The following is a 62,343-nucleotide window of genomic DNA, read 5'->3' on the forward strand; positions in this document are numbered from 1 at the left end:
AGGTTACTATCTGTGTATCATGTCACTATGAGAGTGCAATGAGAGGGGGAGTTGTTGGGGGACAAAAGAAGAGGAGTAGCTGCTGGGGGGGGGGGCAAAATAAGATGGGAGCCTGAGCTGCTGGGGGTGCCTAACAAGAGGGGATCTGTTGGGGGGACACAATAACAGGGGGGCTGCTGGGGCTACAAAATGAGAAGAGGAGTTGTTGGCGGCACAAGAAGAGGAGGAGCTTCTGGGGCGCAAAATAAGAGCGTGAGTAGTTTGGGTGAAACGCAACCCTTTTGGGGCACAGCTGCACATGACACAAATTTCTGCATTGAAGGGGGCGTTCCACTACTCAGTCGGGCCATGTGCTAAATTTAATATGCAAAAATGTGTCACACGGCCAATGTTAAAGGTGCACCCCAAAAAAAGTGCTGCACTCTGTCGGAGCTGTGCAGGGGGAGCCATATTCATGAAGAACATGCATCAGAAATCCTGAATTAAGCGCCCTCTGCACACTACACAGGCAGGGCCTGGCGTAGAAAAAAACGCAGCCGGCGACTTTTCACGTATGAAAAGTCGCCGGCAACAGCGAGTGGGCAGGCACGGGGGCAGTAACGCCCCGCGCCGGCCCACTCCCATCCGGCTGCGCCCCCCGCTCGGCCGGCCGCGCCCCCCCCCCCCTTCACGCCCCACTGGCGTGAAGGTGGCGGATTGGGGAAAATAATCGCAAAAGCTAGCAATAAGCTAGCATTTGCGATTATTTCAGGGCCTCTGTGCCACTGGCGGTGCGCAGAGGTCCTGATAAATATGCCCCTATGTGTAGTTTGCCTGTGTAGTGTGCACATGGCGCCACTGATCTTATAAATGTGCTCCAAACTGTCAACCTAAGACATGTTTTTTTTGTGTTAAGAATATTGCAATATTAGGTGTCAGAAATCAGATATTATATAATTCTAAAGTTTATGAGGTCAGAATAAAATTACCATGTTTTATATAATGCCAAAAAAACTCTGTATATTTTCTCTGTAAATTCTTACATCTATTCTCCCATATACACCGGCGACCCTCATCGTGCCAGAGGCCTCTTGATGTATCCGGCAGTGCCTCCAGTGAGCAAAATTACCCCAGGTTGGACCTCACATAATTTTGCGTAAAAAGGCCCCAGCCCTCCCCCTCCACCAACCATGCGTGAAAGTGGTTTATTCCCAATTTTAAGAAAACTGTTGTAGAAGCCATGATTAATCTGCCCCTATGTGTCTTAACCATCTCATGCAAAATGTGTGTTCCTGCTTTACCTTATTTGAATACATATTTTATGTTTATCAAAAATATAAAAAGGGAAAATAAAAAACTTGCTGTTTTATCATTTAAAAATACCATATCAAAAATATACATTTTACATTGCAGCATCTAGATTACCGTATATACTTGAGTATAAGCCGACCCGATTATAACTTGAGACCCCTAATTTCAACACAAAAACTGGGAAAGGTGGGAAATGCATTGGTCACAGCCTCCCAGTATATAGCCAGTAGAGATGGGCGAATCAATTTTAATGATTCTAACTTCGGTTAGAATTGCAGGAAAAATTTGATTCCTCTCGAAGCCGAAGTTTATGCTGATTCGCGGGAACGAAGTTGTTTTTTTTCCCCCTCATGTTTCTGCTAAATGGGTGCGAGAACAACGTGTTACATGGGGCAGAGAACTCTGGGAAGGAGAAAGGAACACCCCTGATGACATCTGCAGACCTGTAAGCCAATCAGCGACCGGCAGGCTTATGTGATGTCACACAACCCTATAAAACCCAGCCATTTTACATCTCTCACTTCACACTTCATGTTGTAGCGTCCAGCTGCTGCTATTGTGCTGTGCGATTCTTGCTGCAATCCCTCACTGTTCTCTAAGGGGGTTCTATATACCCCAAATAGCAGTTCTATTTAGTGACAAAATCGAATAGGAAGAAATCTGTTTGACTTTCATGCATCTGCAGTAGGGATTGGTGGACCAATCCCTGGTTGTTCTTTAAGGGGGATCTGTATACCCCAAATAGCAGTTCTATTTAGTGACAAAATCGAATAGGAACAAATCTGTTTGACATTCATGCATCTGTAGTGAGCTGTCAGTTGTGGGGTATCTGTATAACGCACATTGCCATATCTTTTGGGGGTTCTAGTTTACAGCCAGATTTACGTGTGAAATCCACATAGCTTATACAGTGATTTTCGCTGAAATTACACTGTCAGTTGTTGGGTATCTGTATAACGCACATTGCAATACCTTTTGGGGGCTCTAGTTTACAGCCAGATTCATGTGTCAAATCCACGTAGTTTATACAGTGAAATGAGTCGGGGTTCTAACTACCTTCCTCAGCTACTATTCTGATGCTGCCACCCGCCTGATGCCACACATCTGCTGCTAGTTGCACCATCTGCCTCCTACCATCTTTACCAGGGACTGGAATTGTCCGCCACCTCCACACTATATCATGGTGCAGGCTCCTGCTGCTTCTGATGCCACCTTCACACTATATCATTGTGCCACTCTGCGGGCTCCTGCTGCTTCTGCTGCTTCTGATGCCACCTTCCCACTATATCATTGTGCCACTCTGCGGGCTCCTGCTGCTGCTGCTTCTGATGCCGCCTTCACACTATATCATTGTGCCACTCTGCGGGCTCCTGCTGCTGCTGTTTGCTGATGCCACCTTCACACTATATCATTGTGCTACTCTGCATGCTCCTGCTGCTGCTTCTGATGCCACCAACACACTATATAATTGTGCCACTCTGCCGCTCTTGCTGCTTCTGATGCCACCTTCATACTATATCATTGTGCCACTCTGCGAGCTCCTGCTGCTTCTGATGCCACCAACACACTATATCATTGTGCCACTCTGTGGGCTCCTCCTGCTGCTGCTGCTGCTACTGATGCCACCTTCACACTATATCATTGTGCCACTCTGCGGTCTCCTGCTGCTGCTGCTTTTGATGACACCAACACACTATATCATTGTGCCACTCTGCCGTTCTTGCTGCTTCTGATGCCACCTTCACACTATATCATTGTGCCACTTTGCGGGCTCCTGCTGCTTCTGATGCCACCAACACACTATATCATTGTGCCACTCTGTGGGCTCCTCCTGCTGCTGCTGCTACTGATGCCACCTTCACACTATATCATTGTGCCACTCTGCAGGCTCCTGCTGCTGCTGCTGCTACTGATGCCACCAACGCAATATATCATTGTGCCACTCTGCCGCTCTTGCTGCTTCTGATGCCACCTTCACACTATATCATTGTGCCACTCTGCAGGCTCCTGCTGCTTCTGATGCCACCAACACATTATATCTTTGTGCCACTCTGTGGGCTCCTCCTGCTGCTGCTGCTACTAATGCCACCTTCACACTATATCATTGTGCCACTCTGTGGGCTCCTGCTGCTGCTTTTGATGCCACCATCACACTATATCATTGTGCCACTCTGCCGTTCTTGCTGCTTCTGATGCCACCTTCACACTATATCACTGTGCCACTCTGTGGGCTCCTCCTGCTGCTGCTGCTACTGATGCCACCTTCACACTATATCATTGTGCCACTCTGCGGGCTCCTGCTGCTACTACTGATGCCACCAACACACTATATCATTGTGCCACTCTGCCGCTCTTGCTGCTTCTGATTCCACCTTCACACTATATCATTGTGCCACTCTGCAGGCTCCTGCTGCTTCTGATGCCACCTTCACACTATATCATTGTGCCACTCTGCAGGCACCTGCTGCTTCTGATGCCACCTTCACACTATATCATTGTGCCACTCTGCAGGCTCCTGCTGCTTCTGATGCCACCTTCACACTATATCATTGTGCCACTCTGTGGGCTCCTGCTGCTGCTTCTGATGCCACCTTCACACTATATCATTGTGCTACTCCTGCAGGCTGCTACTAATGCCACCTTCACAATATATCATTGTGCCACTCTGCGGGCTCCTGCTGCTTCTGATGCCACCTTCACACTATATCATTGTGCCACTCTGTGGCTTTCCCTGTTGCTGCCGCTATGTTGCTGACACCTGTGGACTCCTGCTGCTGCTTCTTCTGTCGCCACTTCCACACTCTTATCATTGTGCCACTTTGTGGCCTCCTGTTGCTGCTGCTGCTGCTGATGCCACCTCCACGCTATATGATTGTGCCACTCTAAGGCTTTCCCTGTTACTGCCACCATGTTGCTGCCACCTGTGGGATCCTGCTGCTGATGCCACCTCCACACTAAATCATTGTGCCACTCTGTGGTTATCCCTGTTGCTGCCACCATGTTGCTGCCACCTGTGGGCTCCTGCTGCTGCTGCTTCTGCTGCCGCCACCTCCACACTCTTATCATTGTGCCACTTTGTGGCCTACCATGTTTCCGCCACCTCCATAATTTGTCATTGTGCCACTCTGCAGCCTACTCATGCTGCTGCCAACTGACCGCTGTCTCCCTGGAACACCCTGTGATTTCCATAAAGCTGTTTTCACCCTCCATCACTCTATGACGTTGCCACTATGTTTGGTTTTCCCCTTCATTTCATCTGCCGGAAGGATGAAAAGCTTCAGGATTGATAGCCAAAAGCAGGAGTGGATACAGAACACAGAGGACATGCAAGTATCCCATTTGCTGCTTATCTCTATTCTGGATCAACTCCTGTTTGTTTTTGGCTTTAGCACTACTGATGGATTATTGACTGATTGAAAGAGGACACTGATCCATGAAAAGAAGTTAATGATCTGTGACATCAATGCAAAATTACTGCCCACATCCTCTGCACTCTTTTGGGGGGCTTTCCACATGTATCCGCGTTTAACAGAACAGGTTCTGTCGTAATCTATTGAATCATCTGATGTCAGTGTAAAAAGAGTGCACTCTTGTTATAGTGGGATCTTGGCCCTCAGCTCGGTCCTTTCGAGCTGGCACAGACGTTACCTTGTCAGGCTGCGTTCCCGCTTCGCTTATTTGGGGACGTTGGCCTATGTAAGTGCACATGGAAGTGAAGAGTGAAGCGATTCTAAGAGCCGCGGCTGTCATGTGCGTGTCATACTAAAACACAGCATTGTTTGAAGACCAAACCACGCTCCCTATGCATATTTAAACATGACACAACGTTCTACAACACCCTACAGGCTTTCTGCAGCCAGGAAATGCCTGTTTTTTAACGTGATTTGTTTTGATTCGATTCAGGTCGAATCAAATTTTTTCGAAAAATTTGGCGAATCGGGACGAAATTAATTTTAACAAATTCACCCATCTCTAATAGCCAGTCCCCTGTACTATATAGTCTGCCAGCCTATGTAGTATATAGCCTGCCAGCCCCTGTAGTATACCGTCTGTCCAGCCCCTGTAGTATACAGCCTACCCAGCCCCTGTAGTATACAGCCTGCCCAGCCCCTGTAGCCTGCCCAGCAATTGTAGTATACAGCCTGCCCAGCCCCTGTAGTATACAGCCTGCCAGCCCCTAGTAGGAAAAAAAAATAACACTGTACTCACCTTTCCGACGTCCCCCGTAGGTCCTCTTCTGCCTCCGATGCTCCGATGCCACCTTGGGTCCTTTAGTCCTCTTCGGATTCTTCCAGTCCTATTTGGCTCCTCTTCGGGACGTTCTGCTCCTCTTTGGGTCTTTGCTGCCAGCACACAGAATGACGTCAGCCACCTGCCAACGTCATTGTTTTCGAGCCGCCGGCATCGCGAGGGGACCCGAAGAGGAGCAGAACTTCCCAAAGAGGAGCGGAAGAGGAGCGGAAGGACCCGAGGCGGCATCGGAGCATCGAAACAAGCATAGGATCTACGGGTGACGTTGGAAAGGTGATATTTGACTTTATTTTTTTAGTTGACTCGAGTATACTATATATATACGATGCATGATTTATCCACTTAATAAAAATAAATCTGAAAACAATTTAAAAAAATATTTCGAGCAATTTATTAGATCTTGCACACCAGGAATCTAACACAAAAAGAGGCTTTGTGTCTTTTAGAGTGCAGCCACATGTTGTTTTTCAGATTTAATTTTTTAACCCAAAACCAGGTGTGGATCATGATGGGTGAGGACATATCATTAAGAAGTGGTACTTCTCCTCCATTTTCACTCCACTCCTGGTTTGGGCATCAAAAAGTCATCCTTCTGAAGAAGGGGCCCACGCCCCGAAACATCACATGATGTGCTGGATGCCGTCCTCCTTATTGGAGTAACTACATGGTGTGCTTAGCCCATCTCCCTGAAGCTCACACTGGATTATATGGACTTTCACACTTGGGTAACTATGTTTTGCCTAAAATGATTGTAACAATTGATATACTTTTGATAAAGAAAAATTGCTATACAGCAAATAACAGCATAGTGAGCATTTAATTCTTACTTTAAGGATTACTCAGGGCGTGGAGACCCAAAGAAACGCTCAGGGACTATTCCGATAAGACATTTTTTATGCGACTATTAGAAAACTGCATCTGAAAAACTAAGCTGTTGAACGCGCCCTAAGGCCGACGGCACCCATGGCGTTTTGAACCTGTTTTTGGGTCGTTTTTAAGTAGTCCGTTAAAAAACGCATGCAATTTTGAAAAACGCATGTGTTTTTTGAAAGCGCATCCGTTTTTGACCGGTTTTACCAGATATATTAATTGAAACAGGTCAAAAACGGATGCGTTTTTAACTGATGTGTTTTTTAACGGACTGCTTAAAAACGGCCCAAAAACGGGTTCAAAGCGCCACGTGGGCGTTTATTTGCACTAATAAGTTTGCAACTTTTTGAAGTCATACACCACACACTCCACTTTGGAAAGTGGATGGGACAGATTGGTGAATAAGTAACCTTTATAGTCTATGTTTACCAGTGCTACTTTTTGCACTTTGATAATCTAGCCCTACTGTTTTTTATCAACGTTACACAAAATGTTATCATTTCACAAAAAGTAAAATTAAAAGTAGCCAAACATTATACTTAACCTAGAATTGCACCAAGATAAAGTACAGCTCAATTAGCAAAAAATACCATATCTAAGGCCGGTTTCCCACTTGCCGTTTTTGTTGCATTTTAAACGCATCCAAAACGCAGGTGGGAGGGGGTTTGGCCAAAACGCATATGTGTTTCCAATGAAGCGCAAAGATACCCATGCATTTCATTGGAAACGCACATGTGTTTTGGCCAAACCACCTCCCATTTGCTTTTTTTAAAGACGCTACGAAAACTGCACGTGGGAAACCAGCCTAAAACTAGCTCTTTTAATTGGAAAAATTAAAAGCTATTGCTATAAGTGCTGCTATTTGTTTTCTCGAATACATTGGGGAACCTTTAGCCTGGCCCTATTAGCCTACACCCACTTAAATGATTGTGCATCTTGGACTTTCTGCAAGTATTGTTATAAGAAGATATGTGATTTGTACATCTGTCTCTAGCATACCTCTTTGATTTTACAATCATTGATGCTTAATCATAATATTACCCTTTGAAAGGTTGAAAGGTTATGAACATAACCTTATGTTCCAGATTCTGCAAATTCTGCAAATCACTGAATGACTTCTGCAGAAAATCCGCAGCATTTTCATATTGATTTTAATAACAGTAAATTTACCTTTTGGGAAAATTATCTCAAAATCAATATAAAAGGGAGCATACAATCTAAAACTAAAACTGTGCCTGCCAGATTTACTATAATCACTGCTAGAAAACTAGTGCATGATCTTTTAATTCCATTGCAAGTGATACTCTGAACTTATTAAAGGAAAGCTAATGCCTGGTAGACCTCTTTTCAAACCAAACATACCTGTCAGGATCGGTGGTAATATACCCACTGAACCGCCGCGAGCGATGAAGTAAGCCGACACCTGGGAGCAGAATCTTGGTGGCACCCGGTATTCATGAGGGTCCCCCGCAAAGCGGGTTGGAATTGCTGTGGCATGATACCACCAGGTCGCTCCGCAGGCTCGACTTGCTCACAGTAGTGGCCAAGGCAAAGTACAGGGGTGGAAGACAGAATCAGAGTCAAAGTCAGACGGGAGGTCAGGACCGGTGGCACAGGATTGGAGTCAGGAACGTCAAGGCAGGTGGCAGAGAATCGAGGTCAGGAAACAAAGCAGAGGTCACATTGGATAAATCACAAGAGTCTTGATAACAATGCTTTCTCTAAGGCAACTAGGCACAAACATCCGGCAGGATTCATAGGAAGAGGCAGGAAGATATATAACAGGGCAGTGGCCGGCCAGTGCGAGATAGCGGTGCACTGGCCCTTTAAATTTCACGGAGCCGACACGCGTGCACACTAGGTGGCGGGGACGTGGGTGCCGGACCACAGGCACCGTTGCTGGAACACAGACGGGTAAGTATGCCTGAGATCAGCACCACAGCACAGAGGCACATGGGTGCGCCCATGAGCTGAGACAGGTCGCAGGAGCACCTGTGAGAGTACCCCCCCCTTCAACCTCTCCCTCTTCTTGGCCTGAAGGAACCTTTAAAGAACACAGCAGTCCAGAATGTTGTCTTCAGGCTCCCAAGATCTCACCCTTCCAGTCGATAAGAAAGAAGCGTTTCTCTCTAACTGACTTCATTGGAGGAAACGAGGACTGAGTTTGTAGCTGGGAATCTTCAGCTGGACATATCTGGACACTTTATCACCCAGAGAGAATATTGGGGAAGACCTTCGTTTCTTGTCGGCCTGGGTTTTGGTGTGGGCGGACGCCCAAAGTAAAGACTGAAGAGTTTGCTCCCAGATGGAGTTGAGGTCTTGTACCAAGTCTTCCATGGCGGAAACAGGGTGAGTTACCATTTTCTGATGGAGGTCTCAGGGCACTCCGGACAACCAGTTGTTTCAGGTTTGGTGGTTGCCAGAAGGACAGGAGAGGAGGGACTGGAAATATTTCATTTAGTCTTGTATCTTTATACAGAATCGGTTGGAGTTCCTTGGCAATGTGACTGTAGGCTGTAAGTGACAACTAGGGTCATCCAGTAAAACATTAAGGTAAAAATTAATTAGAGGGGGGGGGGCAACACTTCTGGCCAAACAATAGGATCCTGAGGTATTTCCTGGTCTCCTTCTCCTTATGCAGTGTGACACGATAGGCTATATTCCCACATTTACAATGTGAATACCACAGTTGGTATCACTATACGGCCAGAGCAGGTAGTATAGACCCATTACACATTCATAAGTTAAACAGAGGAACCTTTTCCCACCTTCTCCTTATTGTCTATTCAGGCAGAGCACTTTGCAATTATATGTTTATTCATGTATTTTCTCATTTAATATGGGAGGGGACATTTTTTAATGCTTAAGCATTGATAATACCCCATGACTATACAGATAAACAAAGAAAGAGCCAAGGTTTACAACTTAGTGACAAAAAGGAGATTTTGAAAAAAAAAGTCTTGAAATTTCTACTATTTAACCAAGCAGAGCCATGAGAAAATAATACCAAGGGTGGTTTCACCTATGGCACCTAATAGCATCATGTGCTGTATTTTTCCACCCTTTTTACTGGTAAATGTTCCTCTCAGAAATTTAAGTTGACTGCGAACAATGAAATACTTGTTCACTTCTTGGCTGGTGACAAATGTAGCAGAACCACTGTGAAATATTCCAAACCCACAGCATCTGACACTGCAGTTTTTTTTTTATCTTTGTAGTGTTTATTCTTATAAATATAATCCGCTTTTCAGGTTTTTGGTGTGTCTTATAACAAGATGCAACAACACGTTCACACATTGGGGCACAATGTTTTACTTACCTGTCCGACAAAGTTTCCAGTAAGTGCATTGTGAGACAAGAATGCACTTCACTAAAATCGTGCGCCCAATATCCTGCATGTGTCGCTTCCCCTCTCAGGTCCGACAGAGTTCCCCTTCTTCTTCGTGATGCATGTAAGTGCATCGTCTTGTGACACAATTTGAAAGTTAAATCCCGCACTCAGTCTCTATCAGTCCGAATCAATACGATCAGGATCATCTGACGTCACGCCCCCCCCCCCATTTTTGTTGCAAAGGAAGCCAGCGCAGCTGCGCCAAAAACGATTGCATATGACACAATCCCAGTGCAGACAGCTGTTAAATACCTCTCAAAGCCACGCAATCCGTGAAAACGTTGGAAAGTCTGACGAAAGAGCACGCGCAAGTAAATAACCCCCATTGTATGTTTGCTATCTTTTTAAATGCTGAAAAAAACGCATCTTGGAGGGGCTTGGCCCAAACGCATGAATTTTGGAATGAACACCATGGGGAGATTTAAAAGGGCTTCTATGCCAGTTGTCTGATGTGGAAGCAATGAAATACTCACAATTTGTAGTGCACGGCAAGAAATTGCGATTATTTTTGCACCTACGTCACCTCCAATTGGGCATCAAGGGTGAGGCCACCGGAGCAGTGGGCCATTGCAGAACATTACTGCCCGTGCCTGCATACTTTCTAAAAACCTGCAAATCTGACATAGTTTTGGCCAGCAGTGCAGCCTAAACCTCTTGATGCATCCGCTGGCCGATCTCGTACGCTGGTGTACAAGTGCTGGCGTTTGATGAATTGGCTCAAATATGCTTTGCAATACATATGGTGCCCATTCCATTCAGTGGAAACGCATGTGCATTTTGTTCAAGTCCTTCCCAGTTTTGTTTTTGCAGTGTTTTAAAATGTGTGATTCTGAAGCACCTTACGATTATTCGGATGTTCCACTTAATTTATGTGCAATGTACACTAAATGTAAACAAAACAGCTACATGTCTGCTGGAGTGTCCATAGCTTTCTGAAAGTGGGCATGGCTAATTGAATTTTCTATTGCCTGCAGATTTAAAACTGAACACCGCCTTGTAAATATGTGCTGCATGCTAGACCTATGTGCTCCATCAAAATAAGGCATAATTATAATAATTCTTTATATAGCGCCTACAGATTACACAGCACTGCACAAAACATACCAAATTGGTCCCTGTCCCCATGGGGACAATCTAAACAACCTACCAGTATGTTTTGGACTGTGGGAGGAAACCAGAGGACCCCCACACAAACACAGAGAGAACATACAAACTTTTTGCAGATGTTGACCTGGGTGGGACTCAAACCCAGGACCCCAGCACTGCAAGGCAGAAGTGATACCCTCTCAGCCACCGTGCTGCCCTACAATTTTCTAATTCTTCTAAAGTGTTCAGGTTTTCTGATGTAATCATAGTAGATGAGCAATATCATTGAGAGGTACAACTCTTCGACAACAAAAACTGAAATACTGAACGTGTGAACGCACCCTAAGGCCTGTTCCACACTTGCGAGTGTGATGCGATGAACTTGCATCACACTCGCAACGCAAGCTGCAGGGAACGCACGGCCTGAACGCTGCACCGTGGGAGTGAACTTAGCATGTCAGTTCACTCCCGCAAGTGTGGAACGGGCCTAAGAGTTCTGCATTATCATCTTAAGAGTATATGCAGAAGTTGTGGAACGGATAAGAGATCACATTATTGACTTTTTAAGGTTGAGGATCTTGTTTACAGATGCTCAAAAAAAGTTAAGAATAAAATATGCACCATCAGAACAGAAGATTATTATATAAAAAATTGCCTTAAATAATAAACCAAAACATTCACTCAACCCAGTCTCTCTGGACGCCATCTGTGAGAATGGATGCCACTCACCAAACTTTGATGTAATTCTTCAACATGCTTTTGCCTCTAGAGCCAAGTAAGGGACATTTTTTTTCCAGTCCTTGTACTGGCCACAATGGGATTTTCAGCGCACTTTGTAAACCCCATTTAATTATTTGGGAAGACTCTGTTCTCATAACTAATTTGTTTTGCAGTTAGCCTTATTTCACAACAAAATCCTATAATAACACAAAAGAATCACATGGTATAATCAAAGAACATACATGTAAGGTAACTGTGTACAATCTCTATAACTACTGTATGGACGATGTACTTTGAACAACCCATCCACTTACTCACCATATTCTTTACACCATAAGTGAGAAAAAGACACTGGCGCTGTCTATATAGACTTCTGATGTAACCCAAGCTTCATCCAGCCAGAGGAAATCACAATGGAGGTCCATATGAGAAGCTGGAGGTGCTCAGTCAAACATGAAGAGAAGATAATGCGGGGCACTCACCGATATTTCTTCAAACTTGATGCTTTATTCGACAGGACCTGTAGCTTCAGCCTGCCTATCTATGTAAACTATTTTCTTTACATAATGTATGGAAAAACACACATATTCAATTTCCCTATCATGTATAATTCTATTGGAGTAGTTTATCATTGTTTATTTTTTGTCTATGTATGGAGTTTGATAGTGCAAAGTCACTTTGACATAGACCCTGCTTGCACCAAATTCCTTATTTGCATAGACCAGTGATGGCAAACCTTTTAGAGACCGAGGGCCCAAAACTACAACAAAGACCCGCTTATTTATCGCAAAGTGCCAACACAGAACTGTAATTTGTGATTTATACTCCCTTCTCTGTCACAGTTTTCATTGATACCAGAACCCTGAGGACACCAATAAAGCAGAAAATAGTCCCAGGTAGAGCTGTCACTTTAAAATAGCTCTGTGCACAGCAAGTCCTGGGCTGTCTGGGACTGCAGGAAGATACCTGGAGTAATCTCTGGTGATGGCCTGGGTGCCCACAGAAAGGGCTCTGAGTGCCACCTCTGGCACCCGTGCCATAAGTTAGCCATCACTGGCATAGACAATAGGACTGAATTCATTGCTTGTAACTTTTCATGTAGGAGCAAGTTTTGGCACAAATTGAAACCAGTCCATACCTTAGTCTATGTTCTGCGACTTTTGATGTTTTTTGTGCAATTTTCTCACACAACCTACATAGCATAAGACACAACCAGCAGTTTTATGAAGGGCCAAAGTCAAACATTGTTGCTAATATTATAGGTTGGAATTTATGGACCAACGATATCTATCAAATCTACTATGATACTATGATATTTTGATTGTAGCAGAGGAAAAGGTGTTACTTAACCCATCTTTTTTCTAAAGGCTGTTTCTGTAAACGGATAATTCAAGTTATGTTTAATTGAAGTGAACTTGTCAGTAGAAAATGACCAAATATACCACTACCAGTATGTTGTCAAGCATCTTAATGGGCTTTTTTCATGTTCCAGTGTGGTGGCATTATCCAGAAAATCAGCTTTAAAGGAAACCTACCATTTCAAATGGTAGGTGTAAGCTGTAAGTACCGAGCACCAGCTCAGGGTGAGCTGGTGCCGGTACTTACTTTCGTTAGTGTTATTAACCCCTTAACACTCTGCGCCGTAGTTCTACGGCGCAGAGGTATAAGGTGTGTATGAAGAGGGCTCACGGGCTGAGTCCGCTTCATACAGAGGTGGGGGTTGTTGCATATTGCAGAAAACCCCCACTGCTAATAACCGCGGTTGGTGCTTGCACCGATCGCGGCTATTAACCTGTCCGTTGCCGCCGGCCCCCGAACGTCATCGGGGGGCGGCGATCGGTTGCCATGGTAGCCTCGGGTCTTCATTTGACCCACAACTATCTGGCATCTGCAGATTCGGTACAATGAGCCAGTGGCTCATTGTAATGAATGTGCTGCAAAAATGCCATATATTGCAATACAGAATGTACCCTAGATGGTCTAAAAAATAGTGAAAAAAAAAATAAAAAAAAAAGTTTAAAAAAAATAAAAAAAAGTAATAAAATATTAAAAATTCAAATCACCCCCCTTTCCCTAGAACTGATATAAAACATAATAAACAGTAAAAATAACAAACATATTAGGTATCGCCGCGTCCCAAAATGCCCGATCTATCAAAATATAAAAACGGTTACGGCCGACGGTGACCTCCGAGACGGGAAATGGCGCCCAAATGTCCGAAATGCGACTTTTACACCTTTTTACATCACATAAAAAAATTGAATAAAATATGATCAATATGTCGCACAGACTTCAAAATGATAGCAATGCAAACGTCGGCTCATTTCACAAAAAATTACACCTCAGACAGCTCCGTGCGCCAAAGTATGAAAAAGTTATTAGCGTCAGAAGATGGCAAAAATGTTTTTTTCTTTTTTGTACACATTCGTTTAATTTTTGAAAATGTATTAAAACACAATAAAACCTATATAAATTTGGTAAAACCGTGATCGCACCGAACCAAAGAATAAAGCTGAGCTGTTATTTTGAGTGCACAGTCAAAGTCGTAAAAACTGAGCTCACAAGAACGTGACTCACGTGCGTTTTTTTTTTTCAATTTTTCCACATTTGGAATTTTTTTTCAGCTTCGCAGTACACGGCATGTTAAAATGAATAACATAACGGGAAAGTAAAATTTTTACGCACAAAATAAGCCCTCACACAGGTCTGTACACGTAAAAATGAAAAAGTTATGGATTTTTGAAGGTGGAGAGCGAGAAATGAGCGAAAAAACCCTGCGTCCTTAAGGGGTTAACCGCTGTATCGCGGTTTTAACACTTTTTAAAGTTTATAGCAGAAGCTGCTTCGGCGCTGCGCGCGACCGCCGAAGCAGCTTCAGCTATAAACTTTAAAAAGTGTTATAACCGCGATACAGCGCTTAATAACACTAACGAAAGTAAGTACCGGCACCAGCTCACCCTGAGCTGGTGCTCGGTACTTACAGCTTATACCTACCATTTGAAATGGTAGTTTTCCTTTAAAGGCAGATACTGTATAAATTGGTTGCATAAAGTCAAGAGGGTGGAGGGTTCGGCACTGAAGTCAAGCTCTCCTCACCTCAGTATGCTCTCTTCACTGTGATTGATGGTCCAAAGATATAAGAAAACAATTCTCCATATGATACATGATGCCCATCACAGTGAAGGGACGTGTTAAACTATCAGTTTTTTTTTATGCATGATGCCACCACACTGGGCTATGAAAGAACAAAGAAAATAATGTGAAAAATCTTAATCTATTTCACAACATACTAGTAGCGGTTTATTAGGTTAATTTATGGTGCCAGTTTCCCTTAAAGATGTCCTCAATTTATATCCATTATGATCAACTGCAATTCCCACAATGTCATTACCCATTAACACCAAAACCCTTTTTTGTTTATGTGTTTCCATTTTTCCATCGCAACTTCAAAAATCACTTTTTTATTTTTCTATGTACGGAGGTGTGTGAGGGCTTTTTTTTTGCATAATAAATTGTCCTTACTAGTGGCAATATTTCATATTCCATTCTGTGTCCTGAGAAGCTGGAAAGAACTCCAGATGTGGTGAAATTGGTGAAAAAAAGGTATTTGAGCCACTTTCTTGGCAATGCTTTTACAACTTTCACTGTGTGCTACAAATGACACCTCCTTTGTATTCTTTGGGTCGGTATGACCACAGCAATACCAAATTTATATAGCTTTTATTATATTTTAATAATTATGGTTTAATAAAACCTGTTGCCCAAAACAATAATGGGGCACATTTACTACCGGGCTCCAGTTTTCTATCGGACTTTGCACATTCTTTTTAGTGCAAACTGCTTATACAGGTATATTCGAAGTCCCCATAACAGATTTGTGCCACATGGGACCCTTTTGTGGCGCGACTGCACTAGGAATCATGCGACACAAATTAGGGGGCATTAGGGGCCGTTCCGGTGCTCAGTCGGGCCATTCGCTAGATTTAACAGGCAAAGTCCGACAGAATTATGTCACATGCCCCATGTTAAAGGTGCACCAAAAACAAGTGGTGCACTCTGTCGGAGCAGTGCAAGCGGTGCCAGATTCATAAAGAACGTGCACCAGAAATCCGTATTCTGGCGCCCCCTGGACTATACACAGACAAACTGCACATAGTACAGACAGTCTATAGGATTTTCCTCTGCATCTACGTCATTCAGGAAAGAGGAATATATAGATGCATGAATGCATACAATGATCAATGTACCTTTCTGTTTCCATATTATGCGTTGGATCAGGTGAAAATAAATAAAGTCTCCGTGCGCTCCCTCTGTGTGGCGTTCTCGTGGGTCCCGTTGTTACACTTGCGGTGTACAGCGTCTGGCTGTGCAGACCTCGTGTCCTTCCGACTTGGGAACTCCACCACAGCACTTTCCGTTCCGCAGTTTGATGCATTTAGGTGTAGTCCACACAAAGGATCACTCCCGGACACGAGGTAGTAACTCCAACACACTTTCTGTTCCTTGATCCAGCGACACGACAAACGTTTACCAGGCTTACTAAGAACAATGTTTGATGACGTAGATGCAGAGGAAAATCCTATAGACTGTCTTTACCTGATCATAAGGAATACTGGACCTCTATTCCACTTATATTTATCCTCTTTCCGCTGTCATAATTAGCTGGCAACTGGTTAATTTTTTCCAATAATTTTTATCTTTTACTTACTGCACATAGTACAGACTGCACTGTTCTTAGTAAATGTGCCCCAATGTCTTCAGTTTTCTCTACTCTGATGCTGATAACCTTTTTTATACTACGGTCTAGTGAGCCAGTTGCCATGATAGTGTCTCCTTTCTATAGTTTTTCCTCCTGTGTGTTTAGTCGGTACCCAGTCCTGCATTGGATTTCCTGCTGCTGCATTCTACTGTCATAGGCTCATTGCCAATAATCTTCTGTAGCTTCTCCTGTATATTCGTGCTAAGCAGCCTTTTGCCTTGGCTACTGCAAAAGGATATCTTTTCCATTTTCCTTGGTGTCACCTGGGTTGTTGTACAGTTACTTCAGCCTTTCACCTTAAAATACCTGCCTTTACATAAGAAGCTCTTGTGCCTTAGGAAAATTCCACCTTCTCCTTCATTTGCCCTGGGCATGATTCATATAATCACTGCTTGTTGTATAATCTGATAATTCTGCCAGGAGATGGAAAGGATAGCCATCATTGTATCCATCTAATGCACCTGACTTTCACTTGTTAGTTTCTCTTGTTAAAACTTGTGACACTTTTCTATATAACTAATGGCTACATGTACTATACCTGTGATGGTGTTCAAGGGCCCTGCAGCCACCAAAATTTAATTGTTTATGTTCTATTAATTCATTTTAAGTTACCTACAAATAAAAATTCACTGTTCTCGGGCCCTAAACAACAGATGCATGGTCTGTTTTTGTGGTCCCCATGTCATCAGTTTGTAAGCTGTTTCTAAGGCATCACAGTGGTGTCATCTGAATTTTTACATTCTTAGGCCCCCTGCACACAGATGTGAAATGGGAATGTGAGGCTAGCACACGTCCTCATTTACTTCTAAGAGTGATGCCACATATGGTGTTTTGAACCCGTTTTTGGTCCGTTTTTAAACAGTCAGTCCAAAAACGCATGCATTTTTGACCAGTTTTAATTAAGATAATTGGTAAAACCTGCCAATTTCAAAAACACATGCGTTTTTTAACGGACTGCTTAAAAACAGACCAAAAACAGGTTCAAAACGGCATGTGTGGCATCACCCTCAGGGGTTATACCCCCAGCTGTGGATTCCACATCTCTGTGCATGAGCCAACAATCCAAGATGCAAAAGACAGTAAAGTCCTATTCCAGCCAAGTTTGCAGCTCAGGTTGTCTTTTTCTATTCTATTAGCATGTGATGGTCAAGCTGTATGTGGGTTGAGGAATCGCACCCATTATGTGCAGGTAGGCTTATAGACTTCTATGGGAGGAAACAGTCTGTAAACACAGAAGGAATATGACTTAGCCCTCATGCACACAACCGCTGTTTCAGTGCCCATCACACGGTTCCATAGCTTATTATGGATCCATGTACACGGCCATAGCTCCCAACAGTACCGATTTTGACGGGACTTTCCCGTTTTTCTTACCTCTGCCCCGCGTCATGGGCAGCTATGAGATTGTCACGGATTCTCCCCCCAGGTCCCGCTGTGTCCCGGAGCTGTGTCCCCATAGTAAATACTTTGAAAGTTTGAACTCACAGTAGAGAATGGCTTCTACAGACATCGGGCAGGGAATCCTTTTCAGAGAAGTGTCGGGCTTAGCGGAGAGCAGGGACCACGTCATCAGCTTCAGATCAGCATCTGTCCATATATGGTCACTGCATCTCCTAGGCTTCCCCAGAGCAGACATCGGGCAGGGAATCCTTTTCAGAGAAGTGTTGGCTTAGCTGAGAGCAGGGACCACATCATCAGGTCAGATCAGCATCTGTCCATATATGGTCACTGCATCTCCTAGGGTTCCCCAGAGCAGACATCGGGAGGGAATCCTTTTCAGAGAAGTGTCGGCTTAGCAGAGAGAGCAGGGACCACGTCATCAGGTCAGATCAGTATCTGTCCATATATGGTCTCCAGGGCTTCCCCAGACACAAGCTCTTTATATAATTAAATTAAATAAAGTTTTGGCCAGGCTGAGATTCAAACCTGGGACCCTCTGCACTGCAGACAGAAGCTTAACTAACTGAGCTATAAGCCAAGTGACACTTATCAAAGGATTTCTGGTAACTAAGACATGTTATCTGCCATTTACACTGTGACACAGACTAATGCACTGATATATAGAGAGGGATCTTCTCAGAGGTTATTATTGTAATTATTGAGACTATTATTATTATTATTATTATAAATTTTATTATTTTTATTATTTTGGAGATGATTATTAATAATAGAAAAAATAATAATAATCATCTCAATAATAATAATAATAATAATAATAATAATAATAATAATAATAATAATAATAATAATAATCTCCATAATAATAATAATAGTCTCAATAATTACAATAACCTCTGAGAAGATCCCTCCCTATATACCAAAGCATTATATCTGTGTCACAGTGTAACAGTAGTCATAGTTCTTAGTTACCAAAATTCTACACCCTGATGATCACAGAGATTATGGCTCAGTTGGTTGGGGCACTGTGTCATTATTGTACATGGACACTGCAGATTCTGGGTTCAAATCTCAATGAGGATAATTTTTTTTTTTATTGAGATGATTTTTATTATTATAATAAGGCTAAAATTTGGGGCATGGCCAGGGAGTGATTGGGGGTGTGGCTTAGGGGGATCGCTGCGCGTGCTGCCATTTTGTCCCTCTTTCCCTTTCACAAATGTTGGGAGGTATGCACGGCAGTGTTTTTCACAGACCTGTGCATGAGCCGACTGGCCAGGCCGCAAAATTACGTAGCAGGTCCTTTAAGTCTGTGTTTTTATTGTTGATTTTGTGGAGAAAGTCATGTGCAGGAGGGCTTAGACTACATGCGCACTTAATTTAAGGGGGAGATTTATCAGTGTCTGAGGTAAAATTGTTCTAGTTGCCCATGAAAACCAATCCAGTCAGCTTTAATTTTGTAAACAACTGTGGGAAAATGAAAGCTGAGCTCAGATTGGTTGCCATGTCTGCTCTCAGACACGTCGGATAATTCTCCCCATATGTTGTTTCACAGACTTGACTCATATGTATTTTATACAGTATGTGGTCATGCACAATGCCATTTTTGTTTCAAAATCACATCTGCAATGCTTTATTGAAGGAGGTCCTATTACTATAGTTTTTTTGCAGCCAGTGCTTTCTCAGAGATGTGTATGGACCCTCGAAGAATACTGATGCCACACAGGTGCCCTCTGTATTCTCCCCAATTTTGCAGATAGATTGCTAGATAAGAAAATATGTGACTGGAACAAGTCAATGAGGTTATTTACCAACCTTCAATACTTCATGTAGAAGTTACATAAGTTGGACATATTGTACAGGTGACACACACGGACCACATTTGCATCCATACAGGAGAGAATACAGTCTGACATCATTCGTACACGGCCCTGTGCTCACACGGACCAGATTCTGCAGCACTCCTCAGTGTGTGCTCACCCCTCCGTGTCCGGGTGCCATCGACCTTAATGGGCGCTGTGATCTGGTTGCAATCATTGCAGTCATGTGAATGTTGACAAAACTGCATTGCAATTATACCGCACTTGGAATATTTCCCAGCTTCCCGGTACATAGCATGGAACATTAAATACAGACACTAGGCAGATAACAAGCCCTCATACATCTCTATCCAAGGTCAAATAAAAATATAAAGTTATGGCTTTTGGAACGTGGGGAACACCAAAAGGAAACTCAGGTCATTAAGGTGTTAAGGGTGCGCTCACACATACCACTAGTGCTGCATTTCCAAGCACAGCTCTAGCGCTATCTGGCCATACCTCAACCCAAATGCATTTGCGTTTGCAGTGAAATGCATGCGATCGATAAACAATCACATTTGTTTCACTGGAAATGCTAGTGAGATCAGTCCGAGGCCGAGTTATGTGTGACCGTACTCTGAATATTATTTAAAACACATGGGGGAGGGGTAGATTACAGAATGGTGGTGTGAATGGTCTGAAAATGTGTGCCAGTCTTCTAATTTTTTTTTTTCCCGGGTTTAGTGCTTCTCTTAGCTATCTTAGGGTGATGGCACACGTGGCGTTTTGAACGCGTTTTTGGTCCGTTTTTGAGCAGTCCGTCAAAAAGCACATTTTTTGACCAGTTTCAATTAAGAGAATTGGTCAAACCTGTCAAAAATGCATGCGTTTTTTTCCAGACTGCTTAAAAATGGGCCAAAAACACCACGTGTGCCATCACCCCCCGAGGGTGATCTATGTGGCATTTGAGTCTGTTGGTTTGTGCAACTTTTTTTTTTCAATTCTTCTGTAAACCCTTCTAAGCTTTACCTACACCTGCCTGCAAGTAAAGTTTATTTGTAAAAATTTGTGGATTTTTACTGCGATTGCGAAAATGCCCGCACCTGATTTTCTGCAGGACAAGTAGAAAATGCACACATTTTTGCAAATGCAGCACAAAAAAAAGGGCCAAAAATTTACATGTATAGGAGAAAAAAAACTAAGATAAATGACCGCCACCATATGGTGATTCTATTAAATATATTTCTATATGGAGAGTTTGGTGTGGCAGATCAATTATGTAGCTAGAACCTGTAACAATGTCGGATGTGACATTATTATCATCACCGCCAAATCTCTGATAGAGGTCACTGGTTTTGCACTTGCTGAGCTATTGGCCTAGAGCCAGGCTATTTGTAAGAGTTCAGTGTATATTGTGCACACATGTGATTATACACAATAAGATAGTACTTAATGTGATTGCTAAAAAGAATATGACAGATTCACAATGTACTTCGGGGCGGGTTTAAGATAACCTCCTCTTAATAGTCAGCTCTGTAGCAAGCAATCACTTTTACAGCTTGACAGCTTAGACTGGTTTTGCCTGTTGCAAAACATGGCAAAAAGTAGTAGTTAATTAAAGTGTGAGAGACGCAGCAGGCAGCTGCAGGTGGAGTGACAACCACACTTGTATACATAGCATTCAATTCACATTTCTTCATTGGGATTGCTGCAACTATCCAGAAAAGATGCCAGAAGCGGAAATTATTGAGTTTCTTACCATTTCACTGGCCAGGATTTCTGGTAAGTTCATTTGAACATTGTAATATTTGGGATCCTTTGGGATAGGTAACATAGTACATTTATATATATATATATATATAAATATATATATATATATATATCCAATACATCCAATATATTTAGTATAGATTATTCTACAGAACATTTCTTTGACTGTCCTGCCTCCCATAGTGGTTGTTAAATAAACCACTTGTATATACCAAGAAAGCAAAAGTTATACTATGTATCTATTCATTTATGCAGTGATTTCATTTCATAGGTTAATTAATTAAATGTCCGAACATAGATGACTTCTTGAATATTTTTAGCAAAAATACTAAATGTCAAAATAATAACTACCTGCAACGTAAAAGGTCCTGTAAGGTTAATGTTAATTTTACAAAGTGACATGAAGGCAGAAAGCCCTCACATTGTTGCAGCTGCATGGTTGTATGCCAGGAATTGCAATTTTTTTTTTCATGCGTAGAAGACATGATAAATGGCCGTCTATTATTATGTTATAAGACTTTTCTAGTTGTACACTATATAAAAGCACACACAGAAATAGAACATATGCAATAAAAAGCACACAGAAAAAATAACCAGGATATTGTATGTTACAAAATATTTCACTACATAGTAGAATTTATTGGCATCTGTCAGGCAGTTTGGGACTTCTAAACCCAAAAATATTAAGCATGTCCTATTGATTTGGACCTCAATAAAGGAGAATTTTGGGTCTTTTGTGGATGCCCTGAACCACTATGACCTGGGTCTTAGATTTACCTTGGAGATCCAGGATCAAGCGATTAACTTTCTTGATCTAACTGTAAAGAAGACAGAAGGGGGTGTTCTAGTGACTACAGTATATCACAAGGCCACAGCCACCAATAGCTTTCTGCAATGGTACCACTGCCATCTCTATCCCCTTAAAAGGGGTATACCAAAGGGGCAGGTTTTAAGGGTGAGGTGAAACTGTAGTGGCTTTGGTGGATTCCAAAGGAAGGTAGGAGAACTATTTGATCGCTTTGTTAGACGAGGGTTCCCCCAAAAAGTCCTTAAAAAGGCATATCAGGGGGCTGTTAGTACCGAGAGGAGACAATTGCTTGTCCCCAGAAACGTGAACAGGAACAGACTGGTATTCGGATAATTGGTACATATGATAACCAACACAATGAAATATGGGAAATATTTTCAAATTATTGGGACGTACTTCTAACTGATAAAGAGGTAGCAAAGTTTGTATCTACAAGAGCGGCGATCACATATAGGAAGGCTAGAAATTCGAGGGATTTGCTGGTCTGTAACTTCCTGGCACCACGAAATCAGATGGAACATGCAGTGGCGTAACTAGGAGAGGGAGGGCCCCATAGCAGATTTGTGCATGGGGCCCCCTTCCCTTTAAAAATTATTCATACATACACACACATTTATATAATCACACACATAACATTTTACACTACAGTATATACAAACTCATACTGTATATATATAAAGTATATATGCATCGTATATATACGGCACAGGGGCCCGTATTCCTGTACAAGGATGGTCCCATCGCCCTACTACACAGGGAGGGATGGCCATAAGAAAATAGCATTTTTAGATTTTGTCTCGGCTGTTCATCCTGGGCCCCTGGAACGCCCGGGCCCCGTAGAAGCCGCTACAGCTGTTGTTATGCCACTGGGAACATGGTTGGATCTGAAACCAAATGTCTCCTTCAAATGTGGTTGCTGTTCAGCATGTAGATATATGAGACCATCTAAAGTTATTAGAAGTGCCCATACTGGAAAGGAATATGCAATCTGAGAATATGCATTCCAAGATTATCAATTGCTCCTCAGTTAGGGTGGTGCATCTGGCAACATATGGAAAACCTTCAGAAATTTTAGGACACATATTAACGAACATATGAAAGATATCAAAGCTGAAAATGACACCCCCATTGCCAAACATATATGGCAGAATTATCAGGGCAATTCGAAATGCCTGACTTTTCAAGAGATTGAACTCGTAAGACCGTCACCCAGAGGTGGCGATTGGGGCAAACTGATCGGTAAAAACGAGGCTCAGTGGACTTTCAATCTGTATTCGGTAAAATCAAATGGCATTAATGATTTTGACTCCTATGCATGCTTCACGCAGGATGTTTCTGGCTTATACAGGTGCCTATTGTCTGTGACACTTTGTCTTAAGTAATCATAATGAATTATGCACATTTACTGCATCATTTTAAGTGCAGATTGTTCATAGGAATGCCTATTGGAGTTATGATATATTCTTTAGATGGGTATACCCGCTTGGATTCTAGGGTTAGATATGAGTGCACCTTTTTTGTCAATCACCTACAATTGTTCTGGTTGTCAACCTCTGTAGTAAAGGTGGCAGAACCGTCACTGTTCCGCTATTGATGGGTTGATGCTTTAGCTCCATTGGAAGTCCGAAAGTTAAGTCCACCTGATAGTGGTTGTGGCTTTGATTGCTGTCTCACTGGGACCATTACCTTCGCCTCTCTCCCCCACCCTCCTGATCATGGTCATGTGATACCCTGGGGGAAGCTTCGCTTGTTGATGATGTGGTGGCTGCAGTCACATGATGGACTGATATTCTGTGTGGATCGGGTGGATATGGATTTGTGGGCATTACCCAAAAGTGCAATGAGCACTATAAATATGGGCGGGCTGGGGGCGGGCCGGGGGCAGGCCATGACTATAATCTAATGCCAGGGGCATGCTTGCACCATGCAGCTGCAACATCCCCCACTGGGGCCCAGCCTTTTCTTGGGCCCTGATGGCAGCCAGGGCTCAAGATACCGGAGTGGCTGGCAATTGCAGCCTAGGGCAAGCTGTAGTCATGGTGCTTGGTATGGGGACCGGAGGGCTGTCCTACAGCCTGACTGATCTACAGCAGGCTGTGTGTGCAAGAAATATGGAGGGAGAGTCTGAAGTACTTGTTTATCCCTGGGGCAACCTCTGAGTGTCTGTTAGATAAGTCCCTGGGTAATGGATGGGGAAGCCTGTGGTGGTAGACAGCCATATCCAGGGATCAGACGGAGGCAACATTGTACAAATCAACTCACGGTTCTTTATTGAACAACCGGTAACAGGTAACGGTCCTAAACAGTCAAACGGCAGATCTGGTTCTGGAGTGGTCGTGGAGAGTGGTCTGCAGGAATAATGCACCAGCCTGATAGTAGATGCAGTGGAAGCTGTAGCTCTAAGTTAGAGTCTCCTGACTCAGTTCCTGGGACAGCATTAAAGGTGTGCTCCTCACTGACACTCTCTCTCTCTCTCTTCACTCAAAAAGCAGGTCATGCTCTGTGTAAAGACCATGAGGTCTGGACTGCTGACAGGCAAAAGACTAGCCTAAGACCATGTGCTCCCACTGCACAGCGGTTTTATACTCCCCCTGGGTCAGGTGGTAGCACTTCTCCAATCACACTCCAGTTTACAATACAGCCACATAATTGGATAACATCTTACACCCATTTAACTATTGCCTTTCCAGGCAGAGGCTACAGCTGCAGATTACCTGAGATCTCCCTGCATTATCCCTTGGGTGAGTTGCACAGGCTCACCAGTTGGATCCTGACAGGTAGAGGGCCCTGTTCACAACTACCCCCTTGCCTATACGTTAGCAGGGGTGTTGCACAGCCAAGTATTGATTGAAGCTAAGTTTGTTTGAAACTAAATCTGTAGACCTACTTTAACCCCTGAGGAACTCATGTCTGAGTGTAATACGTATAGGGTTATGAAGTATTAGGGATTTAGTGTCTAGATGTAGTGAAACTACAAGCCAGGAATGACAATGCACCTTAGTGACAAATGCGTCTACACTAGCCCTACCCTTTAAGTGTTGTGTTTTTATCCTAGTGAGTTCATTTTAATAATTAAAGATGAAATAAAAGCTAAGTTTTAGCGTTTTCATAAAGTGCTGCTAAAGTTTGCAGTGAATTAAATACCATTTCTGGATACACAAATAATTAGAACGTACTATTCACAGTGACTTGGGCCCGCATGAACCTCTGGAGCATGTGTAGTATGCCTGGTGAAGCCTAGGGCAGTATACCTTGCCTCCCTGTACATGCTCCTGATACAATCCATTTATTTGGGATTCTAAACCCCAGCTTTAGAAAGGCTTGTGGGCTATTGAGTGTTCCCAAGGGCCTAACAAGTTCCATTTGAAGGAGCTTACTAGAAAATTTACTCTTGAAATTAGTATCAAGTGGTGGACGTTAAATTATATGCCAACATGTTAGCAAACAGGCAAGGTCTTTCTTCCGCAACTTATAATGAGGAGCAGGTGGGGTTTGCTTCGAAAAGACCATCAGAGTTTTGCATCTTATCCAGTATGCCCGGTCAAGGACCTTCATACAGTTGGCATTGACTTAATTTGGTATCCACCCTCTTTCCAAATATCCAATTGTATGAGGCAGGGCTGCCCTTTTTCTCCTTTTCCCCTTGTCCTTGTGACGGAAACCCTTTTGCAACGCAATTGCCAAAACAACTGGATTCTTAGGATTTAGGTAGAAGGAGGGATCCAGAAATTTTCCAAATTTCAAGAACACCTCCAAATCGGTAGCATTGGGCAGAAGAAAAAATAACTTACTTTGGTGTTCATATTTCAGCAAATCCCAATGAATGGTTCGCCTTAAACTACATCCCCCTACTAACCTCTATCACAAGCACAATTAAAAAATGGAAAATATCATATATTTCCTGGATTGGGAACCCCTATCAAAATGATGATAGTGCCCAAGATAACCTACTTTCTGCAAGCAATACCGATTTACCTCTGACTCTTTCATGCAATTAGACGCCTGTTGTTCAAATATGTCTGGAAGGGAACCAGGCATAGAATAGCCTATGATCAGTCATGATCAGACCCAGACACCAAGGTGGTATAAGCTTCCCAGATACCACACCTATTACAAGGTCATCCAACTTATTCGAGTGGTAGACTGGCAGAAAAAATCTTACACCAAGTTATATGTACCAATAGTGGAGTATGTTATTAAAAATTCCTAACTAAAGCTCCAGTAAAGATGTGGCATGGTCTCTTGTGAGTAGGAGTAGTAATGCTCCATTCCTCACCGGTCACGAAATATGGAGATTTACGAGGCCGGAATTCTTCTGCCCTCTCCTCTTGGTGTCCTCAGCAAACAGCACTAAACACAAGAGTTCTGGGTCTCGAAGATTGAGCATGTTCACCACTGACATCACTCAGAGATTGGTTCCCACAGGCATCTGCACCTTCCCTCACGCAATCTCTCCTGGTTTGAAAAAATTATATCTACCACCTCCCCGACCGCTAAAATTGTGTGTAAGCTTTACAAATTTCTTCTATCCAGCCCCTGTGATCATTTACCAATTTTATTTTTGCAGGCATAGCAAAGAGAGTTAGATTGTTTATTTAAGGAACAGGAAAAAGCTATGATTCTGAAACATGGCCCAGGTCCCTCCAGGTGTATCACATTACAGGAAACTAGCTATAAACTAGTGAGTAGTTAGTAAAGAACCGCTATTATCCTACACAAGTACAATACCAACATATCTAATTTGTGTTGGAGATGTCAACAAAGTAAAGCAACTCTTCTGCATATATGTTGGAACTGCCATCTTATCCTCCCTTTTTGGGAATCAGTTTAATCTGTAAATTGAATCTCTGCCAAACAGCACCACCTCTGAGTGCACAGATTATATACCTCAATCTCACCCCCTCCCCCTGGCATGGGAAGTACAATAAGCCCCTATGGCTTAAGTTAACCACAAGTATCCTTCATTCCTACAGTCCTGGTCTCCCTGGCTAGAGTCCTACTCTAGGTTTTCTAGGTATATCCTTGGGACTCTATTATACTCCATAATGTTAAGCTAGTATATATTTATTCTAAGATATTGGGGCAGATTTACTTACCCGGTCCGTTCGCGATCCAGCGGCGCGTTCTCTGCGGTGGATTCGGGTCCGGCCGGGATTCACTAAGGTAGTTCCTCCGCCGTCCACCAGGTGGTGCTGCTGCGCTGAAGTTCCCCGGAGGCGCGCTGGAATGCCCTGAAATTCACAGGCCTATACCTGGTGAAGGTAAGTGTAATTTTCGCGAACCATTTTTTTTCCTAAATGCGGCGGTTTTTCCGAATCCGTCGGGTTTTCGTTCGGCCACGCCCCCCGATTTTCGGCACGTGCATGCCAGCGCCGATGCGGCACAATCCGATTGCATGCGCCAAAATCCCGGGGCAATTCAGGTACAATCGGCGCAAATTGGAAATATTCGGGTAACACGTCGGGAAAACGCGAATCGGGCCCTTAGTAAATGACCCCCAATATTTTTATTGTTGCATATGTGATAGCACAGTGGCTAGACCACTAGTCTAGTAATAATAAGTACTAACTTTTATGACTTCACAATGGTATCTGTATGGGAAACAATACTGTACCTGTCTGTTTCCACGTGTTTTGTTTACCATCTGATTAGATTGTGAGCCCCATGGGGGACAGGGACTAATTTTGCAAGCTCTGTGCAGCGCTGCATAATCTGTGTATGCTGTATAAATAAAGGAATTATATTATTATTATTATCATCATCTGAATAATGTTTAACCCCTTACCAACATGTGATGTAGTATTACGTCACATGCCGGGTGCAGGTGCATGGAGAAGGCTCACGGGCTGAGCCCTCTCCACAGCCGATAAGTCTTTGCTGCATATTGCAGCAAAGGCTTACTGGTAACACCCGCGATCGGTGCCAGCGCCTGCATGGGGAAGTGCACAGTCACAGGACGCGTCTCCATGGTAACGTCTTGAAGCCCATGGTGGGCACGTCTTGAAGCAGAGACGCAGGTAGAGAATATAAAATGTGAGACATGGCACTGATACACCACCTCCTGACGAAGCCCAGTGTCAGTCTTTTATCATGTTTGCGGGTAAGTGTGCTATAGTAATATGGAATTTTTAAATACTGGAAGGTAGCTCCGGTTTATTCATTATTTTTTTCACTGCACTACTGCCACTTTACCCCTACTGGTCTTACCTTTTGACTGACTATTTAAAAATACTGTTGACACTTTTTTGACCCTGGGTTAAAGGGGGGCCATTGGTCTTCTGTGTTTGCCCTATTTGCATCTGGGGCTACTTGTGTCCCCCATGTATTGTATTGGATTTTCCCTTTCTAGAGATATATATGTATAATATTTGTATTTACTCTCAATAAAGGATATTATATTTTTACATAAACAAAGTTTTTTGCAGCTCTGTTTTTTGGTATTTTCCTACATTTAAACCAAAGTTCAATTGTTGTATCATTAGATTGTGTCTACTGGCAGCTGTGGAGATGAAATATATTTCCCAATACAGAGACAATACAGAGAGCCACATTATAAATGCACAATTAACAATGTTACTTTGTCTACAGGGCAGGTGTCCCAAAAGTGCTTATAGAGGAAGTAGAACTGTATTGGGACACAAAGGAGGACACTAATAAGATGCACTATTATTTTGTGGAAGGCACAAACAACAATAAACTAGTATTGTGCAGAATTTAGGCAAGAATGGAGGATGACTGTGTCACGGGTGCTCCCTCGACCCACTTCTCGGGTTGCAGGCACACTCATGCCCCTTTCCGGGCCACCAGGTCCCTGCTCTGCTGCTTTACCTCTCCTCGCTCCTACTCCACTACTCATAGTCCGGCACGCGCGTCCCGGCCTCGTGGGGAGCGTGCGCACCGGCGGTCAAATATTTAAAGGGCTAATTGGTGCTGGCCATTTCCAGGAACTGAATAAAAGCTGACCCCTCCCAACATTCCCCGCCGGATTTTTGTGCTATATGTCTCAGAAAAAGCTTGTTTCATTGCCTAGTGCCCGTCTGCTGATTTCCCGTTGTGACCCCGGTTCCATTCCTGATGTTGACTCTGTGCTGCCTGTCCTGACCTCATGCTTAGTTCCTGACATTGATCCCGTGCTGCCTGTCTCAACCTCCTACCTGTCCCCGACCACGATTCTGCCTCACAACTTTGTACCATGCCTTGGCCACCACCTCGGGCAAAGTCGCGCCTGTGGCTTACGCCATTGCTTGTGGTGGTCCAGAGGATTCACTACCTCAGATCCCGATAGACTGGAATAACGTTTGAAATATTTTGAATAATGGTGGTATGGAGTGGAAGGAGAAGAACAGGGAAAACCGATAATTACATTTACAGTAGATGTCACCTGTAAGTCAGTGGATGTAATCATTTTGCACTCAATTTTTACTGTGTAGATTTGATATCAGCTCACTATTGGGTCAATGAATTATTAAAGCTATAATACCATAGCCCAGGATATGTTTCTTGTTATCCTGGCAGATTTTTAGTGGGAGGTCAAAATATTTTTCTTCACTACAGCCCTGTAAAGTTGTGACCATGATCTTTTCAGACCCTTGTAGCACCGCATTACAATGTTCTTTAAGAGAGCTTATAATTCTGTGAAAATTGGTCCACATGCTATGACATGAATGGTCTACAGTTACGAAGAGAACTTATGTTTTGGTGGAGCCCACTAATAACCTCTGCCATTGTTGCCAATTAGCCCTTTGCTCATCATTGTCTCTGAAAATCACATATCTGTTATATTTAAATATGCTTGATCAATATCTAATGGGTTTCTCTATGGTGTACTATTTCAGCCATTTTTAATAAACATATAGCATAGACCATAACAGCATTCTGAATCATCTCCATATTTAGGAAGCTTCCATCATGTATCTGACACTGGAGCTGAAAGATGATGAACATGGCACCTATACAGCATCACACTTGTTCCTTGTCCTATTTATAGGGACTAAATGATTGAGTGAGATTAATTTACAAAAATCATGAATAGCCATAACAACAAAGTGTATAACATATCCCTTGTTTTAATATTATAACAAATAAATACGAATGCAGATTGATAAAACTAATGGTACCTATGTGAATTAGCATGGGAGTAACACCCTTAGATGTGCACATAGCAGTAGGGAGTGACTTGTAATGTTCTGTCTGTGCATCTTGATTAATTTGATATTGATGGAATAGATACTAATTTATCAGTCAGAAGTATATCAGAGCTCTTCACACTATGTAAATAACCCTCACATAAATATGAGATTTTCAAAGAACAATTCAAACAACTTTTCTATGGTGACCCATTGTGAAAACAGATATTTATAGTAAAACTTCACATAGGTCCATAGTCCATGGAGGTAAATTCTATATGGAGAGGCCACTGGAGTTGAACACAGGTGTGCACTGAAGAAGGCAATATGAGACCATTATGGCACTGTATACAGGAGATAACAAAAACATGTTGGAACCAGAAAGATTTCAGGATTATATTTGCCAAGCACACTGGGAAATAAAAGGACAAAACACACCCAAATATTGTATTCAATCTCTGGGCAACATTCTACAGAACAGAAAAGGGTTTAGGGATGAGTAAAGAATCAGTAAAATCATGTAAACCTCTTAATGGATTTTTGTTGCCTAAACAAACCTTTTGAAGATGTAGAATAATAAAAATAACTTATAATGGCATTCCTTGGTCTTGGTTTGCATAGAGTAGTTGACAGCATATGGTAACAACTGGAGCCAATCACTCGACACAGTGGTGGTTAACGAGTACTGTCAGGATCGGTGGTGGTGGCCCACTGAACCGCCGCAAGCAATGAAGTAGGCCGACACCTGGGAGCGGAGTCTAAGTGGCACCCAGTACCACATGGTCAAAGTCAGGCAAGAGGTCAGGACCGGCAGCACAGGATCGGAGTCAGGAACGTAGCAGAAGGTCAAGGCGCAGAGAATCGAGGGCAGGAAACAAAGCAAAGGTCACAATGGATAAATCACAAAAGTTTCAGTAAGAATGCTTTTTCTAAAGCTTCTGGGCACAAAGATCCAGCAGGAGTCATAGGAAGAGGCAGGCAATACTAAAGGGCAGCGTCCAGCCAGCACCAATTAGCGGCGAAACATGGGTCGCAGGACCACTCTTGACAAGTACAAGCTAATATGGCATCCCCCTAAATGTACTGTAGGAGAAATAAGTATTTGATTGCAGTCCTATTTTGCAAGTTTTCCCACCTACAAAGAATGGAGAGGTCTGTAATTTTTATTGCAGACACTTCAACTGTGAGAAACCGAATCTAAAAAGAAAAAAAATAAAAAATAACTGTATGATTATTAAATAATTAGCATTATTACAAAGAGAGACAGGTTTTTTGGATTTCGTGTTATAGAATAAGAAAAATTACACAGTCAACAATATTTAAAAGGTTTATTGTAATACAAAAGTATACAAAGAGTTAAATATCAAAATATTATACTCACAACACTGTCAACTTTCATTGATGAGCTCCGGCACTCAAAATCTTCACGGGCTTATCAACTTACAACTCTGTCCAGCATCATTGATGACCTTCCGGCAGGTATGGGGTCTTCACGGACTATCACCAAGCAGTAGAATGACAGGTATTGACAGGTATCATCAGGTCTTGAGGCGTCTCACAAGTACCCAAGCAGTATAGCATCAGTCAGTAGCTAGCTCTCAATTCTCTCAAATCTCTATTGCTAGGTGATAGTACGGAAGTTTTATACCCCATGTCTGTGCGTCACCAAACTATATGGAGAAACATATGTATGCATATGTTTTCTCTCATTATTCTCCTAATGGTATAGTTTCCCATGAAAGTTGCCAGTTTTCATTGGAAAGCATCCCAGAAGATAGGCGCATCCCAGCAGGTGTGTAATGCCTAACAGAGTGCCAAATAAGGATACGAATATGTCAAACTTAATGAGAATAAAAATGTCAAATATAATGAGGATCAAAATATGTTGATTTGGGCTCATTCACAGTTGAAATAAGGTTACATGAACTGTCTTTATCTCAAGAGCAGACATGTTGTATCCTCAACTTCATTTTGGTTTTCCATTACAATCTGTCTCTCATAGTTGAAGTGTTACAGACCTCACCATTCTTTGTAGGTGGAAGAACTTGGAAAATCGGACTCCGATCACATACTTAATTTGAATTTCCCCTATTGTAAAATAGCAAATTCAATAATTTTAGTAAAATTTATACTTGAGCCACAATTTTGGCACCTTTTAGCACACAATAAATTATATCCTTTCCAATAAACTACACTTCTTTCCAAGTGTATAATTTCTATAATTTTTGGGGAAAAGCATATGTTCCAGAATTCTACAGAATTTTGATGTAAATCTTCTTCTGTATGTTCAACAGTGTTTCAATATCTCTAAAGGAACATAGTCACAGACCCTACAAGCCAATAGCAGCAACATAATATCAGATGCTGAACTGATTATGTCCTATGATAACATATGCAGCGTAGAGACAAGGGGAGGAAAAAAGAATAATAAAATATTACTAGTGGTTTGTTACAGGTCTCCTAGTATGATGAAGACACAGAAGAACTGCTAATAAGTCAAATAGATGCGGCCTCAAAATAAAGTACATTAACTATCCTGATATAGATTGGGGCAGAAACCTGTAGGTTGAGATATTGACTTTGGCCAAAGGAACAAAAGGCAAAATAATGTTGTAAACAGTCTATTACTTGGTAAAACTGTGGCAGATAAAGACTTGTTGGACAGTGAGCTTAATTTTAGTGACCAGAGCGAGGCAGCTGCTAATAAGACCAATAAAATTATGGGATGTATCAAGAAAACCACAGATTCTCATCATAAGGGCATAGTTTTTCCCTTCTACAAACTACTAATACCACACATGAAATGGGTGAACTAAAATAAAATGACTTTAAAAAGATTTTATTTAGCTTAAAAATTATTAAGCTGAAATAAAGGGAGACCTCTTCCAAAGACCTCATTTATATCTAGGCCTATAACCGAAACAAGGGGGCAACCACTATGCCTAGAAGAGGGGTTGTTCTACCATCACCATAGACAGGGGGCATCCTCTACACCTAAAGGAGAGGCGCTTCTACCATCACCATAGACAGGGGGGCATCCTCTACACCTAGAGGAGAGGAGGTTCTACCATCACCATAGACAGGGGGTATCCTCTACACCTAGAGGAGAGGTGATTCTACCATCACCATAGACAGGGGGCATCCTCTACATCTAGAGGAGAGGGGGTTCTACCATCACCATAGACAGGGGGCATCCTCCACACCTAGAGGAGAGGTGATTCTACCATCACCATAGACAGGGGGCATCCTCTACATCTAGAGGAGAGGGGGTTCTACCATCACCATAGACAGGGGGCATCCTCCACACCTAGAGGAGAGGTGGTTCTACCATCATCATAGACAGGGGAGCATCCTCTACACCTAGAGGAGAGGCAGTTCTACCATGACCATCATGATCATAGACGGGGGCATCCTCCAGGCCTAGATGAGAGGCGGTTCTAACGTCACCAAAGACAGAGATTCTTTACTCTAAGAACAGTGAAACTATGGAACTCACTGCCCCAAGAAGTTGTTATTGCTAAAGATTTTTACATCTTCAAGAGGAACCTTGACTGCTTTCATGAGAACAAAATTTTTACATGTTATGTGAACAGAACAATTAGTTAATTTTAAAGACTTGCTTTCTTTTGTTCCATGGCTTCTCTTTCTATAATGATCTTATGTTGTTAAAATGTTTTTTTTTAATCATGAACATAGCTGCCACACTGAAAGTTTTGTTTTACCACATCTGAAAATACACTTTCATTGGCAGTCTATATACTACAGGGGACTTTCTGGCTATATACAGGGGGGGGGGGGGAATGTGACCAATGCATTTCCCACCCTCAGCTTATACTCGAGTCAACAGGTTTTTACAATTTTTCAAAAACTAATTTCAAAATGAGAGGTCTCGGCTTATACTCGGGTCGGCTGTACATATACAGACAGAATTGTAACAGAACATCCCTACCCTCCCTAGCCCCTATATGACAAAAACATGGAAACTCCAAGGCGGTCATGACAAGTCACATTAACTTCTCAATGAACTTTACTGCCTGAGGTCCTAAGTCTGACATGAAAACACAAAAGAGATAATAATCTGTATGTTAAAAAAACTACAGTAAAGGACATGGCAGACTCTGGAAGGCTTATGATAAAAATCAAGAGGACACAGAAGCAGAGTTTACACTGATTTTTTCTATGGGATTGGACTGAGAAGCGGTTCTAATAGGGTATATTTTTAGGTTTCAATATTTTATTATAAAATTCTCTATTCCAACTACTGCATGTTGTTAGGTTTTCTTTTTTTGCATCAATCTAGTCTTTGGGATAAGACATTTAGCAGTATTCTGCTTATAAGATAGCTGTCTAATTGTTTATGGGCCTCCCAGTGCCGCCATTGGAGGGTGTTGAGTGTTACTGTGTTCAGGAGGCCCCGAGGAGGAGAAGGGGCCCCAAGTCACAGAAGAACTTGCCTGCCCTCCCAGGTGCAGGCAGCTCACTGTGAAAACAGGGCCTGATTATAATTCGGAGGGGTGGGAAATGGCCCACAAAATTTGCCAGTCAGGGGTCCCAAACTTCTTATTGGTGGCCTTGCAGCCTCCTACCAATCATGAGAATGATCATCCCATTTTCCTTCTGAAAGGACCAGCAGTTCAACGAGCAAGCTGCCCCACAATACTTCTCAATGGGGCTGTCAGAGATAACTGATGTATTCGGCTATCTCGAAGAGTCCTAGAGAAAGGAATTGAGCAAACGTCTGTTCCAGTTCAAGTTAATATCTATGAAACGTAACCACTCAACTGTGATTTGTTGTAGCACTGCCAAGTCTCCTGACACCGGGAGTGCCAGGGGTCATCAAGCACTGAATCGCCTTCAGGGAAATTACGTAAGTGTGTTATGTAATGTTACTGGAGGACCATAGGACTTTTATAATTTATTTATATCTCCGACAACTTTAAATACAGCCCAATTCCGCTATGATAATGCTGCGTTGTTATTGGTCTGTAAAAATTATGATTCAATGTTAAGTTTTAACCAATGAGTGTTTTGGTTGAAATAATCCATTTTGTACTAGCGTGTAGCCACTTTTAAATTTTTATTCTAAGTGTTCTGGATAAAGGGATTTTTTATTCATTTTTCCTACACCATCTTATCATTTTGGGCCAATATATTACATATCTGTGTTGTACAGATTTTCATTAAGATTCTACTTTTTAATTTCTACTTTTTACCATAGGCAGATATGATGCCTCCAGATGAACACCTAAAAAATATAGTGGCACAGAGCATAGTATTTCATATTAGGAACTCTATACAGAGTCTTTGCAATTTATTAAAGTGGTTGCCTGGAAAAACATGTGCGCTGTATTCCACATATAGTACCCTACCTGACTATGGTTTGTGCCAGTATTCCAGCTCTGCCATATGCAAATATATGTAGCTTAGTTGTAATACCATGCACTATCCATGGTCAGGAGAGGGGATGTTTTTGGAAAGAAGCAGCAAGGTTTTTCAACCTACAGAAAACCCCTTTAAATCGATCCGTGCCAACTTTGTATCTAAACCAGAAGTATCCACTGGGACATCCAAACACAGATTCATGAGTTATGATTAGTAATTTATCTTAAATATTCAACCAGAAAATTGTGTTTTAGTGAAGGGTCATTGTAACCCAATGATGTCACTACAGGGAAAATCCCTGCAAACTTGAAATCTTTGGTTACAGTTCATTGCCATAAAAAGAATGTTTAACCAATGTGCTACCTTAGTCTGTCATGCTTGTTCTTCTGTTTGCAATTTATACGCTGCAGATTAACAAAATAGTTAAAGTCTATCTAAAGTGCGTCTATAATAAAACAATAAATCATAATCACTCCGTAGCTGGGTACAAGCTGTAGTGCTGCCGGTAATGATCCTTCTCATGTTTGCCAAGTAGGTGGGCTCTTCTTCAAGTGATGTGAGAGCTATGTCCCACTCTGGACCATTAGGATATTATTTGATACGTTTTAGTATATATAACTTTTTGAAACTTTTTATTTTTGGGAAGCAAGATGTGGTGTCATTCTTAAGATTTTTCTTGTGATTTTTTTTTAAATATATGTTTTATTTATAAAACGTTCAACAGCATGAATGTTTAATTATGGGATGTGACTGGATCTTGTAGGTGTCCATAGATTAGCAGGCCATGGCATCCTCTTTGTACCCTCTGATTGCACATAGGTGATGGGAAGACAAAGGGAAGTCCTGGCATCTAAGAGGTTTAACTGCCCTAATGAAAGTTCTAACCTAATAGCAAAGCATTTGTAGCAGCCAGATTTGGTAGTACCTAAGCTAATCTCCAGGACATGCACTTTCAACCTGAGGAACAAACTCCCAAATGCTTAGGAAAAATGAATCTCTTCTGTATAGGGCTAGGTAGAGGCAGAGAAAAGCAGAAAAAACAAGTTCACGGGGGAGATTTATCACTTCTTTTTCTTTTCTTGGTCACTTTGGTATTTGTGACTTTTCCTAGGGCATTAGTGGATTTGCGTATTATTATTGCGACACACTCCCTTCAAAGTTCTGGGCGCGACCAAGTTTTCAAGTTTTACGCCTAATTTATCACTCAAATCCAAATGTTGAAGTTTCTTGTAAGTCATGTTACAATTTAACAGGTCAAGTTCAGGTCTTACTAAAAAAAAAAAACTCCACTTGCCTGCAGCCATAGGAAAAAAGGCTAAAATGGATCGTGCAAAACATGCCAGAATTAACAAGGAGGATAACCCACAATAAAAAGACCGGCACACAAATCTATAATAAATATGTATGCCCCCGAGCATTAGACATTCTGAGCATGCAAAATATAGAAACATCTTTAATAGAGATGAGCGAGTATACTCGTCCGAACTTGATGCTTGTTCGAGTATTAAGGTAATCGAAACGGCTCGTTGCTCGGACGAGTATTTCCCCTGCTCGAGATCGAGCATTTAATTTAAAAAACACAGTGAAGAACAATGAAGAATAGAATAAAAACAGTGAACACAGGATCATTTAAGTGAAAAACACAGTGAAAAACACAGTGAAGAATAGATTACAGATGTTCGGCACATCTGCTTACTTGTCGGAAGATACGGCGGAACGGTGCGAACAAAATAGCATGTGAAGAACACATTGAAGAACACGGTGAGCAGGACAGAGACACCAGGGAGCAGCACAGAGACACCGGGGAGCAGCACAGAGACACCGGGGAGCGGCAGGCACGGAGACATCGGGCAGCGGCAGGCACGGAGACATCGGGCAGCGGCAGGCACGGAGACATCGGGCAGCGGCAGGCACGGAGACATCGGGCAGCGGCAGGCACGGAGACATCGGGCAGCGGCAGGCACGGAGACATCGGGCAGCGGCAGGCACGGAGACATCGGAAGCGGCAGGCACGGAGACATCGGGCAGCGGCAGGCACGGAGACATCGGGCAGCGACAGGCACGGAGACATCGGGCAGCGGCAGGCACGGAGACACTGGGGCAGCGGCAGGCACGGAGACACTGGGGCAGCGGCAGGCACGGAGACATCGGGCAGCGGCAGGCACCGAGACACCGGGGCAGCGGCACGCACGGAGGCACCGGCACGCACGGAGGCACCGGGGCAGCGACACGTACGGAGACATTGGGGTAGCGGCGCAGAGACATCGGGAAGGGCAGAGAGACAGAGAGATCGGGGAGACTTCAGTGGAAGAAGAGGAGCGGATCCCGGGACAGCGTATCTCCCGACAAGTAAGCAGATGTGCCGAACATCTGCAATCTATTCTTCACTGTGTTTTTCACTGCGTTTTTCACTTAATTGATCCTGTGTTCACTGTTTTTATTCTATTCTTCACTGTTCTTCACATCTGCTAACTTGTCGGGAGATAATATACGCGCGGAACAGTGAAGAATAGATTGCAGATGTTTGCATACATCTGCTAACTTATCAGAAGACATTCTTTTTCAGTTAATTAACACATTTTATTCCCGAACCATAGTCCCTTTGAAAAATGCTCGAGTCTCCCATTGACTTCAATGGGGCTCGTTATTCGAGACGAGCACTCGAGCATCTGGAAAAGTTCGTCTTGAACAACGAGTACCCGAGCATTTTAGTGCTCGCTCATCTCTAATCTTTAATAATTCAGTAATTTTAAGGCCCTTTTACACAAGCATTGCACAGTTTGATCTTCAGAGTGTGGTAAGTTAAAAACTGACATTTTCCCCAGACACCAATCAGTTTTCTGTAAGAATTTATTGAGGATGCGTTCACAAATTGGGGATATTTACTATGGGGTTTACACCTTTTTTTGTGGTGCTTACACCACCTGTTCTGCTTTTCGACCCATTTATTACTTGTTGTTGCCAGAAAAAAAATAGATTTTTCGCCACCCCCGAATGCACTTTGAAAAGGCTTTTTTTGTGGTTTTAAAATTCTGACACAATTAATATGTGTTGCCTTAATTTTTTTGGTACCGGAAAGTGGGGGAGAGTAGACCAAAATAAAATTTGTCTAGCAGAATAGAACCCTAAAATGAACAGTTGAACGAAGAGGAATTGTTGTATTGGGGCCAGATCCTTCCAGTTCTTGCACTTCAAATTCTTTAAAAAGTGTCAGAGATTGAGTTTGCTGCTGCCAGAAACCAGGGCCGGATAAAAGGAGGGGCTCATGGGGCTCGAGCCCCGGGGCTCCCACCACTTTCAATTTTTAAGGGGCCCCCACCAGTTTCCAAGAGTCAGCGATTTAGCTCAGCTCTGTGTCTCTGTCTGCAATGTGCAGCGGCCCATGGCCGCCCAGAACACACACAGGGGTCTAGGATGACAGCTGTGTCAGTGAGACACAGCTGCCTTCACTGGGGGAGATCGCCATTTTCTACAGGGGACACGCGGCTAAAGTCTGCAGGTGGCTGTATACTACAGGGGGCTGGTGGCTTTATACTACAGGGGGCTGGCAGGCTACATACTACAGGGGGCTGGCAGGCTACATACTACAGGGGGCTTGCAGGCTATACACTACAGGGGGTCTGGCATGCTATATACTACAGGGGGCTGGCAGGCTATATACTACAGGGGGGCTGGCAGGCTATATACTACAGGGGGGCTGGCAGGCTATATACTACAGGGCGCTGGCAGTCTATATACTACAGGGGGGCTGGCAGGCTATATACTACAAGGGACTGGCTATATACCTTCAAAAACATTGTTGGAAGGGCCCCCACCAGTTTGCGCCCAGGGGTCCCCACCACCCTTAATCCGGCAGTGCCAGAAACATAACAGGAAGGGCCCCCTGTAGTAATGTACCATGAAGCGCTGGAGAAGGGGGATCTGCTGGACAAGCCTTCAGACAAGGTCAGACACAGATGCATTGGCTGCAGTTGCCATTGCTGTGACTCTCCAGCAGCCTGCTCAGCAATTTGGGACAGAAAATGGTCCAAGCAATAGAAATAATATATGCTGTATCAAAATAGTAGTACTATAGAATATACCATTAACTTCACAAACAAAACAGATGAGTATATAGGAAAATTACTTTATTAAATACACAAAGTTAAAAACATTTAAAATAAAATATATATGCTAAGAACCAATTTCTCCCAGCCTTCCAAATGTGGCCAAAGATAATGACTATCATACAAGATAATGGCAATATGTAGGTCCCCAATGAGAACCGGCGCTTGGCGTGTGCAGTAAAATTGTATTTATTTACAACTCGTTATATATAAAAACAATAAAATAACGAGACGAGTTTCGAATCTGGAATGGATTCTTCCTCAGTCGGGTATCTGAAATGCAATTGAAGGAATCCACCACCGATCACATGCCCTCCCCCCTCGTCGCGCCGGACACATCAAGAGGCTCGGGCCAGAAAACTAGCAAAGAAGCAGTGATAAATTGCAGAGTCGAAGGGAAATCCCACACATCAGAAACATGCGCATTAAAAACTCATTTGAAAGGGGCCTAAATCAAAATAAAATGACAGATCAAAATTGACTTTGTCTGCCCCCAGGAGCCACTCTTGCATATGCAACAAGCATGGGCTCCCATGATCTGGGCATTGTGCATTAAGAAGCTCCATAGATTCTTCTTTCTGCTTTTGCACAAGGACCTAGTACCATAGGACAGGAATCAGATGTTCCTCTTTGAAGTCTTTGACAGCTCATAGATTATCACTGAAACTGAATTCCTAGCAGTCAGGTGATAGTTCAGTTAATTGACTGTTAAGGAGTAGTTAAGAAAACAGAGATGAGAGCTTCAAGCTTGTCAGACTGCTTCTCCGATGAGGACATTCTCTAAAACTGCAATAAAAAAACCCTACGATAAAGAAGAAAGAACTCTACAATCTGATGGTGACATTAAACCTGTTGGGTGGTGCGGTCAAACCTGTCCACGTCACCTAACAGTTCTGCATATGGGTGCCCCTGTGATGTCATTGGAGGCCACCAATAGGTTGCCAAGACAGCTGGAAGTCTTTTAAAGTCTGCTGTATTACAGTCTCTACAAGAGCAGTATATTTGCAATATACAGGTGGTCCCCTACTTAAGAACACCTGACTTACATACGACCCCTAGTTACAAACATACCACTGGATGTTGGTAATTTACTGTACTTTAGTCCTAGGCTACAATAATCAGCTGTAACCATTATCACTGGTGTCTGTAATTAAGCTTTATTGTAAATCCTGGTTCTTTTTAAAATACAATTGTCACAGAGACTAAAAAAATTTTGACTGGGGTTACAATAATAAAGTATACAGTTCCGACTTACATACAAACTCAACTTAAGAACAAACCTGCAGAGCCTTGTACAAGAATCTTGTATGTAACCCGGGGACTGCCTGTACTGCAATACAGTAATATTGCAGTATATTGTGCAAAACACAACATTTCAAGCACAATACAAGGGTTACTTGTTTTAAAAAACTCTCTAACTTGAACCCACTCTATCAATAATCCAAACCAAATAGAAAACATGAGTGCGCATTGGTCCAAATATATCCAAGATACCACAATACTAAAAGGGGTATTCTCATCCGGGCATTCAAATTGAATTTAATTAATCTGAAATATATATAAATTTGTTCAATTAGATGTTATGAAAAAAAATGTACCCGTATGTAGATAATTTCTAATAAATGTAGTCCTATGGTCCTTTACAAACAAGACTGTGTTCTTGGATACGTCCACCTCTGCTGGCATGACTGCAAAAAAAACTAAGTTTTTGTGTAATAAATGTCTGGGAGTTCCTGCGTGTCTCCCAGCCGCCCTTTTGTAATGATCGATGAAGCCGGGTGGTCAGGCAGGACTCAATAGCACATGTCTGGCCACCAATGGAAGATTGCGGGATGGTTGTATCCAAGGAAGCTATCTTGTTTCTAAGGGACAGCATGGCTACATTTATTAGAAATTATCTTCACATGGGAACATTTTTTTTAATAACATCCACTTGTTGTTGAGCTAAATAGCAGTAAACCATACGATTAACTATAAAGTGCTCATGTGCTCATACTGATTCAAAAAATAAAGGAGAGGTGTCATTTTAACCGCACCTTGAAAGACATAAAAATGCCATACAAAAGTTTTCCACCACATTTGGAATTTTTTTTCCACCTTCCCAGTACATAGCACAAATTATTAAATGGTTGCTGAGTGGGTAGCACTTATGCCTTGCAGCTCTGAGGTCCTGGGTTCAAATCCCACCCAGATCAACATCTGCCAAGAGTTTGTATGTTCTCTCCGTGTTTGCATGGGTTTCCTCTGTGTCCTCCAGTTTCCTCCCACACTCCAAAACATACTGGTAGGTTGTTTAGATTGTGAGCACCATGGGGACAGGCACTGATTTGGCAAACTGTGTGCAGCGCTGCATAATCTGTGTGCGCTATATCAATAAAGAAATTATTATTGTTTGTGGACGGAGCTGAGTGAAAAATGGAAACGCAACAACATTTTAAAAATTTGGTCTTGGGGGGGGTTAATAAGACAAAATGGAATGATGGTAGACATATAGAGAGGGACTTTAAATTGTATTCCTTCTAAGCAGGGTTTGTTTTTCTAAGGTTGAATATATTTTTGTTTGGTTAAAGTGTTAAATGTTAAAATAATAAAACTTGTACCACAGTAATCGCAGGCACAACAGATAAGTCTAGAAGGTCAGTGCTACAGGCAACTGCCAGCTCTGTGTTAAGCCCAAACTTTCAGTTTACATAGTGATTCCTAATCTGCTTATTTTATCTGCATGTCAGTAGTATATTGGATCCCACTTGGATTTTCTTTTAAGTAAAACTTGTGTGTGGGTTTTGTGGGGAATCCCTCTAGCAGACACTAAGTAGTATTAGTGCAGGAAGAAGAAAGGTCACAGGCAAGATAAAATCCAAATCATTTTTTTTATTTTTACATTTTAACCAAACATAAATTAAAGGGGTATTCTCGTCTGAGCATTCACATCCAGATTAATTAATTTTCCATATGTAAACATTTCTTCAATTAGATGTCATTAAAAAAATGTTCCCGTGAGAAGATAATTTCTCATAAATGTAGTGATATGGTCCCTTAGAAACAAGACTGTGTCCTTGGATACGGCCACCTCTGCTGGAGGGATTGCACAAAGAAGCTAAAAGTTTTTGTATATGAAATGTCCGGGAGTTACTGCAGGTCCTACAGCCATCCTGTCGTAAGGATTGCTGAAGCCAGGAAGTCAGGAAGGGCTTAATAGCGCATGTGGGGTGGTCGTATAGCCAGAGTGTGGGGTGGTCGTATCCGAGGAAGCTCTTTTGTTTCTAAGGGGCAACATGGCTACATTTATGAGAAATTATCTTCACACAGAAACATTTTTTTAATAACATCCAATTGAAGAAATGTTTACAGATGGCAAATCAATATACGCTAATTAAATTTAAATGCCCAGATAGGAATATCCCTTTAAGCTTTAGTAAAGACTTGTGTAAAATAAACCCTGTTCACCTGAACAATAACCAATACAATTTCAAATCCATCTCTATACCTGGCTGCCTGCACTTGACCCACAGGACACGGTGGCACTCAGTTACCTGTATGACACACTGTGCAGCCTTCAGTTTTCCACATCTATCAATTGTGACATGCAGTTTATATAATGCCCTAATGAGTCATGTGACCAACAACTGGACTGGAGTTCAACTGGAGTAGGGTAAGTAAGTAAATAAGTGTGCAAGATGATTTGCCAATTCACCGATAAAAGCGGTCTATTTTATGTCAATTGGTAGGTAAATTCATCGGGTAGAACGGGGTAGAGCAGGGGGTTTCCAGCGACAGCTCTTTTGACGCTTGCTCAAGCTTTTTCCTTGAGAAAGCACCAGGTGGCACGAAACAGCTGTACTATAAATCTGATATTTATATTGTATCCTGCGGATATGGGATAGATATCATTAAGGACTGGAGAGCCTTTTCATTTTATTAAATGTGTTACTGTTTACATCCTGTCTTTCTGAGCTATTTGATTTTCATGTTGGTAGTTTTTGTCGGTTATACTGGATCCATTCATTTGTATCTATAGATATCATTAAGGACATAACTCCATTAAGAATGGATGACACAGCTGTACCATAATCAGTGACATCGTATTAATATACGTATAATTAATAAAAAAAACTCTTTCTGTCAATTTTGTATGCAAGGGCATCTTTCAGTGGCATGTTTATTGTAATGGTTCTTTCTGCCCTCCATTTTTAGGCACCATGATGCTTGCGGTATATAACTACAATTCCCCAAGAGAACTTGTAACGAGATCAGCCCTGGGTACAGTGCTCATTATCCTATGCTTGATCCTAGCACACATAGGTAAATAAGAAGTATTGATCCTTTAGAACTTTGTATTATCTTATTAACCTGGAGTATAAGTCATGTAGTTTATAATTAGTCTGTGAAAATAACCTTGACTATCATACTATACATGCATATGTACAAATCTCTATACCAAGAAGCACCACTTACTATTGATATACAGGCAGTCCCCGGGTTACATACAAGATAGGGTCTGTAGGTTTGTTCTTAAGTTGAATTTGTATGTAAGTCGGAACTGTATATTTTATCATTGTAATCCCAGCCAGAACTTTTTTGGTCTCTGTGACAATTGGATTTTAAAAATGTTGGGTTGTCATAAGAACCAGGATTAACACTAAAGCTTCATTACAGACACATTTGATAACTGTTACAGCTCATCATTGTAGCCTAGGACTAAAGTAGAATAAATTACCAATATCCAGAGGTCCGTTTGTAATTAGGGGTCGTATGTAAGTCGAGTGTTCTTAAGTAGGGGACCGCCTGTATACTACTCTATATGTCATTCAAGTCACAATTGCATAGTGAATTAGGTTGAAAAAAGACACAGGTCCATCAACACAATAATTCTACAGAGTTGATGCAGATGAAGGCAAAAGCCATCACATGGTAAAGATTTGCTGCTCTTAAAGAATAGAATCACTGAATGGGGTGATTGGGGAATGAGGTGTAGAAAAAGTAGAGGATGTCCTCGTGTTATGATTACTGGTCTAGGAATAAAAAGATAAAGTGGTCGGCCACTATAACTCATGTTTTTTATAATGTGTTTTTTTTTTTTGTAATTTGTGGCAGGCAGAATATTTGGTAAGTTACCAATTTACATCTATAAAAAGTTATGCACTGCTTTCTTTAAATGCAAAGTATATCCCCCTGGTTCCGAAATATCTGTTTCCCTTATCAGCTGCCATTCCGGTCTATAAAATGGCAGCAGATGCAGTGTTATGAGTTTCTAACTGTCCTTAATCAATCTACCTTCCAGGACCTTAAGTTTGTATCCATTTATACTGTCATAAGATCCTGGAAGGTAGGTTGTTCATGGACAGTAAAAGATCCCATGTCCCTCCATTTCTGGCAGCTGATAAGGTAAAAAACATTACTGAACCAGGGGATCTACATATTAAGAAAGCAGTGCAGAACATTTCATAGATGTATATTGGTATATTTTCAGAAGAAAAATCTCTGAAGTGCCCATTCAGGTCGTGGTACATTGAATTTACTCTAGATCTTCCCATTTTCTTGCCAATTCACCAAGTAGGCTAAACTTAAGTCATCAATACAATTCCTATTAAACTTACACCATACAAGTTAAATAATTCAATCTGTATTCTTAGAAAATTACAGAGTCATTGGTAAAATTAGGAGGTACATTTAGCTTTGTGGCCTGGTTAAGAAACATACCGTATAAACTCGAGTATAAGCCGACCCAAGTATAAGCCGAGGCCCCTCATTTTACCACAAAAACCTGGTAAAACCTATATTTTTTTATTCGAGTATAAGCCGAGTTTGGGGTTTCAGCAAATTTTTTTGTGCTGAAAAACTAGGCTTATACTCGAGTATATATGGTAAGTCTTTTAACATGCTTATTTTTTTTTTCTTTTAGGAGCCATGAAACAATTCAGTCCTCATCCTCATCTTCTGACCTTATGTATGACTGTCTCAGCGCTTTGGAGCAATACTGGCATTTTACAGCTGTACATAGATAACAATATTCTTCCAGCCTCGCAGTTTTGTGAAGCAGTATTCCCTGGTTTGCTTGCCATTTCATGTGCCTTTCTCATAATAGGGTGTGTTGGGACACTCCTAAAACAAGGGCCCCTACCCGTTATGGCCTTTGCGCTAGGCTTAGCTAATCTCCATGTTCTCGCGATGTGTAATAACAACACACTTGGTCCGTCAGGTATTGGATGTAACTTTATGATTGTTACAACTACCAGTCTTTATCTTGTGGGATTAAGATTTTGGGAAATTTTGAAAAGAAAACCCATCCATTCAATTGTGACTCGTGTCCATTCCAAAAAATTTATTTCAAGAAACCACCTTATTGTGACAGGAATTATGGTGAATATGGTGTCATCCAGTGTGCTTTGTGGAAAGCTTATTGGAACGACTGGTACACTTTTCTTTGCCCAAGCTCACTTTATGTTCACATCAGCCTTGTACCAACTCATAGTCACCGTTGCCTCATTTTGTGCCTCAGACATTTTGAATGCAGCGTTCTTCAGCTTTCTCTCTTTCCTAAAGTTTGCAGAAGGATATTCACTCTTAAATCAGCCGAACATATCAAGTGACCCATTGCTTCCTCTCCCGTTCATGGTTGTATTTGCAGTCCTTTTTGGCATTTTGGCTTGCTTGATGTCTTTAAAAAACCTCTATTTTGGCATATATACATTACTCTATGCAGTTTACTGTGCTTCTCTAACCCTTCCGAGTGGCATTGACAGTATTGTGCCACAAGTGATTAATCTAATACTCTTCATAGCTTCAGGAATCTACATGTTTCTGAGGCTTCTTCTATCAAGGGCAGAGTTTAAAACCTCCCCAAGACATGGTCTTCTTGCAATTATCAACTCCTGCCTTAAATTTCTCAAGATAAAGCAAAGGAAATTTGTGTTTTGTTTATATTCTGATGCCTTCAGATTTAAGGAAGTCGATGCTATTGGCCATGCATTTAACACTCTTGCTGTATTTTCTATCATTATCGAGACATACGCGACCTTTGTTTTGGTCATTGTGGCTGGGATCATGGTATTCATAGCTGGCTTACTGTCTGCATCTGCTGGTAAAACCTTGGAGAGCAGTGCTCTGATCTTTTATGGAATTTGGTGGATCATTTTTGGGACAGTAAAATATTGGAGTCTATATGTGTCAGTAAGGCAGTTTCATGTAGCGATGGGGATAATATGCTTTCTCGTATTAAATGGCTTTATTACAGCCTGTATGATAATGCTCAGCAAAGTCTGGTTCGTAAATTCCTTAACTTTTGAGATTCTTCTTATAATTATTCTGCTGAAAACATTTGCTATTCTAAATTGGGAATACACTGTCGCTTTCGGTGTACTCTTTGGTGTTGTAAGCTTCTACTGCTTTTTGGCTTCCATACTTAATGGATCGGTGGAGACTCCACATCTCCCTTGGGGTGAACCATTCCTAAAACGTCAAGGTCACATGCCATGTGTGCTTCCTGCAAAGAAAATGTCATCAATTAAGAAAATAGCAGGTAAGAAATAGTTTCTTATAACACAAAATGTCACATTGATGAATGATTAGAGATTAGAGCGGTCACAATGGTCGGGTTCAGCTTTCGGGTTCAGCCACCTGACCTGGACATATTAGCCAGGGGGAATAGCAATATGTCCAGGTCAGGTGGAAGAATGATGAACCTGACCATCGGGGTTGCTCATCTCTATTAATTATTAATTGAATATAATAATAAAACACATACCTGTCATGAATTTCAGATATCATGAGTACAGGAGGGATCTGTGTAATTCCTGCAGATGAGGGCTATGTTATTGCAGCAGCTTGTCAGTTCCCAGACTCTGTGCAGAAACTCTCCATGTAAGTAGAATATTCAGCAGTTTCTATTCTTAATAAAATAAAAGTTATTTTGGTTGTACAGTACAGACCCCGGATTACATACAAGATAGGTTCTGTAGGTTTGTCCTTCAGTTGAAGTTGTATGTAAGTCGGAACTGTATATTTTATAATTGTAACCTCAACCAAATTTTTTCTTGGTCTCTGTGACAATTGGATTTTAAAAATGTTGGGTCGTCATAAGAACCAGGATTAGCAAAAAAGCCTAATTGCAGACACCTGTGATAACTGTTACAGCTGTTTATTGTATTGTGTTCTTAAGTAGGATACCACCTGTAGTCAATAAAGTGGAGAAGAAAAGTATCTAAATAGGATCCATTAGCATTTATGGGAATTTTTTTTTAAACACATCAGCCATAGTTGTAAAGATTCTAGTGACTACACAATTCCTGACGCTAGTTCTCTCAGAGAATAAGAATGATAAAATAAAATGAAACTTAGAAACTTAGAATAGACCTCCTAGTCTAGGTATACATTGTGTCCTATTTATTTCTATACTAGTATAAGGAGGTAGCTTTACGCATCAGAAATATTCTATGCTGCTTTGCCCAATAAAAAAGAAAAAGGAAAAAATTCTCATTTGTGTACATTGTAATGCATGAATCTTAATATTGGTGATTGTAGGAGCTTTATCTGATTCTGAACCTTAGCTACCTATCCTGATCTTTGGCTTGTACTAAGGGTGATTATTGCTTGCCCTGACCTTGTCCCATTTGTGACTTTTCTCCTTGCCTTGACCCCCTGGTGCTACGATACATCATATTTTATCAGATGCTCAGTGTGACAATGAGGGACAGAACATACTCTTTTACTAACTGCATACATCATGTGGACATGACTGTAAAGGGTAAATCCACTGACCCTATCACAGCAGAGTCCAGTTCCCCTTAAAATGTTAAATTGTCTAGGTGGGTAAAAATATGTTGGGAGCCTTGCCGATCACATTAAAAGAACTTTATTACCCAACCTTCTATTGGCGCTTACTATTACTGGATAAAGGCTAGAGACTGGACTGAAGCCAACCTGGCCCAAATAAAGGGATTGTCAACCCACTGACCATTGTATCACCTTTGCCATACAGATTTACTAAGTCTTCTGAGTTCTGGATTTATAGAAACACCCTCAAACAAATGTTTACTGAACATATATGGGATGTGTCATTCCCACTAAGCTGGATTACAAATTTTACTGGTACTTGGCCAAATGTCTCAGTATAACGCCCTGCTCTTCTAAAGCCTTAAGAATAGGAAATGCAAATCAGTGTAGACAAGAATGTTTTTATTGTCATGTAATAGAAATGGCTTTAGGAAACAAGGAAATATTATGATTCATAGCAATCCCTGTTATAATTCATGGATTACAAAAATATAATTATGAAGTTACGATCAAGGACCAAAGAGGTTTCTGTGGTCTTAAGTGCAGGGAAGCCACCAACAGTCCACGGGATTGATATTTTATATTCATGATAGATATGTCTAGGTGGTTAAAAATATGTTGGGAACCTTGCAATTCATATTCAAAGAACTTTATCACCCCACCTTCCATTAGTGCATACTATTAGCCCTGTCACATATCTAGGAATTTGGATGAGGGCCAGCTAGAACAGGGACCAACCTGTTTAATGGCCTGCACATAGAAGACATATTGGGGCACATTTACTTGGGGTCCGTGGACCGCATTTTCGTCGGGTCTCCCGACTTTTTCAGTTTTGCGCCGCATTTAACTGGGGCTTTTGGCACACTCGATTGGATATTGGCGCATTGGCACCGACTTTCACACGACACAAATCGGGGGGCGGTTTGTCGGATGATCCGACGGATTGGGACAACGCGCAGGATTTAATATTTCAAATTGTGTCGGAAGACATGCACTCACATACACCGGGAAGAAGAAGGTGAACTCTGGCGGACCTCAGCAGGGAAGCCACAGATGCAGGAAACTGGACGCATGATCTTAGTGTATCGCAGCAGCTCCGAATCCTCGTTGGACAACGCACCTCGGGGATCGCGACGGGATGGGTAAGTAAATGTGCCCCATTAAGTTCACTGGCCACATTCTTTTTAAAAGTGATATGGCACGAAATATTTTGAACCATTTTTATATTTGAACTTGCCAAAAATGTATCCCATGTGCCTATTTTAACAAACTGATTTTGAAGTTGAATTGGCCCTTTTAATAGTGCCCCTTTTCATTTGAGCCACTTGAGCAAATACCCCCCACATAATAAGGCTTCCACAGCTCTTAATAACCCCCTTAATAGTGCTGTCTCTCTCATTTGTGCCACCTATTTAAGACCCATTGAATAGATCCCAATGTTCTTAATGCCCCACTTAACGGGAACCTGCCATTTAAGTTAATACATCCAATATAAACCACCCAAATATAAAGCATTGCCCTTAACCCTAAATTGTTACTTTCCATGGCTGCAATGTTAAACAGTTTGTAAACTTAAATGAAACTACGTCTAGTCTTTCATTAATTAATAGTTTTTTACTTCAATGTGTTTTTATGTATTATTTTTATAACTTTGTGATCACAGTTTAACTACTATATCAATTGAGTAGGGGGATGCCAATGTGCCAACAATTAAACTTGTGAGCAGTGTGTGTCTTGATGTACTTGTAGGCATCTTATAGCTTGTAACATCAGGTCGGGTGAAGTGGATTTACCCTTTAGAGTCGCATCCAAAGTCATATGTGTAGATGGTGATTGTGACACTGAGCATCTGATTAAAAATGATGCAAGTAGAAGGTTTGGATCATAACCTGGTGAACTCTTAATCCTCTGGGGACAGAACACAGAATGGATGTAACATTTATGCAATGATGAACATTAACACAAAATCTATTTTGTTGCAGAATTGATGCAGACAATACAGACAGCACGATGTCCATTATTATTACCAGTTTATCTCACCTGCAACCTATAAAGTGTTTGCTCAGCACATTGGTGTGGGATTTCATAGAAGGTCTATGGCCAAATCCTGTTGGTATTCTATTGCCTGAAATGGGTAAGCTGTTTCTATGGAATTCTTATTTTTTGGATTCTTTAGTTAAATAAGTGTTGCAACGGGACACGGGGTGGCTGGAGATGAGCTCCTTTCACTTTTATGGGACTTTCTGGATGGCTTAGAAGACTGACAGGGGTGTAACTTGAGGGGGTGCATAGGGTGTGGTCGTATCTGGCCCTAGATGTGTCATTCTACCATATGAGAAGACTAGTAGTACAAACCATACCCTTATAATCGTGGGTCTGGCACAGACTTTACACTGGAGCCCATCAGTTTCAAGTCACGCCACTCAAAACAGATATATGGCAAAAATCCTTTTTTAAAACAAAATTTTGCACACACAGTATAAGCTGACCAGAGTATAAGCCGAGACCCCTAGTTTTACCACCAAAAACTGGGAAATCCTAATGTATTGAATAATTGTATAGCTTTCATTAGTTAAACAATATCAGTTATTTGCTGAAAGTGGACAACCCCTTTAAATCCAATGGCAAAAAAATTAAGTTCTCTTTAAGTTTGATAAAATTTCTTGTATATTTTTGTCTTTTTGTTCATATTAGGAGACTGGTTGGATGGATTTCGACTGGCAACCTCCTCCTCACTTTTGGGACCTTCAAAGAATGTGATCATATATATTTCAGACTGTGGAGTTACTACTCAAGTCATTCATCAGGTGAGTATTGTATAGGACTAACAACACAGAAATCATGTTCAAGTGATATAATATATTTCTATACATCCTCTTGTCGAAAAGAGGGTGACTCCAGTATTCTGAAGAAACTGAAACCCATAGCAGGCACAGAGCCTAGACCAGGTGGCTGACTCTGCCACACCAAGGGCAACACTGGAAAGACTCCCCATCCCAGCTTCTATGGCTCATGGCTGCTTGCAACACATTTCTATTTTTTGATCAATCAATTTTAATGTTTACAAGACATTAAAAGGCGATCTGTCACAAAGAGACATGAACAATCACCACAAAAAAGATGCACATTAAAAACTAATGTAAGGTGTCACAATTTGGAAAATAACATATCTAGCCCTTAGTGATACCAAAGGGTTATCTTCCGAAACGCATCACCTTACGTTTATTATTTTTTAATGTGCGCCCTTTTTTTTTTTTTTCTTCTGGTGATTGTTCATGTCTTTTCTGTGACAAATCTCCTTTTTACATCTTGGAAACATTAAAATGTAGTTTTTACTCTTTTTTTCGAATACTTTTTGGGTGCTGGAGTTCACCTTGTCTCCTCACAGTGACCATTAAATGTATGAATTGAAAATATGTACATTCAAAAAATGAATGTTGTAAAGCACCATTTGTAGGTAGAAATTCCATAGATTTATGCTACTTGCCTGTGGTGCCAACTGGATATGCTGTTATTGTACAGAAAAACAGGTAGGCTAAACCTTATGGGCGCTGACCACCGTTTAGGAGTATCAACAACCGTAAACACTGTCTCGACGCCAATAAAAATTTTTCACAAGAACAAGTATAAAAATGTTTAGAAACATAGGATAAAATGATGAAAATAATTAATTACAATCCTTCTAACGCGCTTCGAGTCGGATGACCCTTTCTCAAAGGTAGGACTAACAGAGTGTTTGGTACACAGATATTTAAGGTACTGGTCACATGACATACACAGCTGAGTAACTGGCCTCAATGCATCCCCATTGAGGATGAAATGCGTTAGAAAGATTGTAATTAATTATTTTCATCATTTAATCCTATGTTTTTTAAACATTTTTATACCTGTTCATGTCAATAAATTTGATTGGAGTAGTGCCAGTGTTTACGGTCATTGATACTCCTAACTAGTGGTCAGTGCCCATAAAGTTTAGCCCACCTTTTTATCCATACTATACACAAGCGGCCCACCACATGGGAGCCGGTGTTTTTTTCGGCTAAAGGAGTTGCGAACCGTGCCCGGACCTACACTGGAATTTCCACCCTTCAAAAGGTTACAACAGCCAAATTGGCTTATGGTGAGCACCCCATTGGGGACCATTCTTTATACTTCCATTCTTTCATGATGTTATTACCTGAGACGCCACCCTCCGTTTTGTTGTTTTGTTTTTTTCTCGCTATGCTGTTATTGTAGGTGGAATAAAAGCGAGTAGAATAAGAATTGACATGTGGTAGCAATAAGCTAGGAAGTAGAATGTAGCATTCAGCTTTTATGTTTTTACTATTACAGGTGGGGCCTATTGCTGTGCGATCATTGGCTAAAGGAACACAACTTAATCCAGGGCAAATGTTCCCACAAATGCTAACTAAGGTAAAATGGATGTTCACATATGTGATACATATTTTTGGAAGTATCTTTATTTAAATAAAAAGTACATCATCCATTTTTTTCACTCTGACCACTTGACCTAATACACCCTAATTCTGCAGGAGGTTTTATTTGTATAACTCATTTCATTTACATCCCACACTACACAGACAGAATTATAATAAAAGAAACCTGTATACAAAACCTTACACACAATTTATTTCATTCATTACTAGCAAGAGATGATGCAAAAGCAATATGTATTCTTATCTACTACCCCAATGTGCAAGGAGTCCACCTAAAATACTCCCAATAGATATCAATGAGTTGCTCTAGTCTATTACTATTGCTGTCTATGTCCATGAGGCTGCAGTAAAGTAGATCACTAAACGCTGTTACTAGAGCTCAGGCAAGATGGCGACCCAATAACCATGGAGGGAAAATAGGAGAAATAGGAGCTTATTCCACTAAAATCTAGCATCTACGGCAGGCACAAAACGATCCCAATATCATCTGGTTCCAGTTATTTTTTAGATAACACTAAGACTACTATTTTGTTGTTGTTGGGGGGTTGTTGCTGTAAGATGTGCTTCAATTTTTTACATGCACCATATAGATCGCAAATATTAGAAGAACCTCAAATCTGAGCAGAGTTCACAGAAGCTGTTTTTAACTACATAGAGCACCACTCTTGTTCATGTATTGTATTGCAGCCCCACGTTAAAACAACAGAAATCCCCTATACCACAATGCTATAAAACTGCACTACAATCCAAGATTTTTACAAATGTTACATTTTTCAATCCTCTACCTTTAAATTCTCAAGGTATAATAACATAATACTATTCAATTATGCTCTTAAACCGAAAATGGTACGTACATTTTTCATCATTTATATTATTCTTTTAGAATCCTTTTAATTTAAAAGGGTTTTATCTTGGATCCATCATTCCTATAGTCTGCATTTGCTGCATCTTTGATGAGTGACCCATGTGCTTCAAAGTATCAAAAGGCTTGACAGAACTTCAAGTAGGTTAAAATAAGCTTCAAAGTTTAGTCAGCCCGCAAGATTTCCTTCTGAAGAGTAGACTCCTAAAAGTGAAGACTGGGTTTAATATAAATGAGGTCCGATATTTGAAAGAGAAACAGACTGGAATCAATGAGATGTAAAAGCTATGCAAGGTCTTCTTAAGTGCTTTAGCTGAGCACTTACGGTGCTAACTGTGATCGGCCTCATATGTGTCTACAATCCACAACTGATGCATCCTTAAACCAGACTGTTATACATTGTACAAAAAACAAACTTCAATAACCTCTCAGTTGCTCTTGATTGTCATTAAGGGAATTTCTTTAACCTTAGGACTTACTTGTCATACGGTAAATTATATGAGCGATTATCATTTTTCGACCAATGATAATATTTTTTTAAAGAGTAATTGAAAGTTTTAATGGCGTCATTGAAAACATGTAAAAAATTTGCAAAAATGTACCCTACTGCTCTGTACACAGATACACAGGCAGACTCCTTACAGCTGATCATTGTAGCCTGGGACTATAGTAACATCCAGAGAGCTTCACCAGAGGTCACAGGGGGCAGAGGGGTCCGTCTTTAACAAGGGGTCGTCTGTAAGACGAGTGTTCTTAAGTAGGGGACCGCCTGTACCTGTATATAAAAGCTGCAGATGTCAGATTATGGTAATACATATAAATCTATTTTTCCAAAGTTGCTGTATAAAAGCTTCTATAAATTTTGATATCTCCAAACTTGTACTGAACCAAAGAATAATGGAGAAGTGGCATTTGCACCTTACAGTATTTTTTTTTCAACTCCACTGCATCTGTAATATTTGTAGAATGACTGACAATTTGTATTTTAGATTTAAAAAACCTTCATGTGTCTAGGTTAACATAATGTAAAGGAAATCTACCATCAGGATCAAGCATGATAAACCAAGGACACTTACTCACAGATCCAGGCACTGTGACTGTGGTATATTTCTTATCCATGGCTCCTCCTTCCTTTTTAAATCAACTTTTAAACAGTGGTTAATGTATAATAATGGAAGCCTAGTGGGGTCATGGTATAACTTGGTGGGGATACAAACTTTAGAAGTGGGAGTACAATTAGTTATACTATACACAAGTAGGACACAAGGTGATCATAATCTATAGGAATGAGGTTACGCATGGTTATAGTGGTCAATGACTATGTTATCTATTGGATTCTAATTGAAAAAGATAGGTTTAAATTTGATTATATTTGTTACCACTGACAGAATATCAACATAATTACTTAGAAAATAGAAAATCATTATACAGTAACTGTTTAGTATAAATGGGCTTTAAATTAGGATATGTTCCAGCACTTGGCTTGCTGCTTAGAGTAACAAATGGTTACAGCACAACTTATTCATTTGTTACCTTTAAGCTGTGTGGTATCTATTTGTCACAAGTAACTACCAGAGATTAATGGGTCACACACAGCATAATAATAACAAATTAACAGCTTGTTGGTTACACTCACAAATGGGGAACATACAGCTCAGTGGTTGTAATCTTTTGCAGTCGCAACGTACAATAACTGTACTGTATATAGCGGGCGAGTCATGGTGGGATAGCACATCCTCAGTCTCTAGACACACAGCAGTAGTATCTTCTTGGTTTTTCCCAGCTATCCTACCAGTTCCTTTAAAAAAAAAAATAGACGTCTCAATGACATCACCAACTTTTAGCAGTCCTAAGGGGGATGGGGGCATGCTGGTGGAACAGGATCGGTGTCCTTCCTATAATCCTTTGTACACAGTGGCAGCGAGCATTGATCAGCACACAGAGGAATGCTGGGAGAGCACACATCAGGTTGTCTCCGCTTGCTTCAGATAACAAAACATTGCATAACAAAACATTGAAAAGAAAGCATAGAAAAGGTAAAACCTCCAAACTTCCCACATGTCCGCCCCATGGACGTCATGGACGTGTAGTAATATGTACTTATCAATATTTGAAGCAACATTGATTCTATAAATTGCTTCCTATCCTTAGTTTAGTCTTCCAAATTATTGTGCACAAGCCTTGATGGAGTTGTAATTAGACATAAGCAGATCCAAACATCCTGTTCGGGTGCCATGGCTAGAAGCTAGTGCCACTAACTTGCTAGATTGGTTGTTCAGCCCCCAATCTGGCAATATGTCTGGATTGCGTGGGCTGTACCCTAAACCTGGATGAACTCATCTCTAGTCATAATTACTTACCATAAAAGGAATTGTGAATATTCCCCATTTATTCCCCCTCCACGCCAAGTGGACCGCCATGGGAGTTCCATGCTTGCATACCCGGTATTGCCTGCCCTACTAGCTGTTATGGCGCAGGACCTGGCATAGATTGTCTGGCCACATGGTCTGCCAACAGCTACATAAAGAGGCCATAGCCTCTTAATATAGTCAGTGGAAGCAAAGCAGGAGGACATCAAGCTCAGGAACATAGGCCAGAACATGAGCCAATCTTCTTTACTTATGTGTAATATATGTAATCTGTATAAATGTAATCAATGTATCTGCACATTTGTTTTCCAGGTTAATGGGATCCTTCTTGATAAGGGACATATTGCTAATGAATTTACTATTGTGGACTGTACAGAGATTAAGACAGGAAATATCAATTTTGTCAAGGTTGGAACAGTACCTAAAACTCAGGTAATGTCACGAGTATGGGCAGAAGAGGGAAAGCTAAAAAAATACTGCAGAATGGTTATTCTAAAGAAAGCAACGGATGCGAATACATTTTGTCCATGTTTTTCCTTTAAAAATTGAATGGTAAATTGCCAATTGGGTGTTAACATTTAGTGGTGTGTCCCTGCATAGTGTCATTTTGTGCAATCAGTGCAGACAGTGTGAAATATTGCAGGGATGAACACACCAACTGGCTACACCCAGTTGTCAATTAACTTTGTAAGATTATATTGGATTAGATTCGATTTTTTCTAATAGTTAATAGATTTTTAACAACTAAAACAAGGGGAAAAAAAGTTATGTACCGCTTTTGTGTATAAAATCTGTGTCACTTCAGAAAGACTGTTATACCATGCCTGATGGAGGGTCCTAAGCTGTCCCTAAAGCTTGTAACATCTTATATTTACATTAACCATTCAAAAGTATCACAATCTCAAGAAGATGACTTTATTTGACCCATCAAAAGCAATAGGAATTACAACTAAAATAGACCCTGCCCTTTAAAAATTGTGCCTTCAACTTATCATTATCTTTTCACTATAAAACAGTTAAATATCAGCTTTTTGAAAGCTTCTATACCCCACCAATCAACAATTAAGTAACATATTTTGTGCAATTTTTACAGGCCCTGCCAGGAAATATTGAGCGTGCAGGTGTGGGGCAGGAATTCCCTGTGCTCGCCCACTCTGCTGCCGGCCCTGCCAAGCTTAAGCCAGCCACTTCCAGACTGTATAGAGAACACAGGTGTAGGGCAGGAACCCCTCACCCACTCTGCTGCCGGCCCTGCCAAGCTTACGCCAGCCTCTTGCAGACTGTATAGAGAACACAGGTGTAGGGCAGGAACCCCCCAACCACTCTGCTGCCGGCCCTGCCAAGCTTAAGCCAGCCTCTTGCAGACTGTATAGAGAACACAGGTGTAGGGCAGGAACCCCCCAACCACTCTGCTGCCGGCCCTGCCAAGCTTAAGCCAGCCTCTTCCAGACTGTATAGAGAACACAGGTGTAGGTCAGGAACCCCTTGCACACTCTGCTGCCGGCCCTGCCAAGCTTAAGCCAGCCTCTTCCAGACTGTATCGAGAACACAGGTGTAGGTCAGGAACCCCTCACCCACTCTGCTGCTGGCCCTGCCAAGCTTAAGCCAGCCTCTTCCAGACTGTGTAGAGAACACAGGTGTAGGGCAGGAACCCCTCAACCACTCTGCTGCTGGCCCTGCCAAGCTTAAGCCAGCCTCTGCCAGACTGTATAGAGAACACAGGTGTAGGGCAGGAACCCCTTGCACACTCTGCTGCTGGCCCTGCCAAGCTTAAGCCAGCCTCTGCCAGACTGTATAGAGAACACAGGTGTAGGGCAGGAACCCCTTGCACACTCTGCTGCTGGCCCTGCCAAGCTTAAGCCAGCCTCTGCCAGACTGTATAGAGAACACAGGTGTACGGCAGGAACCCCTCACCCACTCTGCTGCTGGCCATGCCCACTCCATGCCCTTCCACATCTACTTGGAATGGAGGTGGCGTAAAGGGGGAAGTAACTGCAATTATTTTAGCGCTTGTAGGCCAGAATCCTGGCATGCATGCACTGATGAAACTCCTCCATGTACTATTGATAATTACCAGTAATACACTGTTGTATTCGTTGTCAAATCCCTTTAAATGTAAACTTTCCCACTCACTATAATTTTATGCTCCTTGAAAATGCCAATCCTTCTTGTTTTAGGCATTATTGTTAGAATCGGTGGAGTAGTCTCTCTCAAATCTATACATTTCATAAATATTGGGGCACATTTACTTACCTGGTCCCTGCGCGATCCCCGAGGTGCGTTGTCCGCCAGAATCCACATCTGCCGCGATTCATGAAGATCGTGCGCCCGAGTTCCTGCATGCGTCGCTTCCCCGCTGAGGTCCGCCGGAGTTCACCATCTTCCTCCCGGTGTATGTAAGTGCGTGGCGTGCGACACAATGCACCAAAATCCGATCACGTGCGCCAAAAAACCTTTCTAAATGCGGCGCACATCAGAAATCCTTGGGTATTCCGATGATAGTGTGAGCCCCAATAAATTCCTGGGCAATTTCAAGTACTATACAAATACACATGGTAGATTTGTCCGAAAAAAAAATCTGACTTTAACCCTGATAAAGCATATTTCTATAAACCCCATTTCAGCAACAAATCTGCCCCACACGACGATCACCTTGATTTATGACAATTTATTACACAGTGAGCGTTGTCTGTGCCGACACATGCCAACCATGCATTTATTTTTATTCTTAAGCTGCTCCATCCAAGTTAATTCTAGAAATATACAAATGAGTCTGAAGTGCTGCAGGGGCAATAAAAGACCACCTTAGGGCTGTGCCCCTACAACAATTACAAACACCCTGCTACACTGACACCATCCAGCACCTTCAGCAGCGAGATGTGGAAATGGAGCCCGAAGGTGCACTTCAGCCTAATTTGCATATTTGTAAAGTTAAGTTTTTTGGTATGTAAAGAGCAGCTGGATAGTAAAATCAAAGTCATGAGGGGCATATGTGGGCATAGACCTACGTAACATAGCAGTTAGTTTGGGTGTAGACATTGTGGTGAGGGGTTCCCTTTAAAACTATACATGTTTTTTATCTATTGCTGTATGTGAAAAAGTAGAGCCAGATCATGTACCAGACAAGCTTACCAACAGTTGTGCTTTCTTTATCGTAGGTCCTGAATGTTCTGCATACAGTCATGTTCAGAAGGAAAAACAGTATTGACAGTATCTCAATCCATTTATGAGAGGACCATATACAAGGGATCATTTCTCTCCGAGAAGAAAGTTTAATGGAGACAACTTCTGACACTTTATTGTGTAGTATTGTACATCAAGCACACTTACTGGCTGGCGTGTGTCCCTGAACCAGGATCCATGCTTCCTTTATATTCTAATGGCATTGTTTAGGGGGGGAAAAAAATATCATCTTTTATAATTATGCAAATGAGCCTCAGGAGATATTGTCTACATCACAGAAGCCCCTTCTGGCTCCATTGTCTGCTAATTATGCACAGTTCTGCTGTCTGCTGTTAATTCCACCTCCTCAGTCAGAGAGGTGGTGATGTCGTGATGTCATATTTAGCAGGCGACAAAGGAGGAAGGGGCTTCTGTGATGTAGAGAAGATCCCCGAGGTTCATTTGCATAGTTTTAAAAGTTAATTTTCTTTAAAAAAAAGGCAATTGGAAAATAAAGGAAGCTGAGATCCTGTTTCAGGGGACACACACCAGCCTATAGGGGTGCTTGGTGTACAATACTGCACCCATGTGGTAGATTTCCTTTAATATATATATATATATATATATATATATATATATATATATATATATATATATATATATATATAATAATTTATGTCCATGAAATTACAAAGACAAACATTTCATTTAAATATTCATTAAATAAGCATATTTTTGTATTATAATTGTATATAGAGAGAGATTGTTTAATGTACTATAGACTGTAAATACCTATTTTTCTGACAAGTCGAACAATGAAGGAATAAAAATGTAAGCTATAAGCTATAGAACTGAAAGCTTCAGCAAGTCAAGCTACAATTATAATACAGTATTTTTCGGACTATAAGGCGCACCGGAGTATAAGGGGCACCATCAATAAATGCCTGCTAAAACGTCTAGGTTCATATATAAGGTGCACCGGATTAAAAGGCGCACCTGATTATAAGGATGAATGACCATTAGGTGGCAGACCTGTGCACAGTTCAAGGCAGCTGTTGTCTGCAAGTATGGTTCATATATAAGGCGCACTGGACTATAAGGCGCAGCTTTGATTTCTGAGAAAATCAAAGGATTTTTAGTGCGCCTTATAGTCCGAAAAATACGGTAATAACTTCCCCACCTATAAATCTTAAGTACAAGTTGTGTAATCCAAAACCTGCACTTTAAATATTTTGTTTAAAATCCAAATTGCAAGGATTTCTAACATGTAAATTAAATTTAGCTACCTTAAGTATTACTTATATGGCTGTTACAGTTGTTACCAAATTTATTCCATATAATTATAACTGCCAAAACTTCTGCTGTTATAGAGGTGGTCTCGCTTGCTAATAATCACATCAGCACTTCAGCATCAGAACATTGTGACATGTAAAGTGGCTTGTTAATGTATATACAATACTATATTTATAATTGTGTTTTTTATTTAAAAAAATATTAAATGGTCTTAATTCTTAACTGGTTTGCGACAGCCCGCCGTGTATTCGGGTCGCGCTGCATGGAGAGGACTCACGGGCTGAGCCCTCTCCATAGCTGGTAAGTCTTTGCTGCATATTGCAGCAAAGACTTACCGGTAACACCAGTGATCGGTGCTAGCACCGATCGCGGGTGTTATCACAGCGATGGCTGCCGGCAAAGCTGCCGGCAGCCTCAAAAAGATAGCGGCGCATGGGCCCGCCATCTTGCCTGGGATTGCCGCTCCCCGTGACATCATCGGGGAGCGGCGATCCGTCTCCGTGGTAGCCTTCCAAAGACCCGAGGCTATTTCGTTTTAACCCCTTCATTACAAACCCCAAATACTGCCATATTAACATTTTTTTAATGCGTTTAACCCCATAACGGAAAATAGCGCCCAAAGTTGAAAATGGCCATTTTGAAAAATATAAAAAAATCTATAAAAAGTGATCAAAAGGTCGTACAGTCCTAAAAATGATATCATTGAAAACATTATAAAATTTCGCAAAAAATGACACTACCCACAGATCCGTACACCAAAGTATAAAAAAGTTATTAGCGCCAGAAGTTGGCAAAATCAAAAAAATAATTTTTGTACAGGAGGTTTTAATTTTTGTAAATGTATGAAACATTATAAGACCTATACAAATTTGGTATCCCCTTAATCATACCAACCCAAAAAATAAAGTAGACATGTCATTTGGGCCGCTCAGTGAAAGACGTAATATCCAAGCCCACAAGAAAATGGCGCAAATGCTTTTTTTCACCATTTTCACTGCATTTGGAATTTTTTTCCCGCTTCCAAGTACATGGCATGGAATATTCAATACCATCACTATGAAGTGCAATTTGTTATGCAGAAAACAAGCCGTCACACAGCTCTTTACGTGTAAAAATAAAAAAGTTATAGACTTTTGAAAGTGGGGAGTAAAAAATGGACAGGAAAAAACAGGAAAGGTCCTGGTCCTTAACCGGTTAAATAAAAAATACCTTGCCCTTAAATGTTCAATTATGTAAATATAACCTGAGATGAACACACAACAGGTTTCACCATGGAGAAATCGTGAATAAATAAAGTACAGTCTATGATTCAATAGCGATCACTCTGGAGGAATTTTAGCCTTGGCTTCACAGTGTTGTTTCTCAGTTCATTGAGGTTTATGGGCATTTGTGTACATATAATTCTCTTAAAGGAAATCTACAATCAAAATCAAGAAAGATCTACCAGGGACACTTACCCCTAGATCCAAGCACTGTGACTGTGATAATCTTCTTATATTTGTTATCCATGGCCTCCTTCCTTCTAAAATCAACTTTTAAGATTATGCTAATGAGACAGAAGGGCTCAAGGGGTTGTTTGCAGAGCTTCTCCATGTTAAAGCTTCACATGCTTTTGCATGCTTTCATGCATGGTAAGTGCTGAGGGAGCAGTAGTGAGGGTGAGACACCGTTACAGCCTGTGAACCTGCAACAT

At 41.5% G+C, this 62,343-nt stretch overlaps 1 protein-coding gene across 3 annotated transcripts; it reads left to right on the forward strand.

The window, feature by feature from the left end:
- Nucleotides 1–21,049: 21,049 nt before the first annotated feature.
- On the forward strand, nt 21,050–59,632 carry LOC140077185 (uncharacterized). Of its 3 annotated transcripts, none has more exons than XM_072124141.1 (9): nt 21,050–21,346; nt 43,951–44,058; nt 45,659–47,275; nt 47,517–47,616; nt 50,511–50,662; nt 51,223–51,335; nt 52,861–52,941; nt 56,508–56,627; nt 59,354–59,632. In XM_072124141.1, exons 1-9 carry the CDS (start codon nt 21,292–21,294, stop codon nt 59,423–59,425), a joined length of 2,418 nt encoding a protein of 805 aa, XP_071980242.1. In that variant the 5' UTR covers nt 21,050–21,291; the 3' UTR covers nt 59,426–59,632. The 3 variants fall into 3 exon arrangements, with proteins under 3 accessions (XP_071980242.1, XP_071980244.1, XP_071980241.1); XM_072124143.1 differs by lacking the exon at nt 21,050–21,346 and adding an exon at nt 28,160–28,242; XM_072124140.1 differs by lacking the exon at nt 21,050–21,346 and adding an exon at nt 40,499–40,593.
- Nucleotides 59,633–62,343: the final 2,711 nt, after the last annotated feature.

Source organism: Engystomops pustulosus, chromosome 9 (assembly GCF_040894005.1).
Source record: "Engystomops pustulosus chromosome 9, aEngPut4.maternal, whole genome shotgun sequence".
NCBI lineage: Eukaryota > Metazoa > Chordata > Amphibia > Anura > Leptodactylidae > Engystomops > Engystomops pustulosus.

What these genes read in the sequence shown, in the direction of transcription:
- LOC140077185 (XM_072124140.1), top strand. Translation starts at nt 40,524, where the DNA reads ATGAGGACATTCTCTAAAACTGCAATAAAAAAACCCTACGATAAAGAA. An exon ending in AAGAACTCTACAATCTGATG is followed by an intron (nt 40,594 to 43,950) that starts GTGACATTAAAC and finishes CTCCATTTTTAG; the next exon opens with GCACCATGATGCTTGCGGTA. An exon ending in TATTCTATTGCCTGAAATGG is followed by an intron (nt 50,663 to 51,222) that starts GTAAGCTGTTTC and finishes TGTTCATATTAG; the next exon opens with GAGACTGGTTGGATGGATTT.